This window comes from Chroicocephalus ridibundus, chromosome 13, assembly GCF_963924245.1.
Source record: "Chroicocephalus ridibundus chromosome 13, bChrRid1.1, whole genome shotgun sequence".
In the NCBI taxonomy this organism is placed as follows: domain Eukaryota; kingdom Metazoa; phylum Chordata; class Aves; order Charadriiformes; family Laridae; genus Chroicocephalus; species Chroicocephalus ridibundus.
The window spans coordinates 4,087,131-4,154,236 of NC_086296.1; the positions used below are offsets into that span (position 1 = coordinate 4,087,131).

A 67,106-nucleotide genomic window follows, 5' to 3' on the forward strand; every position below is an offset into this window, starting at 1 on the left:
CTCACACACAAACCTTCTCCTTCTGCTTCACAAAGACCGATAACAGAAAAGGCGGAGGTGCCGGTGAGCCCAGTCAGCTAGGAGAAAGAATTTAATGAAAAATTAAATTTTGGGCACCGCGGATGTTTGGACACGGGCGTTTACTTAATTGTATAAAAAGCCACAGAGAAGAAATTCATGAAAGCCTCGCTCAGAAGGCAAGGTGTAATCAGGCTTTAAGAGTTGGGTTTTTTTAAAAATGTAATATATAGAAGCAGATAGTCGCTAACAGCTACATTAGAAAGCGAGCAACTGGCAAGAGGAAGGAGAGCAGGCAGCGCTCAGAAGAAATCCGTGGTCCCCCCTGTCGAGCGGGATCAGGTTAGGGACGGAGAACCCAGGCAGGGTGTCAGCCCTGCAATCGACAGACGGGGCGGAAGTGCTGACAATAATGCAGAGAAATTGGGTTTATTTAATACGGAAGAGGACGAATCAGATGATACATTCGTGCCATAGTACAGAGAGACATTTCGCGTTGCAACAGGAACTAAAACAAACCAATAAACGGGGATTATTAATGCCAAACTTTTAAAAATCATCAAGAGCTGGAGCAATTGAATCAAAGGTGTTTTAAAGGGAGTTATTTTCTAGATTATTTTTTTTTTAAAGTCCTTTTTAAAACAGCTACTTTAAATTACAGCGGTGTTATTTATTTCCTTGTGCGTTAAAACAATCCATCCAAATTGTCGGGCTGACATTGAAGCCGGGCGAAGCAAAGTAAGATCCGAAACAGGACTCACTTAATGGAGAAGTGAAATTCAATTAGTGCCAATCGGCACACATTTATGAAAAGCAGATTTCATTAAACCAACCTGAGGTTTGTTTTTATGAGGTTCCAAAATGAGTTTGCCAAGGCGACGGGGCGTCTGATTCAGCTGCGGGTGACATTTTGATGAAGACGCTGGAACAATATAAAAATCAACACCAGAACCTGTTAAATCTCCAAACAGCTGGTTTAGACGCAGCTGCCCAAATGTCGGGCGAAGGAAGGAATCGCCACCGACAGGGACGCTCTGCCGGCTGACGAGTCGCTAAATAACGAGGGCTAATAACGAACGCAGGGAAAGCAGCTTTACAGCCGGGGTAATACCAAAAAGCTCAGGCTAAAAGATTCCTCCTGGCCTTAAAAGCCGTAAATATGGAAGGCTGGGGAAAGGGGAAATATCTGGTGAAAACGGCACAGGGGTTCCTCTCGCCTCCTGCCCGATCTGGGCGCACGCACACATCGCCGCGTTGCTGCCGCTTCAAGCGGGGCTCCATCCTCGGCACGAGGAATATCCCCGCCGACAGTTATTTTCCGGGCTGTATCTGCGCTCCAGCTTTTATTCCTCTCCCGGGAAATCAGTGGCGAGCTCTGCAACAGGCAACAAACAAACAAAAAACCCCAACAACAACAACAACAAAAAATAAAATCACTTTGTTAGGACGATCAGAAAAGGAAAGTGCTGGAAATCAAGGCTGCCCGCCTCATCCGAAAGCCAAATGCACACGAGGCTTCGAGCGAGGGCTGCAAGGACACGGGGCGGCAGAGATGCCACCAATGCCACCCGGCGTGGGACACGGGGGTCAAACCGCAGCAAAGCAGGAGGCCATGGACAGACCCAGGCTTTTGGGTTGGTTTTTTTTGTAGTTGCCACCACGCTGGTTGGACAACTCACGGGTTACACGCAAACCCTGCCCTGGGACGGGGGCTTTTCTCGCCCCACGGCAGCGGGAGCACGGCAGGACGTGGCAGAGTGGCACCGCCCGCGTCTGGGCACTGCTGGGTTTGGCCCCAGACATTTTTGTCCCCGACACGTTTTCCCTCCTGGAGAGGACACAGGTAAGTCCCGCCGCCACAGCAGGGCCAGCTCGACCTTCTTTTTTACCTAAATTGCAGGTGTTCAGAAGCCTCCTCCCCATGTGTGGGGGTTCCCCAGGGCCACCAGGCTCCGGTCTTGGGGACATGACTCCCTGGAGATGCAATGCCCATGCTCCCTGCCCAAGCTATGGACCCACCACAGCCCGAAGAAGTCACTGCCCTACCTAGGAGATGCCCTGGCTTAGCTCACTCTCCATCATTGCTAATTACTGCAGGGAGCCTTCTGCACGCACACACGCTCCCCTCCAACGTCTCCATCTCCAAGGGAAGGACGTGCCGAAGCCCGGAGGCACCGCGTTGGCCGGCTGCCATCGCCATCTCCTTGCAAAGTCCCTTTGATGCTTTACAACCTTCACCAAGGGTGCAGTCAATGCACGAAAAGCTCCAGCTGCCACCCTCAGCCACGGAGGAGAAGGAGAGTGGTGGCCGGATGGGGACATCTTTGGGGTAAAAAACATCAGGATGGGGACAAAAGCATGGCCGGAGCCCCAGAACTGGGGGGAGATGCAGGAGGATGTCACGTCAGCCCCAGGGTAACAGCCACACGAGCCACGTGCAGGGGCTGCCGGGAGGACCCCGGTGGCAGGGGGTGGACAGAAAGGCCACTGTCCTGCCTGGTCTCATGGTGGCTGAAGGTGACAGGGAAGTTTGGGGGTGGCGGGAGGAAGGACGGGAACGAGGAGCTGCGGGAAGCAGCCAGGCAGCAGGGCAAGCACCCGGCCGAGCCCTGGCGCCTGTTCAAACTCCGGTGCCTTTACACTACCTGGGGAGAAGGTTTTCTCCCAGAGTCACCAGCACACCAGGGCTGGGGTGGGCAACCAGCTCCTGCTCCGCGTTTGCCCCTGCAAGCCTGCGAGCAGCATCGCAGGGAGCAAAAAAAAGCAGGTCTGTGCTCGTGGGCAAGCGGAGGCACCTTCCTCCCCAGCCTCCCGCTCCTCCTCTGCAAAACCTTCACGTCTCTGACCAGGCGCAGGCGGAGAAGCAAACACTCCTCCCGACGCTGATGAGCCCTTTTGTACCCAGCCCGCGCGCTCCTTTGCCTTTGGGCAGGGATAATAGGACAGCCTGAGCCAGGCGGCTACTGCAAATGTCACCTCTTTGGAGAGGAGGACAGGGGGTGGCCGCCGTGCTGCGGCTCATCAGCACTCTTGTCTGGAGGGAGTGGTGAGAGGAGGAGGAATTCATGCTGGAAGCTCAGCTGGTACCTTTGATTTTGGAGCATCCCCCACCCCCTGGGCTGTGCGAGGTCCTGGGGGCAGCGGGGACCCATCAGCACCCCCGTGGCGATGCACCCCCGTCCTCACATCGTCCCTTCTCAGCTCTGCCCGGACACCGATTCCTGTCCCAGAGACCCGTCACAAACTGGGATTGATTTCTGCCCATCTACAAGCCCATTAGTGACAGCCTGAGGCCAGTCCCTCCTGGCGGCTCAGGAGCACATCGCCTCCCCACCATGCTCCCAGACTGCTGCACCAGCCTGCTCCCAAAGCCCAGACATTCTCATCGCACCTCTCTGGAGAGTTTTACACTCAGGCACGATCTTCTGATTCATCCCCAGGCTGTGGTCACCAGTGGTCCTCCCCTGCTTCCCTCTCCTCCTCCTCCTCCAGGCAAAAACAAGAGAGAGGAACACAAGGGACACGTGTCACACCAGGCACCTGGTCTGATGCTCAGAGACGTTGAGGCTCCAGAGCGAGAGTGCAAGAAGAACCTGGTCAGATAAGGCCTCCAGAGATGACTCATACCCAAGGGAGGACACCGAAGGATGCACATTACGGGTCTCCACCCAAGCGCTCTTGCTGCAATGACCCATAAATACACTGTTCGCTCCACCACGGCTGCATTTACGTGCTCTGCTTTCACCGGAGAGATGCTCCCGAGGAGAAGTTGACCTAAATGCTGCAATACGGCAAGTCCAAGCGGAGGACTTGGCAGCGGAGCAGAAAGCCATGTGAGACTGGCCAGAAACTGACTCCTCCAGGGAATGGAGAAGCAGCAGGTGGGATGTGCCCGGTGCTGGACCACCCTGTGAAGCAGAGGGTCTTGATTCCCAAAAGCAGGAGCATCCTTCCCATTAGCCCTCGTCCCTCTGCGTTTGGACCCAGCAGGACACGTGGCAGAGACCAGATGAGCCACATCTCCGCCCACTGACCCCTTTTGGGAACTTCCAGTGCTTCCCAGTGACCACCCCCTTCCCTCCTGCTCGAGATTTGTCACAGACCCCAAACGACAAACTCGCACCAACAGCTTCCCACAATGTAAATTATCGCAGTTATCTTCTATACATAAAGCCCCCTCCAGCTCCCTGTATTAATCTGTGCAACTAATCAGGCAGTTGCCAATTAAATTTTAAGTGCCGTTTTAGTTTAGTTGAAGGTGGGGGGGGAGATTTCCTGTTTTGTTTTGTTTTGTTTTGTTTTGTTTTAAAAAAAAAAACCAACACAAAAGAGTTAAGCCCTAATGATGGGAATGATTAAAGACAGGCTGGCAAACGGGCCCTTAGAAGGCACGGATCTGCAGTCAGCTCAGCTCACACCTCTCAGCTCTAACTAAAAAATCATCATCATCCTCACGGCACCATTGCAAAGTCAATAAATTTAAGACAGTCGAGAATTACTTCCACTTGCCTCATCATCACTTATCCCCACCGAAAGCAAGCCGAGAGTGTTCTCCGGGTAGAGAAAAAGCATTTGGTCCTCATCTTTCCTTCGGGGGAGGAACCTGACGTGGCAGCGGCAGACCGCAGCTATTGGGATTGAGAGTAATTGCGTTCCCAACCAGATGAGTTCATGGGTAACCGTGCCCAGTGAGAGCTCTCGTCGCTGGGTGAAGCTCGGCAAGGTACAAACCTTCTGGCCCTTCGCGGACAAGCCCTGGCACCAAGAGCCCCGTGGGAGCATGGAAATCATCCCGTTTCCCGAAATCATCCCATTTCCCCATCACCAGTGGGACCTGAGGATGCAGGGAGCCAGGATGGTGCCGTCTTCTCTCTTCTGCTCCTCACGAGCTGCGAAATCCAGGCAAAGAAGCGACTGTCACATACACCGCACAGACACAACGCGGGGATGGGCCACTGCCACGGTGGAAAACCGGACCAGCTACGGAGGGTAAAGCTGCTTTGAAATCCAGGCGAGTACCTAAAGACAACCCAGCGGCAGGCACGGATCAAACCCACATCCCTCATATTCACACTTCGTCTCTCATCAAAAGCTCTCCAGGCCCTGATAAAGGCAATTAATTCGATTCACCTTCCCAGCGAAGATCAGCACCTTTTGTTATTTTCCAAGAATAGGGAAGGTTAAAAAAAAAAATATTCAAAAATCACAAAGCAGCATTGCTTTCACCCAAATTATTTTAAAAGGCGATTATGAAGGATAATCCTCTGAAAAATTAGGTGATGGATTTCCATGAAACCTGTCCTCCGTTCACCTGTTCGAGGGCCCCTGTTGGTCCGACGCTGCTGGGGAGGCGTGCGTCCCCTGCCGGCCTCCCCTTCCCACCTGCCCAGCCACGCCAGCGCAGCTGCTCCTTGGATTTTTCACTTTTCCTCCAATTTAAAATAGAAACTGGATAAAGCGCCAATTAAAAAAATAAAGCAAGCTGTGGTTTGCCTTGGGTTAAGCTGCGGTTTTCAAAGGACATCACTCCAGCCTGTTGGAAACCAGGAGCAATGAAGCTCCGCAGCGGTTTCTATTCAATGCCTTTGAAAATCCCAGCCTTTCATCCGGGTTTGAGCTGAAAGCAGGAGGAACCCCAAGGAATGGTCACGCTGCCTGCTCAAACAGGGCCACACGCGCTGCCAGGGCAGCGTCCCGGCTTCTCTGTCCCCTGCTGTAGTTACAGCTCCCGGTTTGTGCCCAGTGGGAGAAAATTTATGAAAATCCAAATGCCCGTTAAGAGGATAAAAAGTCACCCAGGTAGACCTGCTGGCCAAGGAGTTGGCTCTCCAACCGCCGAGCCTGTGCTGCTCGGAGATGTACCCCATGCTTTGGAGAGGGAGCAGATTTAGAGATACGGCCTAGAGCTGGGATTAGAAAGCAGATATTCCTGAAAAAAAACAACGGGAGATATTGACTCATTACACTAAATAATTTTGATGTCTCACCGGCAGCAGTGGTTCTCCATGAAGCCCTCGAGATGCGCTGCCATACAAGTGTTCGAGTGTAGACACCAACCACAGCGCAGTGCTGGCAGCATCTTTCCATCTTCCTCAATAAAGACCATTCTCAACAGGGGAGCTCATAAAGACAATACTCCAGAAGCCATCAAGTTTCTGATGAGTTTGACCCACCCAATGCACAAGAAGGACCCTTGCTCTTCCCTCCAGAGCCGTTATCCTGACAAGGACTATGAGCATGATGGAGTGTTGGCTTGACAGGCTGCTCGGGGCAGGTACGTAGCCTGCACCTCACCCAGGAGAGCTCTTGCCTTAAGTAAAACATGATCCAAGTCGGGCTTTTTCCAGGAGCAGATGATCTTCGTCACAGAGGTGGACTTGAGCAGCACACAGCTCTTGACAAACAACTGGGGAACCTGCCCTACTCCCAGCTAGTCCTACCTTGGTCTCTGTCCTGCCTACAAGCTGCTGTTTGAGAGGGATTTCAGAAGAGCCAAGCATTTTGCTGTATGACCCATGGGCAAAGCTCAAGGCTGCTCTCAGCAGCATCTCCACACCATGAGCTGGAGGAGAACAAGATGAGACTTGACTCAACACAGCTCTGCTTATCCAGAGCTCCACAATCGGCAGGGAGAAGTTTCCAAACTAAACCTAAAATCTGGCCCCAGCCCTACAAGAGGAGCTCAACCAGCATCACTGGAGAACTACCACCCACCCACCCAGAAAGGCTTAAGAGCAAACCTGCCTTTACAGATCCCATCAGAGCATGACAGAGCAGACAGAAAGCCATGCCAGAATGCCACGCTGACCTTTACAAACCTCTATTCCCCCCCATCTCCCCCCGCCATCTCCTGCTCTCCTGTCGTGGCCACAGTCGGAGCGGGACGTTCATCATCGTTTACCATCAGGACTGCGGGAGAGGACCAGGAAGGGAAACGGAAGGGCGCCGTGATCAGGCAGCCGTGTTTGGTGCTCATGGTCCCATCTCCGCTTCCCGCTTGTCATCACAGAAATAATAAGAAAGCGAAGCCGGCTGTAACGATCCAGCGTCTTCCTAAAAATATGCATCATTGGCAGCATCTTTACAGCTGCCGGTTGAAAGGCAAGGCAGCACGGCCTCGGCTTTCCTGAGCCTCCCCAGAATGAATCAGGTAAATGCCTTGGGGAGATGCTCCACAGTGAGTCTCTGCCCGAAAGCACGGAGCCCACCACGGCACCCGCCGAGAGAGATCCCACCAGGACCCTTGCTGGAGAGCAAAGCGATGAGTGTCGGCTCCCCTGAATGGGGGAGGTTAATTACTGTGATCAAAAATATCCAGAGGGAAAAATAGTACGCCAGATATTAGCAATTAACCCAGAAATCTAAACATCACAATTGCCGCAATTAATAGGATCCTACACTTGCGCTAATTACCAGTCTGCGCGAGAGGCGGCTGTGCCAGGAGGGGGGGCAGATCCCGGCCCCAGCTGCGGATGCTACGGGTGGGGGGGGGGTCCCATCTAGAGTCGTGCCCAAATGGAAGTGGCGGGGGTGACCGGGAAGCTGGAGGGGGTCTCCTGCCGCCAAAGCTACCCCAGGGCGCTCAGGGCCCTGCACAAAGCTTGGTAAACCTCCGGCAAACCAAACCCCCTGACGGTGGCATCACTGCCTGTCCCCAGACCTGTGGTCGCACAGGGGTTAAATGGGGAAAGGAGCTGATCCTGCACCCGAGCTCCCCCCCCCAGCCCCGGGCATGATCCTCCCCAGTCACGGTGGGCTGCAGACCACACCATGACCATGCCAAGGGCATCACCGTGTGCCAGGAGGGTCCCGGGGAAAGGGTGATGCGTGGAGGACACCACCTCTGCTCCACATCTCCGGTGGCCAGTGTAGAAGTTATCCCGTCTCCTTGTTTTTGGACTGTTGAAAGCACAGGAACGCGGAGCCAGGCTGGATGGAACAACCCCCCAACGCCTTTTCCTTCCTGCCCCGCGAGCCCTGCTCAGACGCAGTCGGAAAGCGGAGCCGTCTCTCCTCCTGCCGGCAGGTTTAAGCAGGAGGGAGGATCCTGCTTCCTCGCCGTCACTTTGACAACATTTTAGCTCATTTGGAAAGGGGTTGCTCTGCGCAGAGCAAACGCTCCCACTAACAGCCGCTTTGCTCTTCGCCGCTTTGCTCCTCACTCCCAGCGTGCAAATTCAGCTACCGAGGGCAAGGCGATGCAATATAATGGATGGGATGTCACGAAAAATTAAATCAAATGTCAGGATAAAATTCCAGGGGGGAACATACTTTTATGATTCATAATGCCAACCAATTATCCCCGTGACAGGCTGAACGGCAGTATTTTATCATGCCTAGCAGCCCGGAAAGGGAGTTGTGCAAATCGGCTCATAAAAAGATCTTTTAACAAACTTGGCGGGCGTTGTAATGAGCACTAGCACACACTTCATTTTTCAGCACCAAATGTCAAAAGAAGAAACCCCGGCACTCGGCGTGTGCCAGAGCTGATGTATTCCCCAAGAAAAAGCACTTCTGCCAGGGAAATGCTCTGGGTGCTTTGCTGTCCCCTCCGCCCCATCTGCTAAGGTGCTTGAGAGAGAATCACAGAATGGTTTGGGCTGGAAGGACCTTAAAGCCCCCCCAGTGCCACCCCCTGCCCTGGGCAGGGACACCTCCCACCAGCCCAGGTTGCTCCAAGCCCCGTCCAACCTGGCCTTGAACCCCTCCAGGGATGGGGCAGCCACAGCTTCTCTGGGCAACCTGGGCCAGGGGCTCACCACCCTCACAGCCAAGAATTTCCTCCCGCTTTCTCACCTAAATCTCCCCTCTTTCAGTTTAAAACCATTCCCCCCTCATCCCATGGCTCCCCTCCCTGCTCCAGAGTCCCCCCCCCCAGCTTTCCTGGAGCCCCTTTAGGGACTGGAAGGGGCTGGAAGGTCTCCGTGGAGCCTTCTCTTCTCCAGGCTGAACCCCCCCAGCTCTCTCAGCCTGTCCTCACGGCACAGGGGCTCCAGCCCTCGGATCATCTTCGTGGCCCTCCTCTGGCCCCGCTCCAACAGCTCCGTGTCCTTCTTGTGCTGAGGGCTCCAGAGCTGGAGGCAGTGGGGTCTCACCAGAGCAGAGCAGAGGGGCACAATCACCTCCCTCTCCCACCAGCACAGGCAGGGCTCAGCCATCCGTCCTAAAAACACTACGGATCTCTTCATTTTCAGCAGCTGACACGCTTCAGCGCTACTTGCTTTGGGCACTGAGACATAAAGCCCAGGTTCCGTTTCAATCAGAAAATACAAAGTAATTTAACATCCCAACCAGGTACCAAACATTGCCCTTGGCGATGACTGCCCCCCAAAATCACATCAGCCGAGGTGACGAAGCGGGGGATCAGCCAGTCACTACGGCCAGACGCAGCGGCATGCGAAGCGGCACTAATAGAGTCCATCGAGGCTGAATGTATTTTGTTTATGCACATTTACCCCCGGTGTCTCATCGGCCGGCGGAGCGGAGCGCGCTGGAAGGGCGGTGGGAGTAAACGTCAGCCTGGTGGGAAGCCACCGCGCTGAGACCAACCCAGGAGATGGTGGCAGAAAACCCCCGGGGTCAGGCTGCAATGCGGGACGCCCTCGAAAAACCCCTCCAAATGCCCAGCTTCGATGTACAAACTACAGCGTTCAGTGTAAAAGATTACGCAGGGCTAATGGGAGCCAAGCCGCCAAAACCCAACAGCAACAACAAAAATAAAATCAGCTATATTTTTAATCCCTGGCACAACCACACTGAAAAGCAAAGGAAAAAGCTTTCCCACGCTGGATCCGCTCGTCTTGCATGGAAGCGTTTGCAAGATCGCGGCTGGAAGCGTAATCAGATGAACTTGTTATTTTGTAGGAGCTATGAAGTGCTTCACGCCCGCAGTGTACTAAAGCGCAGAAAGGAAGGAGGCAGCCGCGTCTCTGCCAGCAAAGGTGGAGGCATTTGCACGAGCAACCGCTACTTAAACCAAGGCGGATTAACAGAACAGCCAGCCCTGCATCCCAGCGCTGCCGCCCTCCAAAAACCCGGGGTGAAAACCAGAGTTTTTCCGGCTCAGAAAAAGGGTATTTGGACCAAGAGGGGAAAAGACAAATTCCACCTATTAAACCAAACCAGCCACTAAGACTCAGACACCGTTACTGGCTGCTCTTTCCTAAATGGCGCTTTTTTCCCCTAGAAAAAACCCCGCAGGTGCGCTCAGACCTCCCCCTGCGCCGGGGCAGGGAGCCAGCGACCGTGCGGGGACCTCGGGGATCTGCCTGCGCCCAGGAGCCCCCCCGCCGGCCGGGGGGAGACGCGCTGGCAGACGGAGCCGGGTGGACCTTCTCCTGGCCCTTGTTTGCCTTAGACGGACCTTTTCCAAGGGAGCGTGTTAAATATTTGCCTCCTGCAGATACAAAAGCAAAAACCAAGCCACCGCCAGGCGGGCCCCTGAGGATGATCTTTCTGACGCTTCCCATCCCTGCTAATAAAATATAATTCCTGGCACGTCCAGGGTCATTTTGGAGAGGTGTTTAATTGGCGCTTATTGCGGTAGCTCTCCCGCCTCCTGCCAGGATGGGACACCGAGTGAAGTGGGCAGCAGCTGCTCCTGCTCCGCTGGCCATAACACCGGGGTGGTTGGAGGCAGTGCCAGGCCACCGGCTCGTCGGCCACCGCGCACGGGGATGCCTGCCCAGCTCCCCCGCCGCTCCTACGCAGCCGCCGGGCTTACGGCAAAGGGATTTTTTGTTCCCAGCCTGTGCGGAAACACAGTGGTGCTTCCCTCACCGAGCCCGTGGCGGATGCCAACGCCGCGTCCCCGGGAGCCCGCGCTGCCCGCTCCCAGCCCGGGGACCGCTGGAGAAGGAGCGGAGCCCAGGTGGCGACAGGCTGCCCCTTCCCACCGCCGCTGCGTGTGACGGGGCCAGGAGCATCCCTCCCGCCTCGCCTGCGCATGGCAGCTTCCAGCCGCACCGCTCCTCCACGAGAAGGAAAAGCAAAGACAAACCCAGGGGCGACGGGGTTGTGCTTACAAAGCCTCGCTCTGCAGCGGGACAGGCACCCGCAGGGCATAAGCCAGTTTTCTCAGCAGGTTTTAGCGCCGTACCCCAGCTCTGAGCCTGTCCGCAGACCTCCAGAGGCGCTCCACCATCACCGCCCCAGGGAGGTGGACCTGGGTATCCTTCACACCCTCCCAAACGCGCATCTCCCGCTCCCAGGGGGCCTCCGGGGTCACTCCGCATCCCCCTGCGGCGGTGGAGCCCCCAAGGACCCTGCGCAGGAGGGTTCCAATAGGACTGTCCCGCTGCCACATGACACAGCATCCGAACGGCCTTAAAATAAACTTCCCCTCCTTTCTTATGCATGATTAAGCTTCCTCCTGAAAGCGCGTGTGCCCGTGCATGCACGTGTGCGTACACACACACACACACGGGCTCCCCACCGTGCCGGCACCGTAGGCAGCAGCACGCTCATTATGTTTCAAATAAAGAATTTTTAAAATCTCTCGGAATTTAGCAACAATTGCCATGGATACCAATCACTGAAATCCCTCTGTTACCATGGCAACACCTTTCCCATCCTGCCTATTTATCCTGGAACTGACACACCATTTATCGTGAGTGATAGGAAGAGAATTTGAAAGCAACCTTCCCTAAGTGCACGGAAGCATAAAAATCCTCAGTGAGGAAATAACTATTAATAGAGATAAAACAGCCAGAGCGCGTATTGGCCCCAGACTGATGGTACACGGGGCGCGTTTTGTGCCTGCGCATCACTGCTAAACGCCGAGGACAACGCGAAGAAAACGCAGCCTTCCAGCAAAAGGGAAGGCAGGGGGGGTCAGTAAGGCTCAGCAAAGGAAAACACAAACGAACACCATTTTTTTTTTTGCACCTTTAACATGCAAATAATTAATACGAGAGGCTGTAAGAGCGAGCCTTTGTGCTGCGAAGGGACGGGGGTAACGGCGCCGCTGCGCTGGCACAGGGATGCTCTCGCCTCCTCGGGTGCCCGCGGGCGATGCCGGGGGCTTGCAGCCAGCCCCAGCCGGGGCTGATGGCACCAGGCTACGAAATCACCTCCTGGCTCCAGAAAAGGGGCTTCCAGGGGGAGCGGAGTCGGCAATCCAGCCAGGGGAACCATGCATCACCGTCTCACACCAGGTAATCACGGTGCCCGCTGGGGTAATATTGGCGAGGCCCGAGCTCTCCACGGTGTTTATTTTCACAACCCAGCCGACAAGCCAGCGCGGTCTGTTATTCCCCCACATCTCCGAGGGTCAAACCCAGCAGAGCCAGAGCCTGTCGGTGAATTGTTCAACTCAACCCCTTGGCCCAAAGCACGGAGGAGCTGAACGCGTTAAGCACAAAGAGGCTCCTGGAGCCGAGCTATGAGCGCTCACGCGCAAGAGCCTCCGGGCCCTTCCGCACCAGCAACCAGCCCCTTTGCAGCACCGGCTGGAACAAAGCCTCTCCCCGCAGCTTCTGATCCCACGCTGAGCGTGCCTGCGTGTCAGAAACACTCAGCGACCGGCCGAAGAAAAAGGAATAAGCCTTGCAGAAGGAAGCCCACCGCTATCGCGGCCCTTCTTCCCACACTTTTCATGAAATAGGGGGGAATAAAAGGCTCCAAGCCCCTGGGAAAGAGATCCCTCCCAACATCAGTCCTCCTGGGACCCTCCCGTCCTACGCCCTAAGGCACAGTGATGCTGACCGAGAGGAAGAAGCCCAGGTAGGGGACAAGAAGAGGGCTCCATCCTCCGTTTATTTTCCCAAGCTGCGTTACCATTAAGACCGTGTTATTTCATCCAAAAGAGCTTCACGCTTGAAGGGCAAGACATAGCTGCAGGGAGCGGGATCCCAACCATTCCTTCGGGAAGGACGGAGCACAGACTGTCACAGCTGACCACCCCGAGGACACACTTACTTGCCGTGCTGGGTGACACCACCGCGCTGGCTCCGTCCTCTGGCTTTCATCACTGGCAGGCACCGAGCATTTGGGAGGGCAACTTCCGATTTTTCTCGTGCCTCTGATAAAAGCATCATGATCCAGACCGAGCCCATGGAGTGACCCGTGCCCGGGAAGAGCAATTTGAGGAACGGAGCTTTTCCATGTGATGCAGAAATGCATCCCTGCACGGGAAGTCACCACTCAAAGCCTTTTGACTGATCCAGCTGAATTTTAGGAGCAGATTGTCCAGAGGCTGATATTGCTATGCAGATCTAGGCCTGGGAAACGGACCAAAGCTACTAGAAATTCAGTATGGCCACCCACGATTCGTACAATTATGAGCTCCTATGAATCACAAGGTTAACTTTCCGACAGATCCTTGTGGGAGAACCTTTAGAGATTGGCTGCAAATTTCCTACAGTATTTAGTCAAATCTCTTTATTAGGGGACAACAGCTGCCTCCGTACCACAGAAACGGGAAGGCTGACGGTACACAGAGGTTAGCGCAGGACACCTGCAGGGACGGCAGCGCGGAGCGATCCGGCGGGGATGCTCTGGAAGCGCCGCATTCCCCTCAGCTCGTGAGCCATGAGGAACGTGAATTGACCGCAACCTGCAGAAAGGTCATTAATTACAAGAACGCAAGTGGCTGCAAGCGTCTGTGATTCCCGGGAGGACTCCAGGAGGCTGAAGGAAGGGGAGCAGATCGCACAGCCCACCCAGTACTGCAGCCCAGGTGGGGGAACGTGGAAAACTCGGATCTCGACGCTGCCGGGGGAAAGACTTGCAAAGCACGGAGCCCGTGGGGCCGAGACGTCCCGGCGAGGCCTGCTGTTTGCACAAAAGCCTACACAAAGAATACCCCAATTAAAGCAGCTTTCTGCTACGCGAAACTAGGACGGTGCTACAAGTACCACCAGCTGCTGACAAAGGAGGCCAGAAGCAGAGGGAAAGCAGCGGGAGGACGTGTCCGTGGGCAGGTCCGTATCCAAAGCACGGGCTCCCGGGAGACACCGTTTGCCCCGGGAAGGCCGGGGTGGCCAAATGGGTAGAGACCAAGCCAGGATGGCTGCAGCGGGGCAGGAGCCGAGGACAGACGTATCTGAAAACAGCGGGGGCAACCGACCTTCACCAGCCAGCCCTCGACCCGCTCTGCACAGCCGCAGCCAAGCCACCAGGAGGGACAGAGCCATTCCCTTCCTTCAACAAGGACACTCACCCGCTCGACAAATACAAAGCCTTAAAAACGTGAGATAAAGCGGAGATCAGCGTGAAAAAAGCCAGCACTTCGATATTATTTCTCTTTCCTGTTTCTTACGCAGCACTTTATGTCCCTTTAGCTATCATTCGTAGCGGTAAATATACGCGGGCCTTTCACAGAGCTATAAAATTAAAGATTGCGGCCAGAAAAAACAATCGTAAACTAAGCTCAGGCATAGGACTATTAAATAAAAAGACCAGGAGGAACCGTGGCATCTTCTGGCCTGATTTCCAGCACAAGGGAGACAAGGGAGTTCCTCCCCCTCCCGTTTCACATCCACTGACACAAATAAGGAAACCGAGAAAAGCACCAGCGCAAGAACCCAAAGATCTTTCCTCCGTTAGGAGCAAAGGTGCACACCGTCAGGAAAAACAGTGAGCTGTCAAGATGATGCCCACTAAAAACGTAGCAGCCCCTCCAATACTTGGAGGCATCCATTGGGAGAGCTGGGTTGTTTGTTTTTTTTTTTTTTTTCCCAAATCAAACGTTTTGATCTACGAATTGTCGTGCCGAGTCGTAACTCCGTGGGGGAAACAGGAAGCGATCAGCATATTAAGGATCCTTTGAAGGTATCCTTTCCAACCACTACGAAAGAAAAAGGGGAGGGGAAAAAAAAAAAAAGATACACATTTGAGCCTCGGGCAAAGGGCAAAAGGCAAAGGGAGATTTCAGAGAGCTGAAGCACCAGCGCCATGCGATGGGCTCAAGGGTGGGTGATCCCGAGCCGAGGGACCAGCACGTGAAGGCTTAAACAGCACAACCAGGTGCAACACACGGGGACACGAAACAAGAATTGCTACCCTGGAAACGGAACCTGATTCGCACCAGAGAGACGCGCTGGGAAAAAGATTTGCTTTAGAAACAACAAACAGGTTGACTGAAGGACACCTTCATTCTTCCTGCCCCATTCAGCTCGTCACAGGACCAGAAGAGCGGCACGATGTATACGTCTTGCCGCGTAACAGGAGGCGCATTTCAGAATCCACCTAACCTAAACACTAACTGCATTGCAGTTCGTACTGAAGAAAACTCAGCCAAAGTTTCAAGGTTTTACGGAGATAAACTTGTCCTTGAGCAACCGCCGATCGTCTGGGTTTGTATCAACACTCCGAGTGCTGCAAGAATAAATTCTATTAATACTTGCCTCCGTGGGGCGAGCAAAAATGCAACACGGCCGCCTGGGAGAAAGCAGGAGGGGCTGTAAGTGTCACCGCATCGCTATCAATCTTTGTCAAAGTTCTCAGATGGGACCGGTCCCCCTCCCTCCCCAACCCTGAAACAGATTATAAAACCATGGCTAGGCACAGAGATGGACGCCAACTGTTAGACGCATTCATAAAAAAAATTAAATAAATAAAAAAAATCTTACTCTGCAGGATAATCGCCTTAAAACCAAGCTGCTCTACATAGCTACTGTCCTCATTTGAATTCCGCTTGTATGGGAATCTATACAAAGGAATCTATACAGAGGCCTCCGCCGCGGGGCTTCGCCTCCTTCCTGGCATTTCAGTAGATTATCTCTATGTTTCGCCATCGCCTTGAGATTAAGCTTGTTTTACTACAAATTCAGCTGATATTTGCTCTGCGTTCAAGCGGCACCGCTCACGTTGCCTGTGTTACAACACACGTCATTTATTTCCTGAAAAGTTGCAGGATGGCTCCGTCGCATTTTCACCACGCAATCCCGAAAGCAGGATCAAGGGGAGAGCTAACGCTTAGCGGAACCTTTCCCTGAATTAAAAACCCTTCACGTTAGTGAAGCCACTCAAGCTGTCTAGGCCCTGGCGATCAGTACCAGCAACGACAGGCCTCGTGGGAACATTCCCAACGGCTTTAAGAAAGAAAAAGCGGTATTAGTGGACCTAAAATTAGACTGATATGCAATACTTAGGGGCACGTGTACGCTCGTCTGCTCCAGCCTAGAGAACAGGTAGGACATGACATTTTTGGTAGTGTCTAGCTCCAAGTGCTACAGACAGTCAGAAATGTTGATAGCTTTTGAAGCACGGTAGCGGCAGCTGGCAGAAAGGAGCCTGGGGTGTAACACAGCTCCTTTTCAAAGCGCCATTCCCTCCTTTGAGTCACTGCATGGTGCTGCCATAAAAGGGTCTCGGGAAACAGCAGAGCCCCGAAGACAAATGGTGCAGGAGATGAAGGATGTGGAAGGAAGGAGCAGCAGGAGTGAGAGCAACAGCTTCTTTCTCCCTCACCCCAGAAGAGCTGGTTGCAGCTAAGCATGATGTGGACAGAGAAAGAACATTGTCCTTCCTTTGCTCCGATTAAAACTGATTGATTACATACAAACTAAAAGCAAAAAAAAAAAAAAGAGGCCAATCCTCAACCCATACCAGTTTTAAGTATCTTCCCAACCAAGTTCAAATACTGGGAAAGAAACACTGAAGGTCAATTATCTAAAGGTGGGGCAGAAAAGAGAAAGCAGGAGGCAGCAGGGACACCCGACCACTGCAGGAGCACGAGCGCAGGACCCCCAGGACAAAGCCACCGAGGGCGAACTGGAGAGGCAGGACCTGGCCAGCATGGAGAAGCTCCCACGGGGTGGCCAGCTGGCAGCAGACGGTGGGAACACGAAGATAAAAGCTCTCATACATCATATTTAATAAGAGTTTTGCTCCAGTGGCTCTCCGGAAGGACAGCTGCTCCCTGCAACAGCATCTCAGCCCGCGGGGCGCTCAGCGATACAACTGGGAAACGCTATGATCTAGAGTTGAAGATTAGGGCCCACCCAACACCATCTCTTCTGACTGCAAGCTGGAGAACAGAGTAACTGACAAACCGTCTTAAGAAAATGATTTTTATTTCATTTCTTTTTTTTTTTCCTTTTTCTCAAGATCTGATGTTTACAGATACACCTTTATTTCTGATAATATAGCTTCGCAGCAATAAAAATCACAATGCAGCTAGCAGAGCAGCTGAACTAAGACCCATAAATACCAGCACAGAAAACAATGGACAACCACCAATATTTCTATACATGAACTATTATTTTAATGTCACATTTTGACAATTGTAAATGGTCTACAGAATGTATGTGGGCAAAAGGCAATAAGTGAGTCTTTTGAAACACTAGATGTATAATAAACAGCGCATTATCAACATTTACATGATTCACATCAAATTGATGACATCCTAAATGTATTCCTTTTAAAGGATAGAGATTTTTCAATAAAATATTACATTTCATTTAATACTCTGGTACAATACTTCATACATTGCAGGAAAAAAATAAATGCAAGGTCTATTCCACCTAGTAAGAGGATCCTTTTTCATTAGTCTTTAGTACTGTAATAAAAAAAAAAAAATCACAATAATGTCATAAATAAACAGGCTTGAAATTATTTATTACGTTTCACTATTTAGAAGGGAGAAATTAAAAATTAATTTGAAATAAGAAAGTTATGGGTAGAAAATCAAAACCTGACAACACATCCTAGTACCAGCTGTGATTTTTCCCATCCCTACAACAAAAAAAGGAAACAGGTTTTATAACTTCATTAGCCTTACCCTAGTTAATCGTGTTTCAAACACATATCTTAAGAGGAAAAAGTAAAGTTTGGTCAGGATTAATAGGAGAACCAATCAGTCCTAACAACAGTTAGCTGAAATTAAAGTGTATGCTATAAAACATTCAGTAAATGAAGTCTGCAGCAAATTCATGCTGGCATAAATTATTGTGCCTCGGGTTAAAGTTTCCCTTGTGGTATAAAGTCTTCTACAACAGAACACTTCAGAACTGCATCCCTTTTCCATTCCATTGATACAGCAAAAGCTTGCAAATCAATGCTTAAAATTTATTCTCTAAAAACTCACTAGAAATACATGAAACCCACATTCATTTATCTCCCCTGAACCAAAGGACGTTTCTCTTTCTTGCTTCGTCCGTCATAAACCCCAGCCATTCTTTCAAAGAATTTTTAAAAATGCTTTAAGAATCATCCCTCTCTTGCTGGTGCATGAAAGGCAGATTTTATTTTGCAAGGTCTCCCCTTTGGCGCTCAGCAGGGCCTAACACTCCAGTGAAGAAAGGAGTATTTATTCACAATCTTTCAGATTCTGTTCCCCCCTCGTTGACATTCTTCCACCATATGCTCCCCAGGATTAATACGCATTCTGCAGTAAGAATTCCCTGGTTCCAAGGGAAGGAAAAAAAAAAAAAAAAAAAGAAATCCTACAGCGGCAGGTTTAAAACAGCTAAAATGAGGTCATAAGAGGCAACTTTATGTTGGCCATGGAACTGATTGCTGCTTATACAGGTCAATCTTTTAAGACACATCACATTAACTGAGTTCAGATTCATTCAGGATCCTTCTCTCGTTTCTCTTGGCTTTTCCCCTGACTTTTCAGCTTGGTGCAGAATAGCTCCAAACCTGAACATGTGTTCCACCTTGCGAAAACGTATGAAGCATAGAATTTGTCTAACTTTGCACAAAGTTTTAGACAAGTATTGAATTGCTGTCAATTGCTCTATACAAATACCAACACTCATAACTGATCCCTGTTGAGCAGGATGAAGCTGTAAATAGGGACAGGAGAGGAAGCAGGTGATGTAGAATAGGTATCTCACTACCTAACGAACAGATTTCTCTCTCAGCACGACTAGAAATTTTAGATCTAGAAAGGGCACCAGTATTTACGACTAAAGTATAAGGCTATGACATTAGAACACGTATTATGGTACGCTGGTGACAGGAGTTCCAAAAAAAAAAAAACCAAAGCCTCAAAAGACAAAAAGGACAATAGGCAAAGTAACAAAATTCTGCGAAACATTAAAGAAGCACCTTCATTCAGTTCAAACAAAGTGTTCAAATATTTGATTTTGCAAAGCATTCGCAGGAAAAGGTAATGTAATCTCCCACTTAACCTTTCACAAAGCTGCATTAATTACATTCCAGGCTTTAGCATAATTTCACTAGTAAGGCCAATAATGCAATTCCGTTGGCCCTGCACCCTTGCATACAGCAATTTAATGCAGCGTTCACCATCTGCACCTGCTGTACGAAAATGGCAATAATTCCTTAACACCATTTAAGTCACAGAACTTCCCCAGAAACACGGGGAAAGACATTGGTAAGACACCAGCGGTACCCACTCCTAGGGACCGATTCTGTCATTAATGCACACACGCAGCTGCTAATGGCTTCAAGGGGAGCCTCTGGTCCAGATAATTGGACAGAGCAAAGTGAAGAAACCCAATTAAGTGGCAGTTTAACAGCAGTTCTTCCTTCTAGGCTCTCTAGAAGAGGACTTTGTCTCATTGACAACAATCGGAAGTGGTTTCAGATGGACGTGATTTTTTTAATCTAACAGGGACAGCAAATTCAATGCAGCTCTGAAAGGCACTTCAGGTAGAAGGGTAATAAACTCCTGCCCGATGGAACGAACCAGAACAAGCCTGCTGGCCTTCCTGCCCCTGCTGCCCTTTTCAACTAAGGCAATTTGAGTGGATAGCTAGCTTCCATGCACTGCTTTCCCCGCGCAACTTTAATTTAGCCACTGACACTAGCATAAGGCCTTACTAAAAAAACAGAAGGCTCAACATCTTCCACCTCCCCAGCAGAAGGGGAAAAGGCTTACCTTATACTAAGGTAACAGCCCGCACGGTGCGTTACTTGTTTCACTGTTTTTAATATGCTGGCAAGGTGTCATCATGCAACTTTTTAAAAATACCTTAACTCTACAAGTTCAATCTCTTGCTCAACAGACGAACACAGACAAATTAACATAGACAGTGTCCTCACAAACCACCAGGCCACTGCGGCTTTTGAGAGATACAGTAAATTTCTATTTTGGGTAGAGATCACGTAAAAGAAATTTTGTTTGATGTAAAGGCTACCTTGCATAATTAGTCAAAAATAGCCCATCCAGCCACTCAGCTAAGTCGTAATCAAAGCCATCAATTATCACAAAAAGCACCTTCATATCAATAACTGCCCACCCCTATGAAACTCAGTCTGAGCTTGAAATGTATTAGGACTAATTTTGTCATGTAGGTGATTCTATTCACACTGGTGATCCACTGTTTTCAAACAATCAAGTATTGTTCCCATCAGTATTTTACATTAGTGTAACGGATTTATCTGTATCATTGCTCTCCCACCACCCCACCCCCCACCCCCCCCCAAAAAAAAAAAAAAAATCCCACAACTGCTCAAATAAGGAAAAAACCCAACTAATAGCCATACTGTGAAACAAAAATACTATTTAAAAAACAAATGGATGACAGTCCAATGGTTTGCTGGATTCAAAACTGACTCTACAAAGTAGTTGTCTACATTGTAGAAACGATTTCCTTTTATTTGGAAAATGAGCAATTGTAAATCAGGTATCGGAGAGAAGAGATATAAACAATCTTTAGATGGTCTTAAGTTTTGCCTACTGTTGAAGGATTAAAACCGTAAATAAAAAGGTACCAAGCCCTCAGAGTTCACCGTTCTTGTGAAGCTTCTATCTCTTTCTTGACCTTTTTAAAAACCATATTCATTTCTGGGAAAAGAAGGGAGAAGAAAATAAAAGTTACTTAGGGAAAAAACCTGCAGTTATTTCTTATTCTGACATTATACATATAAGTGCTTAATTTTGACTCAAGAAAGCCTTAAACTCAACCAAAAGCCTCAAACCTTGCTTATAAACCACGTGGTACTTCGTCAGTAGAAGATGAGATTGCGTATAGACTTGAAGAAGATCCCTGGACTAAATGATGAAACATGGTTACCAAACGGAAAAGGGAAAATAAGATTTCTGAGGTCTTTGAAAACATAGCGGGGAAGGTGACGAAAGGCTTTAGATTAGAATCCAAAAGAAGTCAATGACTAAAAACACCTTTAAATTCAAAGCCCATTCACAGCCCAATAACCAAAGTATCAGATATTGGTTATTAGCTAATAACCGATAATATAGATATATATTCAGTTGTCTGATTGCAAGAACCAAATTATAACAGATATTTAAAACTTAACAACAAGAATCTACAGATTTCTCTCCCAACAAAACCAAGGATTTAATTTTTACTAGCATGACAAAAATACTACAACTGCTCACAGCACACAGGCACAGCAGCAACGTCGCTCATAGCATCTTTTATGAGGCTGAGCATGAGATTAAGTGTTCTTTGAATCTCTTTAGACGCACGCAAATCCTTAGCATTGACCAGGAGCAAAGATCGCTTACAAAAGACACGGAAAATTCAGACTGCAGTTGCTACTCATCTTTCGCTAGCATGCCGAATTTCAGTCTCCTGAATAATACAGACTTTCAACTTCTGTCACGGGTGAGTCAGGGCATGACAACAAAGGCCAAACTACCAAGCTGATATTCCACGTTGTTTTGAAAAGGTAGTCACAGCCACAACTCAATCAAAATTAGCTTCTGGTATTTAAATGCCCCAAGGGGGCTAGATTGCGTGCATTTCAGGCAACAGAAAGTCCTTCCTATAGTTCTTCTCATAGTTCAGGTTTGTGTACGTTTTTTCCTAACCCCACAACTCCAGGCTGGATAAGCACGCTCACTCCTGAACACACATACCTGCCTTTGCATGGAAGTCTCTGTACATCTTCTCATCTGAAACTCTTCTGCTGTTGCATCAGCCCCACATTTTCATATACTCTAGCACTATCTTCTCGCATTCTGTAATGAAACAAATAGTTACAGTCCAAAGAATCTAGTTTGAGAAAACCGCATTTGTACACACCAATGCAATTCAGTAATAATTTATTGTGCTCAATTTAGTTTAAGAGCAAAGCACAGGGCAACAACAGTCTAGGGCAGATTCTGTGATAACTCATTCTCATGAGGTCCCTGAAGATTACTTAGTACAGTTCAAAACTTATGCACTAACAACAGAAGTAAACTTACTCTGGACACGTTGGGGTTGGGGTACAGGGTGGAAGAGGGCTCTGATCCCCACTTGTCTGGTCCGATAAAGAATATTTAATGTTTGTGTATTCGTGACCTTTTCTCTTACTCTTCTGTGAAGCAAAACACAACAAAAAGCCAGGTTTTGAATTACTAATAGAAAACAATCAATGAAATAACACAGAAATTACATGTATGACTACCCATGTATGTTTTTAGAAGAAAGGTTTGTCTATGAATGGAAGAGAGCTCAATTCTGTAGATAACACACACAACATGGACAGGACCTAAAGGTTGGCTTTAGCTATTTGTTATAAGACCTGAAAAGCCGCACTTTTCAACCTTCTTCTTTCCACCACCATCTCCAGCAGAATGTACCAACCTTATGAACCAACACTCGTACGCTGTGTTCATCTTACTTGGCAGAAGAAACCCCACTTCATTCTTTAATATTTAGACGGCACCAGCCAGTGGGCTTCCCACTGACCTTACTTCCAGCTTGGAGATGTGGCCAAAAGAGGAACAACATTGTTTGCAAGATCTCTAATAAAATACCATCTTAGCCCATTAGGTTTGATATAAAAAGCACCCAAGCTGTTATTTGTATTCTGCAGCATATGTTACAAGCTGTAGCCAATTGTGCTGGCATTCATCTGAAGCTACTGAAGGCTCCAGCAAGCGAAGCTACACTAGAAAGAAAGGGGATGTGGCTCTTTTTCCTTTTCAAGATAAACGTTCATAACTCACGCATGCACTGAAACCTACATATAAATTAAAGCCTCACTTTTAAAGTTTTCAGAATAGTGGGTTTGGGGGGGTGGTGGTATTTTTGTTGGGTTTTTTGGGGGGGTTGTTTTTGTTTGTTTGGGGTTTTTTTAATGCTCAAACAAGTACTAAATAACCGGCCCGAATCAATCTCGCAACAGAGGTTGTCAGAGCCTCTGGGGAGTTCTGGCTGCCGAGTTTCCATTAAGAACATTCTGTAGCAATGTAGATTGAAGTTTTTCCAAGACAGTCTTCTGAGACTTGCTCAAAACTTGCTCAACTTGTTCTGTTGTTTTAGTGAACTTCTCCCCTCTCAGCCTCCTGCTTAGCCCTGACAAATCACTTTGAAATAGACCACCAGTCCAGCTCAATTACCTGGAAGGTTAATGCTAAAAGATAAGATTTAAACAAAATGCAAAGGTTCAAACTCTGCTGCATTCTACAGTGTTACGGCTACAAACCCCTCCCCTGCCAACAATAATTCTGAAGCCCAAAACTTGGGCTTGATTTCCACCTCCCACCCCAAACTGCACAATGAATGGCAGTTCCAGTTACAGATGTAACAAGTACAGTAAAAGCAATTTTAAAAGAATCAGTCAGTTTTTCTAGTATTTAAGCTGATAGAAACAGATAAAAACAAGCCAAGAAAAAGTAGATATCCGTCTTCTCTTCCTTCCACTTCATTCACTGTAATTATCCTTTCTAATTCAGAATAAGAGAAATGTGGTAAGAACTACTTGTTTCCTAGCTATAAGAGAATATACGCATTTCCACGGGGCCGGGGGGGGGGGCCTAAACCAAATTAACTTTGCTTTTCTTCTATGCTTGTAAGAAGACAAGCAATATTTAACACAACACTTAACTCTGAAAACTTGAGGCTCTCAGCGTTGCAATGCAAGAGGGAAAGCTGGGAAAGCAGGGAATTTTTTTCCAAACAAAAAGGAGGCATATCTATGTGACGGGATGCAGCTATTCACATACCCACTTCTTCAGTCCAGCTGGTTGCGAGTCCTACAACAGGCTAACTAATGTGACTACCACGTTTCTTATCAAAAAGAAAGCCTGTGTTCATCCAGACTGAAAAGCAGACAGGGAGCACGATCTCATGTTGTTTCCTACAAAGATGCCCTAATTGACATCATTTTTTTTTTCCCCAGCTGTCACTGTTTGCAACTGCAATTAAAGCAAGTACAGAGAAGAACGTTCTTGAAGCTAAAAGCTTCTCAAAATACATCATTTCATTCCCAAACTATCTTATTGGGGTGAAATTCAAGCATTCTGCACAGTATTCTACTACTCAGCCAATTTGGTTTTTCTGCTCTATCAAAATGTGCTTTGGAGCATTCCCAATTCACCATGGTTCTTTCAGGACATTAGTTCCTATAGTCACCACAAAGCTTTGCTTTTGTCTGAGAATTTCTATATTGTTTTATTCTTGTAGCTGCCACTAGCCCTAGTTCAAGGTCAAAACCTCCTGAAATAAAGCAATGTTCTATTTCTAGTTTCTCAAACTTTTATACCTGTGCCTTCTGAGCTAGTAACGGAATAGAAGATGAAACAGAACTAACTGAGCCTCATCACTACAGGAGAAATACACTGCTCCACGCAATATCAAAATACTATTCAAAACCCATTACAATGATCAAGAGAGAGTTACAGATCTACTTTGTAAATGGCAGCAGCAGAAAGAGACCATTTTCAAAAAGCTGAGGATACAAGGCTTCCATAATTACACACACAGAGATATGATGCAGCTCTAAAGCGAAGTGAGACAACAAAGCCAGGAAAAAAAGAGAGTACACCTGAGGGATTTCTTGTTCTTCACTTTGTGTCTAATCACCATCAGAGCATACAACAGCTGTCCTGGGGAGAGGAATAAAGTCTCTATCCTCTCTGCTGAACAGTGCATCTACATCATGTAGGCAAATACAAAATAAGCTCTGCCACACTCCAAAGCAGCCAGAAGCCAGACAGGAGTGCCAAGCCCGAGCTGGCACACTCCATCTCTAAAGAGGGATGACATCTCACACCTGGCACTGCGCTAATCATGCAGCTCCCCACAGCTGCCCCATCACTTGGGGGGTTTATGTCCTTCTGAGCAGCAAGCCAGCTGCAGAAGGAAAGATACTGAAATTCCGAAACAAAAAGATAAAAATCCCAAATGACCACAGGTTAGGGCAGAGAAAGCAACAGTGAGTAGAACATCAGTTCTTTATTACAAAACGAGGTAACTTCTCTAAAAAACAGTAAAAGAATTTGAGTGCAATGAAGTACTTAACCAGGAAGAGTGAAGTGAAGGTCTTGTGGTTGCCACGACATGTTCCAAAACTTTCCTCATCTTACTATACCAAATCACGCCTTTAACCGCTTTTTGTTGGACACTACACTGCAAGATCACCACGCTCATTCTGTAACCTTTCAGTCTGCTACACTTACCTCTTACTAATAAACATGTACTTTAAGACTCAAAAATCGGTCAAATTGGCATTTGAATTTGGTTTGATTTGAAATCTCTTTAAAACTCAACAGAGTGCAAGGTTCTGTATTAATTAACAGAGCCTTATCTTTTATTCTTCTTGCATAGAAAACTAGATAATATTAAGGGAATTTGAGATCTGGGGTGCAGGGGCTGGGGGACAAGTCCCATACACGCAAGCATTTTCATGGAAGGTAAACCAGCACTGGTTGCAATCATATGTAGAAGTCTCTCAGACTGTTCATTTTCTTCCTCTGCCAGTGGCCAAACGCAGTTTTTATTTTAGAGTTTTCTAATTCCACCTCATAGTTTAAGTAATTCTTAAGCATAACAAATGGAAATACAGGCTAACTTCTCCAAATAGGGTTAACAGGTTACAGACACAGCCTTTTCACGAGGCATTGGTTATACAGTCAGCAATCATGCCTCCAAAAGTCACAGGCAGCAAACGAGCTACTCTGCTCCCTGTTCAAATGATAACACGTTCCTGTGTAACATTTTATACTTGGGACAAATGTACCTGCTCCTCTTCAATTCTGCGCTGTAGCGTTTCAATGTAGTGCTGTACTGCCATGTAAATAAATCTGTACTGTGCTTCTGTCTGAACCATTCCTGACCGTTGCGATCTCACCATCTGAATGGTCTTTGGAACGTCAATATCACAGTCCACACCTAGGAAGAATCATCATAATGTTAAGAACAGTAAAATAAACTTTGTCTTTGGACAAGAGATTAGTCTCATCTTCCGGCAGAACACAGTTTAGTTGAATGATCCTGCAATAAGCAAAACTGCTAACATTTAGCACAAAGGATTTGTCCTTTACAACTAATACAAAGATCTGTAGAACTGTAACATAATGTGGAAAGCTGTCCTGGGGGAGAAAACTGCATCACTTCACACTGTTCCAAGATGACTTTAAATCCAACACAGGTCAACATACACACCGACTTTGTGTTTATGTTTATACATAAATACAACACCATCCTCTGAAAACAAGTTACTCAAATTCAGCGTGCATGAGTACATTGACAGTCACACACTCATGAATCATTTTAAAAGAAAAATAAATGATAAATATAATCAGACTCCTGGCTAATCCTCAGCTGAAAGTTTTCATTATGCTGAACTAGAGCAGTGTTCCCGCACTTTGATTCCAGCTAAGTCAAGAAGAATGGGCAAGTCCCTCCTACGCCAAACACACGCGTACTTTGTGGCATCACTAGAATCCCTCTATTCTACAAACACTCCCATTGTTTTATTGTGATGTATCTGCCAATGTCCCACAGGAAAATAAAAGTGTGGGGGGGAAACCTACCTTTTTCTCTGATTATGTCAATAAGAATATCAATCACAATGAAAGTTCCTGTTCGCCCAATCCCAGCACTGTAAAAAGGGGGGGGGAAAAGGTTAGTTGTTTTGCTCTTTCTGAACACTCACCAAAACGCTAGTCCAAGTAAGAGTTTAACATTAAGAGACATTAGACTTCAGAATTATAGCCAGAGTCAAACCAAGCCACAGGCAGCCAAAAGTAACGTCAGATGGAAGAGACAGAAGTCATAACAGCACTTATGACTAACGAACTCCATGGGCCTAGACAGCAAGCAGCAGCAGAGGTGCAGTGCATCACCATACCTGCAGTGGACCACAACTGGTCCCGCATCAGAAATGCTCTCCTGTTTATGGTGCACCTCCTCTAGGAAGTCAAGTACACCACCTGGGTCACTTGGGACTCCATGATCAGGCCAAGTTCTGAAGTGATATTGCCAGACTGTTCTCTCTGTGTTCCCCTAGAAGGAAGATGCCAACATGTGAAAACAACATCCTTCAGATCAAAATCCATCTATGTGCTAAAGTTGAGTCAGATCAGAAGGTGGCATATTCCAACCTGCTGATCAGTATCCACAGCACCACAACTCTCAAAGGAGGGAACATGCCAGAGTTCTTCCTGGCCTGACAAGTCAAATCGCACCACCTGCTTCCTCAGCTCCCTCTTTCACATGCAGTTGTTTCCAACAACATTTCCATCTTCACCTTTAGAAGCCATGGCAAAGTTCTATCTGAGGGTGACCAAGAGCTTCATCTGCCATACTCATCATTCATTCCTAGTGGCACTTACCTTACGCACTTCTTCCCACTCAGTTCTATCCCATGGGCGTACCAATCTAATACATCCTGCTTGCTTGCTTCTTACACAATTCTTTTTGCACCCTGATCCAAATTGTCCCTTAACAAAGAAGTGCTATTTTGACACTAGTTCACTGTTTCCTTCCTCATCTTTTTTATTGCTTCCCTTAAGTGTACTTCCTGTGTACTTGGACCCACACAGAGCTATCTCTGTGTAAGGGAGCAAATGCCTGGCTAGACTTCAGTGCAGTTACTTAAAAGCATCATCCCTCTTTCCAAATTTCCTCAAAGCTCTGCAGCCATGCATCTCCTGCCAAAAAGTGCTTACGTAGAAGAACCTTCAATTATCCCAAGGACAAAGAGAAAGATGTATGGAACTAAACCTGGAGCTTCAAAGAAAGAGACAGGGCTCAATTTATTAGTCTCTTAGTGCTTTTATTGATTCCAAACAAACGGTCTACTTCTGAAAATTTTCTTTGTGATCTGCAACCTGAATTAAAAGGACAGATTTACTAACATACTTACTTGCCCAACTTTAGAAAGCTTAAGTTCTCTTAGTGTGTAATCGTGTGCTGCACTCTCCTTAACATTCCTAACACGCATAACACCATACTCCTTTAGGGAATATTCATCAGGCCAGTACTTGACGCACTTACTCTGCAAAATTACAAAAAAAGGAGTAATCAGTAAGAAGGCAGCTGCTTCGTAAACTGGTTAACACACTCATTTCTGAAGCTTTCTGTTCTGAATACATAGAGCACAATTACTAGCGCCAACTGAACAGCTGGCTGACACGGTAAAGAGGTAAAGTACATTTTAGGGGGAAGTTTCTCTTCCCTATGACAAACAGCAGATGATTCCAAAGAGGTACAGGCAATCTCTCCTTTTAGCAGCTTTCATGATCATCCTAGTACCTGCTTTGCCTCAGTAGTTTCAAAACCCAGGGACCAAAATACTGTTACTTGTATCTCCAACCCAACTACGGGTTTCGAAATACTGAGAACTTCCAGTGGAATGCTGTAGTCCTACAGGCTGTTCTACAAACAAAACTCAACAGTCTGTAAAATAAATACAGGTCAAAGGTATAAGCCGTTTTTAGCAGAAATTAAACTTGGATGCTTGCTTTTTCATCAGTTGGAGCAGAAAGGGCAACACAGCTCTCCGATACAATCACCAAAGAATTGCTCCCTGTGGCAGGGGACTGAAGCCTCCTGCATCTGTAGGTTTTGAAGTATAGAGCTTTTGGTGTGCTGCTTCTCTCTCAACATTATCTTTGGCCAGGGATATACTCCATCCACTGAAGAACAGGCTCACCTATTACTACTTTTATTTGGTTCCTGTAAAAGCTCAGGGAAGAGCAAATCCTGTTAGCCTCTGAATGTAATACAAGTCCACATGGTATCAAATGAGAACTTATAGTGTACCTGTATACATAGATACAGCTTCCAGCAACAGCAAATGCAGGCCAAACCCCGAGTACTACCAAGAAACATTTCCTATTTGCAGTTACTACTACATATTTGTGAGAAAACACGGCAAGAAGAAAGTCCCTTCTGCCAACACAAGATAGAGTAAGAGGTGATTGAACACATGCTTTCCAGCCTACTTAGGCAACAAGATGCTTTTCTGTTACTTTTACCCTTCTTTCCCTGCCACCTCCAAAAAGGTACAAGCTGAAGAAAAGATGTTGGTCTTGGCACATGCCAACATAACTTGCAGTCTCAATACGGCACTGTGAACATGAGAGCAGTTCGTACAGCAGGTCTGAACAGTAACACACAATGTTAAAGCAAGCTTTAGTCTGACAGAGGGGATGCATGCATTATCAGCTCAATGGACTGCCCCCAAAACGCCACTAATTTAATTTTTAAGTATTTGCTGCTTCTACATTGCATTCTAAAGCAATATTCAGAACTCTGTGCAGATCTGAGATGTTTCATAGTTCCTCACTTCCTTAGGCAACATGCTCTTGAAGTCATCTCTGATGCAGAGGTTTGTCTCCTTCCTGCACATCTGAATGCATCTTGGCCTGAGATAAAAAGCTTTTCTTTTCTATCAGGACTGTTATTTGCAATTACCAAAGAAGTGAAATAGGCGTAAAAAAAAAAAATAAAAAAATAAATCAATGCATGTAGCACTAATTAAGTAATCAGACATTGAAATGTTCTATACAGCCAGAGCACAGAAAACAGGCTTAGAAAAATTTGGGAAGAATCATGGAGAAACTACAGAAGAGCACAGGTCATTCCATAGGTTACCACAAAAAAAAAAAAAAAAAAAAAAAAAAAAAAAAAAGAGAGAGAGAGAAGAGAGAGAGTATGCAAGTCAACTCTTCCAAAGCAACCCTGTCATTTATTTCTCTTCTTCCAAGAGAAAGATCTAAGACGAAGGTCACCGGGAAGGAGTAGCACCTCCCTCCTTCAGTGCAGCCTCAGGAAGGAAACACAAATCATGCCCTTTAATAAAGATGATGAATAGGCAGAAGTTTACAAAGCCTAAAAAAATCCATAAGACAGAGTCTAATGGTTTCTACAACCACCACCAATGGCAGCTTTGATACCTAGATTAGGAAGAGAAGCCCAAAAAATCTACTGCTATTTGTCTTCCATACATATATAGAAAGCCTCTTTTTCTGTGGCAGTGGTGAGGAACCCCTGCAATTATCAGTCACCCATAGAAAAACATTAGCTATCCTTTAAATTCAATTTTTTTCAAAAGTGACAGTCATCTAACAAGCTAACAACTTCCTATTCAGAACCAGATCATCAGATTATTGGAAAAAGTGGACAATGGTATCTAGAAAAAGTAAAGAAACTTAAAAAAATTTAAAAAAAAGAGAATAGAAACTGTTTACCAAACAGAAAAAAGATCAGAAGCAACACATTCCAAGGATAAAGCTATACTATACACAGGAGGCGCTATGTGACCATTGCCAGAATATCAGTATTCAACTATTTCCTATTCTTTCCTGCCATATGTCATTAGACCCCAGAAACAAAGTAATAGCCTCAGATTTGCCAGAAGACAGCAAATAAGACAAGATCTCTGCACTTAAAAAGTAAAATGCACGTTCTTGGGATCCACCATTGCAGGAAAATTTCCTCTTTCAGAGCATTAAATACCGCCAGAGCAGTCCACAAGGGGCTCGCAGATTCCTGAGGCTGAACAGGCAGCTGTGTTCATGCAGAACAGGGCAAAGGACCCAACTTCAGGAATAAAAGTGTTAAATCACACCTGGTTGAGGGATTCCTAACCAGCTACAGTTTCAGGCATAATCACTAGCTCAGCACGTAATAAGAATGTTACCAAATTCAAGCACAGAAAGTAAAGCCAGAAGAGCGAACAGCATTCTAGTACAGTCTAGTAAATGTGACTTGAATGAGGTGATTCTGGGGCAAGAGCTTTCACATTATATTGTAGTTTTTAGATAAGAAGCAATATCATCTAAATTCACTCTTATAGTAATAAAGTCCCACAATTCTGCTTTCCTAGTAAAGTCTACACAAGCTTGGAAAGCCAAAATAAATGGCAATACTTTTGTTACAGGAACAGGCAGTTTATCCCTTCAAGCAAGCAGAATGCCTGTTTGGCTACATCTCGCATTCCAGTGCCTCATTCCCTGAATAATTTTAAAATACATAGATTCACATTCAGTAGCTAAAACTTAATCATCCAAGCCTTAAAAACGGGAGGTCTGATGATATGATAGGAGTGTACCCTCAACTCCCACAGGCATCAATAAAAAAAGGACACTCAGCACCTTCCTGGTCTCCAAAGGCAGTGGTGGCGCACCAGATTTCAGCGTATAAATGAATATAACCAAGTCGGTTTAGTCCTTACTTGCATTCAAATGTCACGACCTTTCCTAAGGCCAGTTTGAGAGTCTGTTTTTACCTTTCCTCTTTCAACTTCTTTTGTTGTCATAACAATAACTCGAGAATTCTCCTGAAACACCATCCTCCAAAAATCATTCACTGTATTCTGTAGGCACCCTTGAGTAGCAATGTAGCTTTTTTTTGGCTTCGAGTTGTTGCACTTGGTTTCAAACTCAGGCTAGAGAAAAAACAATTTAACAAATGGTGACAAATGGTAACAAGACTAACTTGAATTTAGGTGAGCACGTTAAAGAGCAGACATGGGCTGTGCAAACAAGACTCCTGCAGGTAGGAGTATACTTACCATAATAATATTAGCATTGATATAGTCTGAAACAGGTTCATTTGGATCACCATCATGTAGAACAACTCTGGTATGATCAACTGGAAGAATATATATGCATGTTAAGCACTTGCATCCTACAGTTGTGAACACACAGCTATTTTTAAATAACCCACAGAGAGGTACGTTTCTTACGGCTACCAGAAGCTATTAAATTATCAAACTCAGTAAATTAGTGGCTAGAATATTCAACCTTTCCTCTTTTGCTATTTCTTAAAACAAGTGGCCAGTTCACAGCAAGATCAAAACAAGTGCTCGTGCCCCCTAGTAACTCATGAGCACACGACAGTCAAGCACTAAGTCAAGGCAAACGTCAGCTGGATTTGCGCCACGCAGTTTCGTACCACAAATTAATCCTCTTAAATTTACGCATTCCAGTTTGGATGTGACGTTTTTAAATGAAAGCTGAAGATAAAAACAGTATTTGGGAATCGAAATATCAGTATCTACAAAGTCCAAACGCTTGAAAACAAATGGGAAACTGCATGGGCTCATACTGACTACGTAAGAGGGGAAATTATCACTAAAGAGAAGAAAAAGCACAGTGGTGCTTAATTAACCCTGTATTTACGAGCTAAGAAAATAAAGAACAGAAAAGTAGCAGGCTTACATTATAATGAAAGAAATCAATACTTACAGGGTAAAATGTTTTTGTATCTATTTTTGTTTTTGTTTTCTTGACGCTGACCTTCTTTACGACTATAGAGAAGTTTGCATTCCTGCTGCTGTAAAGTCTAAATGAAAACAGCACAAATAAAGTTTAAATGATAAAGCACAGATAAAGTATGGATGTTTCACCATCATTATAGCGATCCTTTCTCACAAAAGTGATGATACTTGACTATAATGCCAGAAGGTCAAAGAAAGAGAGAGGGGTACTGGATTTCTCCGTTCAGACTTAGGACAGTATTGCTTCCAAGGTATGTAAGAAACACAGGAGCGCAAGTGACAACTACGGGATTCCTCCAGGCCTTACCAGCTTTCTTCTGCCCCTTCAGCTACAGCAAATCTGTAGTAACGCTGCTGGAAAGCCCCCAAAACAAATCCCTGAGATTACAAAGGCTGCGTTACAGCAATGCCACAAGAGAGGATCCTTGCAAGCTGCTGCCAGACCAGCTCTAGACCGGCGAAGAGGAGGAAGGAGCACAGAGAAAACCCAACAAAACACATCAATACAAGCAACTGTATTTAAATAACAAGCACAGTGAAAAGTCCTTCAGTAGTTAGAAGCACAGTATTAGAAAGATATTCTTGTCTGTTCCCTCATAACAAAAGTCCACATGGGAATGCTACGGTATTTTCAAAGGTATGGATGGGATAGGTAAAGTGCCAATGTACAAACCACCACACCACAGCCACGTACCACTTCTTAAGTGCTCTAATTATTCTCTCCTACCAACACAGGGCCATTTCGCTAAACCAGCACAAAAAATTTGCACTGACTTTCTCGTATTACCCTGTTGGGGGAAGAGGCGGGGCATGAGGTAACTACGAACAGAATTACCCACAAATCAATCCAGTGTAGAAACAATAAATCTGCATGGGGATTTCTCCTGTTGGCAAGGAGCTAATTTCTCAGTGCCTGGGTCACAATTAATATGACAGGGACAACAGCAATTCCACGCTTCACAGCCATGCTGGCTGTGCAAGACTCCGTACTTGCAATGAAGCTGGAGAAACCAGAATCTCAATGTCTTTGTTCCAAGTTTAAATCCCAAGAGCAGTACTGGCCTGACTAAGAGGAACACTCAGGCTTTGGAAGCTGCTCCCCTTGTTATTACCACCCTTCATACTCTTGCAGAGATTGCTTTTACTTCAAAGCTTGGGCACATCAGGCACATTTACTCACTTCTATTTCAGTCTCAGTTATTGTTACTGCATCACTTAGTGACCTTGGACAATTAGACTCATCCTAAAGACAGGGAAAGCAAAGAACAAAAGCAATACAGGAGAGCTGTGAAGTTTCACGCTTATGAAGCAAAGACAGAAAACACATCCCCATAAAGCATTGCTTACTACTACTAGCAATGGGTGAAACAGTACTTTGCACTAAGCTCACCTCTTGCCACCCTGCAAGAGTCTTTCGAGTGCCATTATCACACAGCACCTTTACATAATATTAACACTTTTGAGTCTCAGCCAAGTGAAACACCAAGCAAAAGAACTGAAAGTTAAACTATGCTAGCAAGTTAAAAAAAAAAAATGGAAACAATTAAGTGTGTGGAAACCATGGCTTCAAACACATCTTCACTTCATACAGTTAATTGTTATTGCTTTGAGCATCCCTGAGGAGAGATCCATGAGCAACAGCGACTTCTAACAAGCCCATTAAGAGATGTACACGATGCAACAATAAATCTGAAACAGTCCTCAATTTCACTACAACATCCAAGCATTAAGCTCACGAAACAGCCATTTTTCAGAAGGAAAAACATTACAAGGACTGTTAACAATTCTGTCTAGTGGTTCACGGGACAAGAGGTACATTCTTAAATATGCCTGAAGACAAGTAATTTATAACTACCATCTGGCCTGCCAAATCATAAACACCACAGGCAGAGATCCATGGACAACCTGGAGTTTGCTCCCCTGCCTCCTGCCACCAAGGCTGACAGCTATAGCTTACCTGAGGTGAATGAAAAAGCATGACACCGAAACTGCTATTAGATTGCACCATTTCCAAAAACAGTGGGGAAAAAATTAAGGTTTAGTGCTGGCCTCACTAACAGCAGTGAAGGGGAAAGAAGTGGAATGTCTCACAGGTAAAATCTTTCATTTCTTACATTTACTTTTTCTGTAAGGCTTCTGGCTTGCTAGCAAATACTCTTCAGGAATGTCACAAGACAGGAAAACACCTTGCTTCTAAAGGACCAACTGATAAATCCATTACAAGACAAATTTACTCAACAAAGACCAGAGGTCAGAAAAGAAGACAGTGTCAAGTAATAGTGATATTTTGACAAATCAACAATCCATTCCTAAATGCACTGCACAATAGTGCTTCCCTCCAGAAAAAAAACAAGACCAACCATTAATTCACATAGCTTCTAGTAAGCCAACACCAATTACAAGAAGGGCAAGCCAACAGGGCACACTTGTTCCTTTTTATGCCCTCTGAATAACAGTAAGGTATGCTTAGACTCTACAGGGAAGCCAACAGACACCCTTTGCTTGGCTAACTTGCAAATGTGTGTTCAGGCTAAACCACACAGTGATCACAGGCACAATCCACATGACTGTATCATGATATCAGTCTTTCTAAAAAGCAGTTAATTCCCAAATGCAAGTTTTAGCCATTAGAGCAGATGTGGCAAATCTTCCTGACCCTTCAGGCCCCACAGCAAAGTTCAGGTGTTGAACTCCGCAAGAGAAGCAACTCAAAGGTTGAGGCCAGTTTACCTCCCGGTGAGGTTCACAAGCAACAGATGAGAACTGCTCCCCACGGGATTCACCACTCTAATGATAGGGTAAAACATAGTCCGAAGTCCTCAGCAATGGCCAGACCAGCCTCTGCGGGCTTCCTTCCCCCTCCAGGTGGGATTCTGACCATTCAGCAGTCCTGGGTAAAGGACTGTCCCCCCTGCACTGGGCACAGAGGAAGAGACAGGAAAAAGCTTAATCCTCATATTATGATTTCCCCACTGTTGTGACCTCACCTTCTTATACTCTACCACATTCGTAGTGAAACATGTCACTTCTCTGGTAAGAGTCTTTTGCTTTTCATGGATTTATTTTTCTCCTCCTGACAATAATCTCGGAGCAGACTGGACCGTACATTCAGCTAATTAATATTTCTGATCAAAAAGAGTTTCTTCAACAACAGTTGCTTTGCAAATCCGTCACGATTCAAGACGTTTCTCAAAATAGCATTATACAGCCAAAACCAGTTCTCTGTCAAAGATCAGTCCTTTCCAGTTTCCTGTTGCCATCTGCTGGTGGAGTTCCAGACTCCACTGTGGATTTCTTACGTGTGTGTGGTATAAAGCAGTGCATTATACTTAAAACATTTCTAAAGCTTTTGGCTACGACCATCACATGCATGCAGCTGTTAAGGAACTCCAGTTGTCAGAGAAGGGTTAGGACGCAGGCTAGACTCAAGTAGTATGGAACATGTTAGTTAACACTCATACTTAATTTGCTCTGCTTAAAATTTCAACTGTATTTTCTTTCAAACGTTAAGTATCCTGTCCACATGAAGAAGAGACGACAGGAATGGATCTGATTAATCGTCCCGGTGGGCCAGATACAGTTGTATATAAGGCTCCCTTGCGATGGGGAAGATATTCAGGAGGGATTGAGCTACGTACTGAATGAATAGCATTGAAGAACATAATTAGCTCTCACAATCAGGAAAAAAGGTAAATATTTCAATCATTTTACTAGCAGACACGAGTGGAACGGATAAAATTTTAACCCATGCTGTATATGACACAGGAGATGGAAGCAAGAACAGGGATCTGAAGTGATGGAGGGGGAGATCAGAAAAGGTCAGGAAGGCAGTAACAAACCTAACTTTTCAGTAGTGTAGAGATTTAATACCATAACACTTGGAATGTAATGAAGTACCTCAAATTCTTCCCAGAAGCCCTGCTTGACTTTATCTGTAGTCTCTGCTAGCTTGCTTAGCTCTCGCACTCTGCTTTCAATCTCTGCAGCATTAATACGGGTAGTATTCAGAGGCTAAGAAAAAGAGAAATATTAAACAAAGGTATAAGAAATGACAACTGTGAGAAGACAGTTAAAACACAAATTCCCTACATTAAGTATATTTTATATAGGCAATTCTAAGATCCAGGCATGTCTTAGGACTTCAAAACAATTCAAACAATGAAGGGCAGTGAGAGAAGAGAGGAAGGGGGCAGGGAACAATTGCTTTTAGATAGTTTCATGGTTGTTCTTCAGTACATCAAGTTGTCTTATTTCTCGATTAGTCCTACAATCCCTATGGACAACAATGAAACCAAGAGAAGTTCTGCACACATCAGAGACACAAGTCTATCCCTCACAGGCATATAAAAAATTGTTACCGTTTAAATGACTTGACTTCATCATTCAGTTTCATGAAGTTTAATTCTTCATTTTTCCATTAGGAAAGAAAAAAAACGATGGCTTGCAGAATACATGGAAAAGCCTGCACTTCATCAACATGTGCTGAAGGTAACGAAGCTTCGTGGTGCCTTCACCATTCACTCACCTGCTTGAGTTGCAATACTGTGCCCAAAGTTTCTACCATAGGGTTCTTCTTGTAATGTTCCACTAGATCTGTCAGAGAGTCAAATTTCTCCCCTCCGCCAACATCATACTTTAGATCCTTGAAAGACAGATGGTTCATCAAAATAAATGCACTTTGAATGATGAAGTCTACTCTAATATCATCTTTAGGCTATGCAACATATGAGAAATTATCTTTGAAACCTATACATAGAAGAATCTGCAAAATCCTTCTGGTAAGGGATGATAGAACCTTAATGCAAAGAAACACACACTATGGAGGACATTACCCTTTTTGTCATCTAATTTAAAATCATTTTATCTGCCTTTTCAGGAGAGCTGATTCCTTCTGAACTGAGGTTCAGTCAGCTCAATCAGGCTATCTGAGCTACATGATTAGAATCCAGGAAATAGCCTTGGAAATCAATTCAAATTCCTAAAAGCGTATCATCGGGTCCTCAAAGGCTGGCATTGACTGCCACCATCCCTATTTTAAGGAAGCAGTGCTAAGTTATTTTCCTCAATGTCATAAATGCTACGAGTAGTTAATTGCAAATCAAAGAGGTTTTCTCAAAAAAAAAAATCTGGTACTTTAGCTTTTACAGTCTTGGTAGATCACTTCTATCTCCAAACTATTTCTGTTATTGCATTTTAGTTGTTTTTAAACAATTAGGATGTTGCACTGTCTTTTAGGGTAACAGAAGAATTATTATTTCGTTAATAGCAATCCATGGGCATATATGAAAATATCAAAAGACTATGATTTAACAGTACTTCAGTGAAGAACTACCTTACGTTAAATTCAAGTTTTAGATTTAAAACTGTTCCTTGGATTCAATACTCAAAATTTTCACAGAATGTTGATCATTTATCAGGTGCAACTTCATAAACTGGCAGGAGAAACAGATATACTCGGATGGATCTCTATTTGTCCAATTACTCATGTTTTTATATAATTTATCCAGGAGACTGCAACTCACTTAAGAAGATTCATGAACATGAAAGGCTCCATCAGCAGAAGATTTGAGACAGACTTCTGACGCAATCGAAAGCAAATCTACTAGAAGGTACTTGACAGCATAGTATAGTATGACATGATTTAGTCAGGCAAGCAGTCAAAAACACACTAATAGAATTTTGATGCTATCAAATTAGTCAATTCAATCCAACAGATGATATGTAGCACATACAGTACCACAGGGAAAGGGGAAATGTATTCAGCTCTCTGTAGTGAAGTGTAAGATGGCCCTTCTGTTAGAATAAACCCACTGCCCATGGAAGTAGCCCTGTTAAAGAAGCTCATGCTTCATCATACCTGGCAGTGAATCATGACATGTGTCACTTTAGATTTCCCATCATTACTCTCTCCTTTATCATCTCCTGTCCGCACAGAAAGAACAAAGTCCCCAGGGTGGCTTTGACTCTCACGCACAAGAAAGCTTCCATGTTTTCCTTTTTCTGTTAATAGTTTTTCAGCTTCTCTTCCAGAGAGATGTCCATGAAACCACCTTTAAATAAAGTAAGATACAGACAGGTACCCTACTGGTCATTCCAGCCATGGCTGAATCCGCTTGTTCTAAATATTTATTATAAAGTAAAACACTTATGTACACTGAACAACAGTGTCCGGGTCCAGAGAAAGCCTCAGAGTTAATAAAAATAAAAACAAAATAAGCCTTGGAAGTGTGCTTGTACATGCACACGAGCAATTACAGAAACACTTCAAAGAAAGCACTTCCACAAGCACCGAAATTTGCATTTCACGCAAGCCTCCAATGAAGCTTTGATCTGGATCTTTTACAACAGTCCAGCAGGATTCCCTGGTGTTCAATAAACACAAGCTTATGCTGCAACCTTTTCCTCAGTCAAGACATTTATTCTTCTTTTATTTCCTTCGCGAGGATGCACTTTCCTGATGAACCTGTGGGACTGTGGGAACTTTGCATCTTTGAGACATTACCCTTCCATCACATTAGGAACTGGAAAGGATAATCACATCAATCTCATTTCTTCAAGAAACATGGCCAAAAAAAGGCAGTAAACCTCCCCACTACTGTTAAATGTAAGTCATTCTGAGGAGTGAGAGAACTTGTTTTAACATTTTTCCTTGTTTTTTCACTTCTGAAAATAAACTGATATCTACTGGCCATAGAGGTTTATTTCTGACATACACATGCTTCCTCAGTATACGTCAAGTCTAATGTCTCAGATTCTCCTTATTAGCCATGCTCCTAAAAACATGAGTTTGAGCAAATTGAGGATTGGCATGTCACTCACTTTCTTACACATATGCCCACTGCTGTAAAAATTGTATAAAATTACGCCCAGAAATATACCTGGGAATTCCTTGCAGCCGTAACAGCTTCAGGAAGGTTTAGGAGAACTTCTATAACAAAACATTCTCCCAGTAAAAATAAAGGAAACTATGCCCTCTTTCTCAGTATTGTATCACACCAGGAAGAAGGATGAAGAAAATAGGTTTGTTCTGGGGCTTCGATTGTTTTACCTTTCATCATGTTTATTAGTCTACTTTGCAAGTAATCTCACTGAAATCAGTGGGACCACTTCTAGTACAATATAGCGGCCACCCTTTCATCAAATGGAAGCTGAATGCAATGTTAACAGGAATAAATACATGCATTTACTAAGAATGCTGAGACACTGAGGTTTTCACCGCTATTTCTCTTACCTTTCAGATGTAGGATCAGCACAGTTCAGCGGATATTTCAACTCTATAACATCTCCATTCTTTTCCTTGAGCTGTCCATGATGTTCCATATAATACTGGACTAACTCAGCCAACGTAGCAAACTTCTCTCCTCCATAGAGGTCATAGTAGTCTCCTGTGTTCTGGATCTTGATGTGAGTGACAGCTCCAGTTCGTCTAATATTTGAAACAAAGGGAAAAAAACCCCACACAAATCAGCTGCTTTCCAAGCAATCACTTTTATATTTAGCGTTCTGATGGAGAAATCCATACTTACATTTGCATCACTTTACAACTGAAATATTGCAGACTAGCTAGGCTAGTGCACCTCTGAAGTGTGCTTCAGCCACATGTCAGTGGCTTGCAAGAAGTGGCTGTCCAACAGTCAGAATAGGCAAAAAAAAAACCCCACCTGAATTCCATAACGAAGGGATCCTTGAAGCCAGGGTTAAGCTCTGCAGCCCCACAATCTCCAATAGAAGTCCATCCAACCCCCAAGAATTGCACACACAATCACAAAGGGTGGAGGGGTAAAAAGAATCAAGCATTGTCAAAACACCCATCAGAGCTTGTTTGCTCCTTTCCCTAGAATTTCACACTAACTGCTAAGATCTCCTTTCAGTGACCAGTTGCCTTTGCCTGCTGTAAGTTATTTGCTCCCACAGTCTCTATTAATGAAGAACAGCTCCCTGAAAGAGTCCCCTTCTATTCAACAAGGCCCATTATCTCAAAGGTATCCAAGCAGCATTATTCTTATCACCAATCCCACTTTTCCTTTTTCCTTTATCTACTTCCTCTTGCTGTCCTTTCCCCATCCCTACCACTATACACACAGTGTCGGGGGACAAGCATTACAAAAGGCCTATTTTGGAAGCTGAAATAGCACCACAGTTTCCCTTAAAAACTTGCTGACTTTTCCTGTAAGAAGAGCCTGGATAGCATTTCCTTGCATGCGCTTGACCAGTAATTCAGATCATCTCTGCTACTTATGCATTGTTGTCAAATAGATTTTTAAAGGGCACAAAGTAATGCTATAATGAAACTGCTGCTTCCTCTTAACTTTTCTGTCTCTCTGCAGAATCAGAATTCACTACTCTCCAACCTACGGTTTCCTCAAGTTGTGTAAAAGTATTTAAGAACTTAATCAGGGAAAAAAAGGAGAAAAAGAAGAGGAAAAAAAGCAAACAACAGACTAAAAAGTGACCCATGCCTTCTTTCATCTCTTACAAGTACTTCATTTACCATTCTTTCCCCACAGAACAGCATCAAATGAAGACCCCTACCGATTTGGGGAGAAAGACAAAAAAACATTTAAACTTACCTAACAGAGAGCGTAAAGTCTCCTGGGTTACTTTTGCTGGGCCGTGCCAAAAAACTGCCATCCACTCCTCTTGTTAACAGCAGGTTTTCTGCCTCCACCCCAGTAATATTTGGATGAAACCATCTATAAAAGATTAAAAATAAAGAGTGTTAATGAATAACTAGATCTTTTGGTTTTCAGAGTTAACTTACACAACAAGACTAAACAGAACAATCCAAGAGATTCAAAACCATGAGGTACTGAGTTTTGTTCCTAAATTACCAAGAACCTCTATCTTAGCAGAAAGTATAAATTATTAATTTCATATTGCACTACACTTTTATGTATTGGTAAGAGATGCTTTGTAAGGGAAAGAGCTATACCTAAACATACTCAGACTGCTTGGATTAAAATGATATCAAAAGACATACAATGTAAACAGAGACCACAAGTCTTTCCTTACTCCAGGAACACAGGACACACAAAGAAACCAAAAGACAATCAAGAAAAACACTTAAAAATAAAACAAAACATCCAAAGTGAAACTTGACAACAATTTAAAGGTTAAAAATTTAACAAAACCTCATGCTTTCAGGCACAAGCTGACCACCAGCTGATAGGGGCCAGGAAGGAACTTGTGGACAAGCTATTTGGTTGCCCAGTCTTCTTCCACCTTCCTCAAGAGAACGTGGTGCTGACTGCTGCCAGACACAAGAGCACCGCTCCGTCTTCCAACCACCATGGCAATTCCTCTGGTCTGAATATATCCCGCTTAAATACAAACACCGAGGAATCTCATATTGATATTCACCACCCACAAACAGCCTTCTGAAGGACGAATATAGTGCCCTGCCAAAGGAGAGCTGTATATGGGCTATACCCAAGAAGCTCAGTGTCCCCACCTATGGCATTAACTTTTGAAGGACTTATTCTTAGCCCTTCAGTTAACACATCTGCGTTTTCTCTTATCTATAATTGAGGATTTTTACTGCACTCTTGCAATACTAAACTACATCTGTGCGTTCTGGATGAAAGGAGTTTTTAATGAGACACAATTTTAGAAGACAAACTTAAAACCAAACACAAACCACTACAAAGCCCATGGACAGAGATGCGGACACAGCAACTAAGAACTGTTTTATGGCTTTGTCAGACTTGTATTTGGCAATTAAATGATCTCTTTTATTTTTCAGAGTTGCCATTAATCAGACACTATGCACAGACGCAAGTGAAAACGCACATCCGTATCTGCAGCAAGAACACAGGCTACTCTTCTTTGTACATGAGGTTCTTAGTTTCTCCAAAGTAAAGCAAAACATTAAGGCAAAAGACTCTGCAACCAATGTCATTACAGATATGAGTGCTATCTCTAAAAAAAAATAATCGAATAGCACTTCTGATAATTTCTGATAAGAGTCAGCATTTCATGCTAAATTGCTAAAACAGCAAAATATGCAAGTGCACATCTAAATTTACGGTTATCACTTAACTTTTCAGCAATTCCTTCTATACTGAAAAACTGACAATATAATTGACAAAAAAAACAATGCCTTATCCAGCCTGTTCTCCTCAGGCACAGATTCTCATGGAAACATTCTGGACTTTTAGAGATTCTAGAATATCCAAACCTCTAGCAAGTCATTCAGATGGGAATTAGGATTACTTATGTGCCAATTCCATTTCAGAATTCTTCTTGTAAATCTTGCTTTTTTTCTAGTTAAGGATATTCTGCTTGCACCAAGAAAACCTAGTGAATACTACCATATCTTTAACTGAAAAACAACAAAAAAATCAAAGTTATGCAGCACGGGTCATGAAAAAACGTATTAAAAAAATACTTCAAATTTAGTACAGCAAATGGGAATGAATTAATAAATAATGCTACATTTATCTAATGACTACTCAAAGGTCAAGAAAAGTTGTACTTTGATGCAGTCTCACAACAGAAACTGCACAAGCATTGGCACCTGGGATGAACTGAACATTAAATAATATATTTCAGAATAAGATAGGTTGGTCTGCAGAAGCTGATGATGTATTTACTGCACTTCCACCTCCAACATTTTGCTTCCATTAGGAGAAAACAGAAAAAAAAATGCAGCAACATTTTGAACAGTTTATAAGCTTTTTAAATACACACTGGATTCAAGAGACATCTTTGCAAATTTTTGAGTTTATATCCAAAAAAGCATAAACACACAAAGGACAAATTATTGGAAATCGCCCTACAGATTTATTATATGGTGACATTCCATAAACTTTAATTAATATAATATCTTCTGTATCTTACCCTAAACCCTAATGCATCTGGAAGTAACTGTACTTGTAGTTGTTAAAGAGATGTAAAATTACAGAAACGTAATAGTTTAATGAACAGAAGGGACTACAAAAACCTTGTGCTTAAAAGAGAGGGTAAAAAGATGATAGATTGTCTAAAACAAAAAATCTCACCCCCAGATATGCATGCATACACTCCTACTGAAGATGGCAAAAAGCAAGTAATTGTAGCAAAAGAAAAGCTGCATCTGGGAAACCGATGGAGTTTACTGCGCTTTATGTAACTTTTTTTTTCTAATGGTAACTTGTACTCCTGCTCTCTCATCTTTGTATTTTTGGCTTTGAGTAGGAAGATGCATTTGTCAGCCACCCCAAATAGAAAAATGGGGGTGTTAGTGATCTCTGTTAAATGGTTCCGGACCGGTGATCAAGATCGCATCATTTGAAGTACTGCCATCACATGTGCGCTTTTGAACCTTCGTGGCTGCATCCCTTCCAAAACCGGAGGAGAGCGCAAAGGGGCTCAAGACACCAGTAACATAAGCCCTATAGAGGACTTTCTCTTACGCTTCCTTTTATAGGGATGGAATGCATTTTAGACTTTTTCTTCCTTTCCTTCTTCAATGTCTATTACGAGCAGGTGCAGAGGCTATCCCAAGCAAAGGACATCACAGCTAATAAATATAATCAAGAAAGTAACACACGCACACATAAACCCACGCTCTAATTAAACTAGCTGTCCTCACTATGCACAGAACACTCCTTACAGCAATTCAGATTTGGGGGTTCAGCAGCATACCATTCCAAGTCCCTTATTAGTTTACAGTAAGATGAAAACGTTGGCAGAAAAGTAAGCAGTTAAATAGCGGGGGTCTCATTTAAAAAAACAGGGAATATCAGTTAAGCAGGAACCTTTTGTTGAAAACTAATACATAGTAGAAAATACAGCCTTGCTACAATTCTCTCTTTTTTTTTTTGGTGACATAGTCCAGAAAAGATCAGCAGGATCTGAGTCCAGCCTATTTCTCTCTTACCAAACTGAAGAGAGAAAAGAAAAAAATCAATACGTTTTTCCAAGCCATGATTGAGCTTTTCTAATCACCTTTTCAAGAGCAGGAGAGATTAAATCAGTTGTGAGTCTCAGCTGTCACAACCATAGCAGTCAGGGAGGTGGTGACTGGTAGTTTAATTACTCCTATTTATAGGCTCATCAGTTTATATTTCTCATTTTTTTTTCAGTCTCCCTCACAAGTTACAATTTAAACTTCTGAGCAGAATAAGAGGCTTACTCCTGTTGACGAGGAAGTCTGAAAGTGTTTTGAAAAGGTAACTTGCACGCTTGTTCTGATGTGTGAGAAGGGACATTGAGAAAACCCAACATAGACTAGAGATCCTCCACACACTTCAGAAGACCCCAAATGCAAATTCAAATGTCAGTGGCCATGGACTGAAAACCAACCCATCTAGTTTCACCATCTTAAGCAGAACAACAAAGAGGACAACCCAATGTTGAAGAAGTTATACTTTAGATATCACTTAAAAGAGATGTATCAATTTTCAGAATAGGTATGTTAGGTAAGAATAGAAACATCTTTTTTCCTTTTTATGACAGTAATTCCTCTGAAGTCTAACATTTACCTTATCCTCTCAGCCCAAAAAGGACTGCTAATACTAGACAAATATCAAAACACATTAAGGACAGTGAGAAGCTACAACAAAGAAATTGATTTAACTCTTTATCATCCTGATTTTGCAACGCCATAAGGTTTTGAAATTAGACCTAATGCTGATAATAAAGTGAGACCCCACCTCAGGTCAGCTTACTAACACTCCTTTTAGAGTTGGCTCGTGTTTTAATTTCGGTAACGTCACTAGAGCTGAACTATCGACAGCAACACGACCCTCCCCGGCCTCGGATTCTGGCCCGAGAACCGAGCGAGTTGCCACGCGAATAAAACCCATCTCTCAGCTCCGGTTCAAAGGCACCTTCGGGCGCGGGGAGACACGCTCGAACTCCCCCAGGAAGCCAATGTTCCTGGGGCAGCTCTGGACCCCGAAGCCAGCCAGCCCCCTCGCCCCACCGGGCCCCCAGCCACCCCGGGGAGGGCGTCCCCCCGCCGTGCCGGGCCCCGCCGGGGAAAGCGAGGAGCGGAGCGAGCCAGGCCCCGACTGGAGTCGCAGCCCCACAACGGCGGGAGCGGGGACATCCCGCCCCAGGAACGGGCGGGGAGAGGGTCCCGGAGCAGCCGTGGGACGCGGGAGGCCCTGCCCGGCCAGGCCGGCCGCGGGGAGGCGGCGCGGCCCGGCAGCCCCCCAGGAGCCGGCGCTGAGGGGGCCGGGCCCGGGCCCTGTGCGCGCCCCAGCAGCAGGCGGCCCCCCACCCGTCCTCTTCCCTCCCCCGCCGGGCTCGGCGCCGCTCGCTCCCACCTCACCTCCGCGATGTCATTTTCTCCCGTGGCGCCGGCGGGTCGCGGTGCGCCCGGCCGCCCCCCTCGACGGCCGCCTCTCACATGGAGGGGGGGGGTCCCCCCGGCGCGGGCCGCGGCCTACGGGCGCCCTGAGGGGAGCGTGAACAACGGCCGCCTCAGGCCCCGGAGGCGCACGGAGCGCGGCGCGGCCCGCCCTGCGTCACCCGCCCGCTGCGTCATCGGCCGGCGACACGGCCCCGCCCCTACCCCAAAGGGAGCGCGGGGGTGGTGGGACCCCCGGGGGGCAGCGGGGGCTCCATCCGCTGGAGCGGGCCCCAGTGGCACCGGCCACGGGAGTAGCGGAGCCTTGTCCCGCCAAGCCCGGCAGGGGTGGGCGCGGAGCCCTACCTCGGCCGTGCACCCGACCTCGGACCACGACCCCCGCGCCCAGAGCCCCCTCCGGGGCGGATCGTCGTGGCCGGTGCTCCCTCCCGCCGCCCCCGGGCTCGGGTGAGCCGGGGCTGCCCAGGACCCCCACGGACTACAAGTCCCGGCGTGCTTCGCGACCGGCGCGGTGACGTCAGACGCCGCGCTCTCTTTAGGCCGCCCGTACCCGGATGTAGGTCCCTTTCCCTCCCCGGAAGGTAAGAATGGCGGAGCGGCGGCGGGCCGGGCCGCGGCCCGGCGGGCGGTATCCACCGCCATCTGCCCCCGGGTGGCTGCGCCGGGCCCATCGGCACGGCCCGGCGCCGTCGGGGACACGGCGATGAGGCCTGGGGACCGATATGGGGGCGGGGGTGGAGCGGGAGGTGAAGCCGCCTCTGGTCAGGCTAGGCCGCGGCTGGATGCGGAGGCTGAGCCGGAGCCTCCCGGGGCCCAGCTGAGAATGGGAACCGGACTCGGAGGGGAGCGGAGCTGGAGGCCTCTGCAGGGCGGAGCGGCAGCTCGGGGAGGGCCGACGGAGTGGCGGGGCCCAGCAGCTCCAGCGGGGCCGGGGGGATTCTTGTGCCCAGGGCGGTTGTGACCGAGCCCGGGGCGACCGTGGCCACCTCCGGGGCGGCCTCGGCGCCTGTTTGCGTTTTGCGGGGCTTCCCGCTGAGGAGGGCTTAGACGGTTTCGGTGAACTCGTCGCTGTTCTGCCGGCGTGGAGGAGCATTTTGTGCGACGGGCAGGCGTGCAGCACGTAGGATGGCGTTTGACTCTGCAGCGTCGCGATTAGCCACGGCTGCAAGAGGTGGCTGACAACAGTTAGAGTGATGTAAAGGATCGAGTTCTGATTCTTTTACTTTCTGCAACTTAAACGCTCCTCTGCACACCTTGTAACAAATCATAATTCCTATTTTATTTGGATCTGTAGATGGCGGGCGAGAAGGCATCAGGTGAGAAAAAGCCAGGTGAGAAGGCGCCTCGTGAGAAAAAGCGAGGCAAGAAAAAGACAGGTGAGAAGAAGCCGGCTGAGCAGAAGCCAAGCCAGAGGGCAGTAGGTGAGAAGAAAAAGAAGATTAAGAGGCATCATGCCAGCCGTAACCCTGTCCTGGCCCGGGGAATCGGGAGATATTCCCGGTCGGCGATGTATGTCCGAAAAGCACTGTACAAGCGCAAGTACACTGCTCCAGAAACAAAGGTAGGACAATAAATATTGTGATTAAATAATCAGGTTTTTCATTATTTATTGATGATTATTCACGATCGTGGTGGCTTTGGTTTGAAATTTACTGTTTTCCCTTTTATTTGCCTACAGATAGAAAAGAAAAAGAAAGAAAAGCCACGCGCAACCATCATCAAGCCAGTTGGTGGAGACAAGAATGGAGGCAGCCGTGTTGTTAAAATCCGCAAAATGGTAAGAAAAAGAACTGGGACGCTCGCAGTTCAAGGCTGTTGCGTGTAACTTGTGACTAGATGATGCGCCTGTTGGCTGGGGCGGTGTAGCAGCCTCAGCCTGTGCTGTGCCGCACTGAGCTGTTGGCAGCTGTCTGCTCGAGATACGGACCCAGTGATTGTCCTTCTCATGGAGACGTCGGTAGTTTAGAGAATGGTTGCTCCTCCTCTGGCTGTGCTGAACTGGAAGCGTGCTGGGAAATACAGAGCTGGTCTCAACTTCCGCTGTTGCATAATTGTATGGAAAATACTCGGTGTGTTCCTGAAATGCAGCAGGGGAAAAAAAAAAAAAATCTTTTGGAAAGGTCAGCTTTAGTGAAATAGTACAAACCATCTCGTGCTTCCAGAAGTTAGCAATTACTTTTCCACATTAGTCTCTTTATACAAAGGAGAAAACCTAATAAATGCATCCCAGTACCTGTAACCTACCTCATACCCCACAGCCCATTACAAATGGCTGAACTCCCATTTCTGTTTAGTGACACTCCCTACTGCCCTGACAGGGTGGGAAGAGGTAGCTCCGTGCCCGGGGACACCCAGGCCTTGGTGCGAAGACTGTTGAGCAGTGGTGCTTGGTCTCCTCAGATGGAGAGAAGGGTATTTTCAATGTCAGAAGGAGCAAGGGTCTACAGTGTAGGCTTCTGCACTTGCTAGTTGTAGTTTCTGCATTTTGAAGACCCCCAAATTCTGCAGGTACTCTCTTACAAAAGGTAGAATCTAAACTGCAGTGAAAGCTTTCTGTCTTATGGAATACAGGGTGGTACAATGTTTTGTTTCTCTTTTTCTAGCCCAGATACTATCCCACTGAAGATGTTCCTCGCAAGCTTTTGAGTCATGGCAAAAAGCCCTTTTCCCAGCACAAGAGGCGGCTGCGGGCCTCAATTACTCCAGGGACTGTTCTGATCCTTCTGACCGGTCGTCACAGGGGCAAGGTAACTGGGGACTTCTTCCTTTTGACTCTCCCAGTGGATTTGCAGCATTTCTGCCCTGGAGCCGTTTCGACTGAGCAGAGGTATCCTGTATTTACCAGCTGGTATCACAAGACACTGCTCAGCCATGAGATGCGAATCTGCAAAGCTGCTTTTCTGTGAATTCTGTCTAGATGCTTTCTCTCGTCCTGCCTTTAGGGGAAACAGTCTTTAAAGTACTGTTCTTCTGCTCAGAGCGGGAAGTAAAACAGGCTGGTCCAGTTGTTTGGAAAAAAATTAAGGGAATCTTCCTGCAGGGCAGAAAAGCGTGTAGATTTGTGTCACACTGACTTTGCACTGCAGAATGGCAGACGTGGTGCCTGTTACTATTACTGTTGCAATGCGGTCAAAATTTTGTCCTAGACTACCTATTGCAAAGGAAGCATTACATTTTTATTCTTAATCTAATTATCAAGGTAACACTTGATTGTTACATTGAGCTGTGTTCTTCCTCTTAGTGATGTTTACTAACAGGTCTTAACTGACTTCCTTTATTTTGTCGAATTCCTTGATATCAGTGTTACGTTACTTAAGGCAGCTGTTCAGGGAAGAAATCTTGACCAGAAGGAAAAAAATGCAACCAGAGGTGTCTCTGACCACGTGATATGTCGTGGTACCCTTCTGGGGTTTATCTAGTTCTTGCCTTTAACTCATACAAAGAATTTGGGTGACGAGATGGCTGTCTCACCATCCTGTAGAATAGGCAAAGATTAAAAAAAACGTACTAATTGACTTTGCTCAGCCTTGAGTGATGAAGCACATGGAGAGTTGTGATCTGTCAGAGATGTGGTAACTGGCAGAGCTGTACTCTGAGCAGTGTTGGTAGTTTGGTTTGGGGGGGGGCTTCTCGAGTCGCGTAGTTGTGCTCATGCCCAGATGCTTTATCGATGCTTGTCCCAGTAAAACAGGCCGAGTGTGGGCACAGTCCCAATTTGGTTGCAGTATTTCAGAGTGCCAGGACCTGAGGACTAATTTCACATCTCATGTCTTTTCAGCGCGTCGTCTTCTTGAAGCAGCTTGGTACTGGCCTTTTGCTTGTTACAGGTAAGAAAATTTTACAGGAATGTGATGATATTTTTCATTTGGTTTGGAGGTTTTCATGGGTTTGGGTGTGTGGGGGTTGTTTTGGGGTTTTTTTTAAGTTCAGGTTTGTCTGGGGTCAGTAGTACTACAGATCTGCATGCAGATGATTTGGTGCATTACGTGTTTATGTATCTAAGTGGAATCCTGTTCTGTGGCTTTCCAGGGAGGTGGAGGGGAGGTAATTAAGCTTCAATACCTGGAAAAGATAAGGAAGCATTTTTTGGCTTTTCTAGAGGCTGTGGGGAAGGGCTTTGTTGATTCTTCAGATTTCAGCTGTAGGCATTTCTGAAGAAACTAATCATCTTGTACACTACAAAAATTCAACTTAAAAGCAGTGGCTGTTGCCAGGAGAGCTAACCTTGTTCTCTTTTCTGTCTTTAGGACCTTTGGTTGTCAATCGTGTCCCTCTGCGTAGGGCCCATCAGAAATTTGTTATTGCTACATCTACAAAGGTTGATATCTCTGGAGTGAAAATTCCTAAGCATCTTACTGATGCATACTTTAAGAAGAAGAGGCTGCGTAAGCCCAAGCACCAGGAAGGCGAGATCTTTGACACTGAAAAAGAAGTAAGGAACATGATTGTTCATTCTTTCTGAATGTCCTTGTTACTTAAAGCCAGGCTGGAAAGGGGGAAATACCATGAAAGAAATGGACAATTGAATTTTAATCGGTACTCGTTAAAGTGAGGTAATGCTGTTAAAGTGAATTCATATACCAGCATTGAGATAAATCCCTTTTAAATTTGGGGATTCTTTCCTGCTTCTGCCTTAGCAGAACAGCAGCAATGATTATTCCAGTTAAAAGTCTTTTTTGACCGAGAAACACCTTTACTGTTTTGATACTGCCAGTAGCGTGCTGCTGGCTCTGGCATCCTCTACGTAAGCCAAACAGTGCCTTTCAGTTCTCTCTGCCACCTCCGGTCTCCTACCACCTTTACCATATTTAGAACAAATGGAGGAAAGATTTCCTGAAAATGCCAGAACTCAGGGTTTGCCCTGAATTTTCTCATCTCCGTAGAAGAGTCTGAAGTCACTCTGCAGTATTTTAACATTATTCTTTTATACTTTCTAGAAATACGAGATAACGGAGCAACGCAAGTCAGACCAGAAGGCAGTGGATTCACAGATCCTTGCACGAATCAAGAAGGTGCCTCAGCTCCGTGGGTACCTGCGTTCTACATTCTGTCTTTCAAATGGAGTCTATCCTCACAAATTGGTGTTCTAACTGTTCTGAAAGCACCACATTAAATCTGAAGGGAAAAAAGCAAGGATTTCTGGTGTCTTCATTGCAATCCATAATAGAACACGTCGCACAAATCTTGCAATGCATGTTATTTAACAGGAAAACTGCTTGTGGCATGAAATCCTGAAGGGCTGTATGTAGACGACTAGAATTGTGAGTGTATAAGGTTTGGGGTGTAGGGGTTTTGTTTGGTTGGTTTTTTGAGTTTTTAGTGGCTGGGTTTTTTTTAACTAGTTAGTATAAACAGGAATTCAGCTTTCTTAACTATGAATGAGTTGGGGGGAAAAAACAAACAAACAAAACCCAACAGATTTTCTTTTGGGAACAGCAGATATAAATACTGGATTGACTGCACATCAGGACACATTGCAAAATAAAATCCAGCCCAATGTCTGTGCTGGTGTATTTCTCTGCACCCTTACTGTGCTGAAGCCAGTGCCTCGGGTATCTTTTGTGAAGAGCCAGGTCTTAGCAACAAACCACTGCTAGGGAACTCATTAGCATTTTAAAGCTTGTGTACAGCTTTGTTGAGATGGCTTTTCTGATGAACAGCTTTGATCCATCAATCACCACATAAACCTCAGCAAATATAGCAACTTCTTAGGGGCATTTCAGGAGCAATGCCATGCATTTTGAAGTGGAAGCACTGGGAATACTTCTGAGTTTAGAGTTTTGCAGGGTTACTTCTAATCCCTGGAACTTGGAATGTATGTCCCTTCCCAAATACTCTATTCCTGATTTTGTTTATCCATGTGGGATGTAACGCTTTTAGTAGGGAACAATACCTGCTTAGATCAAAAAGCAAAAGCATGATTCTTAATTCTGTGGTTTAGAAATGAGTTAAAAAGCAGAAGCTGTTTCTGTGAGAGGCAAGTATTTTTCTATCCTGGGAGACTTCTGGAGTCTCAACACTTTTTCCTATCAGAAACTGGCAGAAAGCGAGTTGAGAAAGTTAGCCCTGTCTGTTTTCTTTCTCTGTTGAGGTCAGTTACCAGATATCTGGAAGAGGATGCCTGGGAAGCAATAGCTCTGCTCTTACAAAAAATGAGGATGTACGTATTAAACAGATCTGGCACGCTTGAGCTCTTTCTTAGCCAGACTTATGCAGGAAACAAGGCTTATATAACTGTACCATCTGTCTTCCCATTAATTCTTAGCTGAAAGTAGCCAATCGGGTCAAACTTGATGGGGAGTAGAGATTTCATCAAATTCATGAAAAGGGGATAGAAAGGGGAGTAATACAACCCTCACTGAGGTGGAAGCCCACATGTACTAGCCACGTTCATTGGGAAGGAGGAATCTGGCTTCAAGTGCTCCAGGGCCAATGAAAAAACCTCAAAATACCTGCAGAATACCTGGCTTGGTGGATTCTTGCACCAAGAGGCTGTGGTCATCTTTATAGCTGATGCTGGCTGGTGTTAAAGAGTATGGTAGTATATAGCACTGTTACTCTTCCACCATCTTCCCCTTGATAATTAACATATTAAATATTAGGTGGTTCAGCAGAGGGAGCCGGTGAGCAAGCTTTGTCCAAATGCAGACCTGGCTGGGTGCATGTCTCGTGTCACTATAGTCTGCCCTGTGAAGATGTTCTTTATTTTTCCCTGTCATCAGAACTATGTCTATGATGAGTTATGTCTTCTGTTGTATGTGGTTTGGTGGATGATGGGTATGGTCAGAGGTTTCTTAAGTTGATGTGAGATTTTACTGCAGTGGTGGGACTGGCCTGTGTACATAAATCAACTCTAAAAAGATACAAAAGTGTGTCGCGCATCTTGCTGCTAGTACTAAGATAAGTTTATCGATACTACCAAAGAAAGATCTTAACCCAATATGCCTAGAAATCTGAGTTAAAGTAAAAATTGTATGTGGGAACACTTAAATGGGGAAAGTCCAAAAACACCAAGAAGACTTCTCGATCAAAATAGTTTGTAGCAGCACATAGTATCGTAGTCTGCAAACCAATATTTGGTCGCAGAGTTGCGGCCTAAGAGAACACTTAAGAGGTACCAGTGCATCAGTCACTCCCTTCCCCTCTGGGAAGGGAGAAGCTATAGTAACAAAATAGCCCTATGGGCTGGCTGAAGGATAATTAGGCATTTAGATACAACAGCATTTTCTATAATTATTGATTACTCTGACACGTTCTTCGTTTGTGTATCAGAAGACATGGAATGATACTTGGAACCATTAACCTTGTTTAATTAATGGGGAGGTTTTGTCTCCCAGCGTGCTGTCAGGAAGTAATCTGGTAATATAATTAAGTTGTCTTAATAGGTCCTGGTTTGGAGAAACGGTCTCACATGCTGCCTTTGCCTCCCTTGCCCCAGTTCCTGTCACTTGTCTGACTGGGTGGTGACCAGTAACACAGCCCTGCAAGGTAGGGGGAGAGAGGGAGGAAGGAATATTTTCATGCGGGTTGAGACCCTGAACTGAGTCACCGTGGGACCAGCTGAGTGTTGGTGGCACAAAGGGGCGTGGGAGCAGGCCTGCTTCTGGGGGCGCTAGCTGTTAACTCAAATTTTACCACCAAATCATGCCTTCACAGCGCTGAGCAGCTCCTCAGGCTTTGCTGCAGAAAATGGAGATGGCACAACCTCATCTTTCGTAAGGAAAGGCAGCCGGTGGACAGCTGTGATTTGTCTGTCTCTTAACCTCTAAAATATTTTCCTTGAGTTCCGTGAAAACCGGCTTTTTCCTCAAATGCTCTAGGGTGGAGGATGGAAAAGAGGAAAAACAAGGACTGTACAGATGACCAACACAGAAACAAAGTGAATATTCAGAAGGATTTTTCAATCTAGATAATACTGTCCACTACCTGAAAAATACTTCCACCGCATAAAGAGCTTTTGTGTGCACTCTTGCTGTCCCGCAGCTTTTCTCATTCTGAGCATGTAAACAGTTCTGCAGTCCTGGCAAGCTGAGTCATTGCTTTTCACCGAGCATCCCCCACAGAAGAAGCTAGAGACATCCAAAGCCTCGGTCGCCCAATCAAAAGTGCTGGAGATGCGCAGGTCCAAAAATAGTGACAGACTCAACCACAGCAGCACTTCATTAGCATCAAATGTGCTCTTTGCTTCAGCTGCCTAATAAAGTGATATGTAATTATAATAAAGCATCCTTTTGAGAGGAAAGACAGAGGGATGTTGGCTTTCTCAGGGAATTGGTAATAAGGTGCAATGCCATATTATCTACAGGCACCTATTATTACCTATTAGCTGCTTCTGTGAAATGAACTGATGGATTCAGTCCAGTCCAGAGAGGCTGTGTCCCAGCTGCCGTGTTGGCCAGCAGTCTCAGGGAGGCAGACACAAGCCTTGCTTCTGGGACAGGAGGCTTAAGAGAAACTGAGCCTTATTTGCAAGACAAGGTACTTCCCAGTGCCAGTTTTGTGGAGAAAGTTATCTTTGGTATTTCAGGTGCGACACACTCGGTTTTAACTTTAATTAAAAGACACTATGGCTGGAATGTGAAAGTGCTTTTACAGGACTATCACAAATACCATTTTGGCCAGGTGTTGAGGAAAATATGCCAAATGCCCAGATACCCAGTGATCAGCTACTCATCACCCATGCTATAGGATACCTATAGGATGCCCCTTGTCATGCAGGGGCAGCCGAACCTTTTTCCACCAGCATATTTCCTCTCCTTGTAGTTCACAGAACCGTTGCCACTGGTATACCCAGTCCCACTTCTGCAAAAAGCTATTCTGGATCTCCCCACAAGCTCAATAAAGAATAGAGTTTGAGGACAGTTTGTTTGTCTTCACCACCTTGTCTTCTGCTTTAGCCTCATAGAACATGTAGGCAAGATCAGCTGAGAAGCCATTCATAGGGAAGAGCTGGCCTAGGCAGCCTTTCTCTAGCAAATGCTAGGTAATTTCTTCCACTCTTTTCCAAATGCTGATTACCATATCATTTTAAATGAGTCAAGCATTAGAAAACCCATCCAAATGGATTTGACTAACAGAATTTGTTACAGATTCTCTGTCTATTCTTTCAGTATATTTTGTTTCTTGTCTTTCAGTGAATAGAGCTCTTGGTCTCTCCTTATTAAAATCAACTGGTTTTTAAAATCAAAACTGTTTTTTACAGTTTTCTAACCAGTGCTTAAAACTCCAGGCAAGTAATTACCCTGCTCGGTTTGAAACCGGACAGCAGAGTTCTGCCCTGTCCTTGGCTCACTGTGAAGGCTGTTACTGAAGTCTCTTAAAGTCCCGTTAGGATAAGGGATGACACCATTTCCCTGTGCTGTTCAGGGGATTAAGCAGCACACCAATCTACAATTATCAGTGGCTCCAACAATTTTATCAGCTATTACTCTGTTCCAAAGCAGACACATGGACAGTTTAGTCTAAGAGATCTAGAACTACATCAGAGAGTCATGTAAACTCCACTACACTTTCTTCTGTCATTATTGTCCTGAAGTGGCAGGTCACGTAAATGACACAGTTGTATGAGTACAGCATTAAGAGCTCCTGCTCCTATTCTGGTTTGGAGACAGCATCTGAAGTTCCCAGTGACTTGTGCGGGAATGTGAGGATACAGGAAAAGGGGAACTATTTACCTGTTAATTTGATTTCTCCGGTTCTCCTGCATTACAGTCTGCACTAAGCACCTGACAGCTCATTGTTTAAGCAATTAGAGCAATTATATCCATATTTTTATAAGTATCTTACTCATAGTAGTTCATAATAGCTATTTTTCCCCCTCATTGTTCAGGAAGCCACTAATTGAACAAAGGGAGCCAGTCCCACTAACTGTAGTCAACATTTGCACTGAGTCACACAAGAGGATTGGTCTGTGATAGTTATATGTGGAATTTATATGCTTGCCAATAAGCAACCATGACATTTCTCACTTGTTTAGTTGCTTTTTCATAGTTTGTTTGGTTTGGGTTTTTTTTTTTTTAGGTCAGACCAGTTTTGACCCTCTCACAGATGAAAAGCCAAAAAACATTTTTGTCAGCTGGCTGCCTTTTTGGGTAATTTTATCCTGGTTTTTTTCCACATTATTTCAATATTTATCTTTCTCAGTGGAAATGACTTTACATGATGGATTCTACACACAGCCAGCGACTTCTATGACCTAACCATGGTTCACACTATACCAGACATAAATACTTGTTAGTAGTAATAATGATAAGGAGAGAGGAAGCACGGTAGTCAAAGTATTACTTGAGATTAAAGAAATTCAATTTTTTTTCCTCAGGTCTATTGATTTTCTGTGTGATCCTGAGCAAGTAACTTAATTTCAGTGAGGTCAGTGTTCATATACCTGCAGAATAGCAGTAGTACTTTCTCATATCAGGTCTCAAGAAGAGTTTTAAACTTCTGCAGATGTACAATTTACGACAATGGTCTAAGGTACACAAAAAAATAAAAAGTATATGCTTGGATGACACTGAGCAGGGGACCTGACCATTATTCTGATTTTCCCCTACTGAGATCACATCAACAATCGATACTAAAAAATAAAAACATTGTGTCGTGTTGAAGACTGGCACAGGTGGCATGAGGAATAAATGTTTTCATAGTCCTATTTATCAGCTGTAATGTAATTTTTTGCAGAACTTAGTCCATTATATTTGTACAGGACAGTACAACTAAAAGATTTAGAGTCCCTGGTGACATTCTGCGTTTCCTCATTTTGTCCAATTAGCAGTTCCTAACACTTTGCCTGCATTTGATCATAATAAATAACTTCTCATACTTCACATACACCGAGCACATTGGCCTCCTGACACCCAGCAGAGGTAAAATCTGCCATTATAACACCGAGAAACTGTACACAAAAGTAAAATGATTTATTCAGTCCATTGGAGCAAGTCAGTGGGATGCAGAGAACTACATCAATTAGCACTAGGAAAGGCTTTAAGCCTCACAAAGAAAATAGGAGACTAAACCAGAAGCAACTACATTTTCATCTATTTTGTCAGTCCTGCTTGATATAGAGGTTTTCCACTAGCTTGACAGATGCACTTAAGATGTAATTGTTTTTAAAATTAAGGCTTTCAGATATCACCATGTGCTATACATGGTATCCTATTGTTCAAAATGCCCATTTTCACATGAAGAAATAAAATACAAAGATAAAATGTGCAAAAACAGTCCTAGGCAGCAATCTTATGTCCTTGCTATACAAGGGAGGAAGGTTATTTTTCAGAACAAGGACATACGAAGGCCCTAAAAAGAATGATGCACCCCCAAAATGTTTCACTGGAGATGTTTAGGTAAAATCAATATTCAAATTACTGATGTCAATGTCCTACTAAGCTGAAACGAAGATCTGTTTCATGGAATTTCATAGAAATTGGTGTATAACCATAACTGTTCCTTAAAATATGCACAAAAAATAAACAAATGCCCCTCTAGAATCAGAGAACTGAAACAACAGCAACTATTACTCAAATGACAGGCACATGGCAAAGCTTCTGTACATTGCACATTATCCACATGGCTTCCCTCTGGACTGACACAGAAAGTGCAAAAAGGGCATTTGAAGTCTGGAGCTTTGTGCTTGGTGAGAGAAAAAAAGCAAACAAGCATATCCTAGGGACACAGAAGATAAAAAGAAGGAAAACAGGAAAACTGCATTTTGAGACTGCTAATGTAGGAGAATTTTTTTTTGTCAAAATACAGGCTTTGGTCGAAGAACTGTGCACAAAAATTTGTGGTTTACTTAATCCAACACTCTATGAAAGAAGACTTTTTAACACTTTGTAAATAAACATGATTTCATCAAGGCAATGTCTAACGTCATCATGTAACTCTCTTCTAATACGGGCAACCCATTAATCTCCAAAATTGCTAACAGCTTACATCAAAAAAATGAAAATAATACAAATAACAGCACAAATGATACGGCTTGGGCTTACTTGAAGTAACAGCTGATATCACAAGTACCTGAGAAGGGTGTCCCAGCATGAGCCAGCCAGTGCAGCTGTCTCCTGGGGATTTATAAGAATACTTATTAGAATTTCTATCATTCTTCCCATCCTGTCACCCCGAGCTGCAACTTTTCACGTCACTCAATTGGCCACCACACCAAGCCTGGGGGGACTGGATAATCAAGCCTAAGAAATGGCTTTTTTATGTGTTTGTCACGCACAATCGACAGCCATATGACAACGATCTGGAAGAATGAGCACAACACATGTAATACAGTCACTGTATTGCATGTGAAGGGCTGGGCTGTTGCTGTCTAATTGTGAACCAATAATCTAAGGAAGATAGTGATGCTGGTATAGTCCTCCGAATAGTCGGTTGGCTTTGGATGACTGACAGATAGTGCTGCTGTCAGTTCTCCTGTTGATTGATTGTTCATGGAGTTATTTTAGTTGAAGGGCAATTAACTGTTCTTCATGGTTTATCTGCAGGCTACTTGTGATGTTGTTCTTCTTAAAGAAACACTTCTATGTCGTTAAGCATAAAGTCAGGGGTTTATAAAATAATTCCAGAAAAGACTGACTTTTACGTGTCAGGACCAGGATTTTATTTGCACTAGACCCTCCACTGCAGCATTCATAAACTCAACTCTACAATATTACAAACAAACTGTCCTACCTGTAGCAGCATGAAAAGATTTCTGACCATCCTGGCTTCATATGAAGGCCAGTCCATCCCAAGTTCGTGGAATGATGAATTACTTGGCCTTTACTGGTTTATGCCATCTGGCTGTAAGGAACAGAGGGAAAAACAGGTGAGTCATAGTGAGCATAGGAAGATGGCACTTCTCGCAGAAATCTGCAACATCCCTTTACTAACAAAACCACAGTAGACATCTATATCCTTTTTTGTTTTTCTCCCTCATACTTACATCCAGCCAACTCGTTCACTAGCTGTGACTTTATGGTATAATAGTTCTTACTCTTCCTTTAAAAGTAGATTATTGGCTGGAAATTATATAGGAAAGAGACACTTGAAAGAACAGGAGAAATGCTTCAAGAAAGAAATGAAGGGGAGGCAGGCACTATGGGAAGAGCACCTTTGGAGATGTGGGCACTTACAGCTGCAAAACAACACCATGCAGAGAGCAAAATTGTTCTTCCCAGAGGAAGAAGCATTCCAATTTGCACTGCATGGCTTCAGTTCTCAATTAGCGGCTTTCAGTTTTAAGTTTGTTTTGAATTCCTGTCACCATTGAAGAGAAAACCGGTACAGACTATAGCATTTTCTCAGGCCAGGGATTCACTGACCTGGCTTCCTTTTCTTAGGAAAAAGGGTAGTTAGTGCTGTAATGCCTGTGAAAACCTGCTAATTAAGACTTCACAGGATCTTGAAACTGATTTGTGAATTTCAGTAAAAGACAAAGATGATAAAAGTTCAAAAGCCACCTCATTTAAAATTCTCATTTAAAATCTTGCTTTGACTCTTTTCTTTGGTGTCCTGTTGTTTCAGACTCTCTAGTCACTGTTATCTCTTTTATAACATCCTCACAAATTATCCTTACTTAGAGATGTGCTTATGAAAGGCAAGTCATTTTTGGATGAATAACATGTAATGAGTTGTGGGTTTTCTTCCCTATATTGCTAACTTGGCATGGGTGACTGAATAGATTTTTTTGTCAGGATTGGCATAGCTTTTTCTAAAACTTATATAAAGACCCAGCTCTAGCCTTTTGTAGTAAACAGCTGCCTCAGTCCTTTCACTCTGCATGACACCTACAAAACATGGCTGATGGAAGCAAGCTGGCAAAATTCTGCTTCTTGCCATCTTTGAGTAATTCCTCCATCATTCCCTCCATCATTACTTCTCCCTGTGGACAAGCTATTACATGACATTCCCAAACATGCTCTTTTTTTTTTTTGGTCTTTTTCGTTCCTCCAGGTCATTCTGCTTTCTCCCTGCTATTGGTATGGAAATTACTTTGAACAGAATATAGAAAATAGCAAATGGGTTATGAAAACCATCTAATCCTTCATGATGAGATCAGCTAAGTGCCCATCAGGCCCTACAGACACTTGTCTAGTGCATTGCCAAAGCCCTCCGTCAGCAGAGATCCCACTGCCTCTAACGGCAATCCCAGTCTCCTGCTGAACACACACCAACAGGAAATATTTCCTGATGTTTGCCCTCTATCCCCCCAGGCGCAGTTTAAGCCCATGACTTCTTTTTTCATGCCAACAGCAGCTTACTACTTCTCTCTCTGCTTCCGCCTTTCACACATTTGTTACTGTGTCTCCTCTCTGCCTTCTCTTCTCTAGACTGAACATACCAAATCCTGTCACGCTTTCCTCATACGCTGTGCTTTCAAGATGCCTGATTGCTCTCACCAAGACTTTCCCCAGCCCATCCATGGGCTTCTTGAAACACAGTGTTCAATTCCAAATGCAGCTATCCAGGTGGTGATTCATATTTAGCTTTTAAGCAGTTCTGTTCGTGTCTGTAAAACATCACGGTAAGATTTTGTTTTTGAATGAAGCTTATAGCTGCTACAGAATTATAGATTAAAAAAAACTAAGTAGTATAGACAAATTCTTGCCAGTCACAGTAATCCTTGCTTTCCACCCACTTACCTATTCATACATTTCATTTTGCTGTATTTATTATACATATTTTAAACTCTCAATGTCAAAATATTCCTAACCTTACCATATGATGGATTTAGACTGAGATATATGAATGAAATTAAACTAGCCTAATATTTATAAGTTTTCCTAGATAGTTTGACTTTCCAGTACTCTAAAAAGCCATGAAAGCTTCTAATTTATTTTACTCCTAAAGTGTTTTCTGTAACAAATCAAGACTTTTATCAACAAGAAATGAAAAAGCCAAGATGCACTCATTTCCACTTTTTTATTAGTTCTTCTTTGTCACAGAGGAAAAGCATCCTTATTTGCAAAGAGTAGCTCCTGAACTGGAATAGTTTGAAATCTGGTCAGGGTAAACTGATTATTACTGTAGCGGAAAAAAGCTGAAGTTTGATGCAAATATTTAGACATGAGACAAACAGATATGATGGGATATTTGTGAAAGAAATATAAGTTACAGAATACCCACAATAGTTAATTCCTTTGTTTCTTGACCTGACCTCTGCAGTTCATGGGAAATATGTCTTTCCACAAGCGTACAAAGGATATGAGCACACTGGCCTACCTATCCCTTCTTCTGACTTTTAACTTACTTCCAATTACCAGTTGAATTTGGTTCAATGAGGCATTGTTGACAATGTTAAAAGAAAAAAAAAGGAGGAAAAAAAAAGGTGACAGAACTGTGTAGTGTCTTAGTGTCTGTCAGAATTAGGGAAATTCAGGCTAGGTGGATACCTTCACAAGTAGATACAATCCTCCTGTGCCTTCTGCCAGTGCAGACCATCCATCCCAAGGTGAGAGTGTAAGGAAACTGCTGTACTGGGAAGCTCCTCCCAGGAAATTTTATTCATGGTTCTGATGGGATGACTGGGATGTGAAAAAGATGTAAAAAGATACTAGAATGTATGTACTATAATTACAAAATCTCCTCTGTTGCTAGTAATTATATAAATAAGGATAAATAAATTATAAATAAATAATAAGCCCCTGTAGATGTCACAACAATGTTTTTCTGCAACACTATACAGACTGTCCCTATGCGAGTTTTAATGATGTGGGAGATTTTTAAGAAAATGTACAGCTGGCAGACAATTTGCCAGTAATTGAAATCAACTCATACTGTGAATGAGTCATATTTAACAAAACTTCATTAAAAAAAAAAGGATAATGTTAAAACAGATATTTGTAGTTTTCATTTCAATATTAATTTTATTCAATATCAAAATTATGAAGAAACGATATAAAATAAAAATAAATTAAACCATCATAACATATGGATTAAATAAAAATCTTACATAATATAAAGTAAATCTGGAATAAAAAGAAAAATGAAGTAACTTAATTGTCCTGAAATGTACTTTTTCCCCTGACATTTTACATTGCAAATGTCAAAATTTTATCTTTTTATTCTGACTGGGATTAAGCATTTTGGACAAATATTCCATAAAACTCTGCCCACTTCTCAGTCAACCTTAAAATAATGTCTGTTTAGAGCCATCCTGATGGGGAGAGAGAACTCATTTCTCCCAGGGATATAAATTTTGTAAAATACAGATCTTGTCCATTACAGCTCTTGTTCAATATAAAGTTAAGATGAACCTAGCCTCCCCACCCACCCCATGAAGTTAGTCAGCTAGTTAGCCAGCTGGCTAGTTAACCAGGAGCACATTTCTCACAGCAGAGTGTTGGTGGCCCAGCCACAGGGAGCTCTTCGCCTCCTCATAACCTGCAAGTACCAGGTATGATGCTTCCCTGCCTTGCGATGCAGCTGCAGCTGCCATCCCCATGTTTCACATTTCCATCAGGCTTTGGTGATGTGAACATCCTTATCTTCCCCCAGGAAGTCTGATGGCAGGTTTGACAACATGCTTCAATCAGCGCTGAATGAAGATTTCAGGGAGTCTAATGAATCAGACACAAACACCGGCAGATCACCGCACCCATCTCCTGTGGGAGTCGTGGACAGGGAGTTAACACCCTGTTTGCCTGTCCGTACGCGGGGGCCCTGCACTGGGACATCAGCGTGATCCAGAGGTTAATGCATTTTATTTTCTCTATGATATCATAGGACGACTTTACATTGTAATTCCCCATGAACTACTAGCGTGAAGTAAAACAGTTTGTGTTCACACTATTTAATGTAAAGGAGGAAAATATATTTAATTTAAAGATGAAAGGGCTTTAACATGTTTAACTGATTCGTTCTCATTTTTTAACTATCAGAAATTTAAAATTATGATACAGGGCCGTGACTCCAAGTGGGACTTATATTGATTTTACTAAAATTAAAGCTGAGGTCTTTTAACACAAAATGGACATTTTGGATGTCTGCCTTGGAACAAAGGACATCTTTGACTAACAAGGCGATGCTCCTAGAATGAAAAAAAAAAAAGTCTATGTTCTGTGTCAGTAACTGGAATTCTTTCTTGTTATCAATTAATAGCTGTCAAACACAGAGCTTTGCAGCACTGTCAACCAATTTATTCAGAAAATTATAGAAAATTATTGAAATACAAATGTAGAAACTCAAACTGTTTCTTAATGGTCTAACAGAAAACCAGCTTATGATGCTTTTTCTTTACAAGAGTTTTAAATAAAACTTTATGTAAAATATGGGGTAAACATGAAGCTAGAGATAGTTCTGAGGAAAGATATATTTTGTATTTGTGTCTAAGTATCAGCCCCATCTCTATGCTGGCCACTTTCAGCATTACAATAGCATTGCCAAGCAGTCCTCTCTTTTACAAGAGGAAGAAAACACTGCTGATCTTGCAGCATACATTGATCCAAAGAGCTACCGGTTTTGTAACTCATTGTCAAGAACTAATTTTAAAATCCTCAGATCTCAACCAAGCTATTAGGGATTTTGTCAATTTAACATTACAAACCCCGAGAAACACTTTATAAAGTGGACCTTGTAATAATTCGTATGAATTACATAAATCTGCCCTGTTACATTTAGATTTTTACAATATTAAGCAGAATATTGTAGCAGACTTTTTTCATTTATTTTTTTCCTCCTTTTACTGCACCAGTTTTCAGGGAGGTTGAATTTTAAAACAGTACTGAATAGCTGTGTTTAAAACCTACCTATTTTTGGATATTAATAATGAGTCTTCTGAGACATTAGAGATTCAGAAATTCAGGACAACCACTAAGGGATCTGTTCAGCTCACAACCACTCTTCGTCACTGATGGGCAGCATTTAAATACTTCCCTCCATAAAAGGCTACTTGCATTAAATTCTTGAATAAGAAAATGAGACATGAGATTACAGAGAGTAATGCTAAATACCAGCTTTCTTTGTTTCTGCATGTGAAATACTGCAAACAGAGTTTAAGCGTAAGTTGTTATTTCATTTACAAGCCCAGTATGACTCGACAATATCATGCAGCTGCAGAGAAAGCAAAGATGCTACTGAGACACTTAACAGGAGTATTGCATAGAAGACACAGGAATCTGCCCAAACCATTCCACGCTGGTAAGGCTTCATCTAAAGTACCAGAAGCTCAAAAGATATGGACAAGCTGTAGGAAATCCCAAAGAGCAGAAGCATGATCAGACTTCCTCAATACATGGCCCATACAGAAAGTCTACAAGGATGGGCTTTATTTCACGCAGACACACTGGAGAGGAACTGTGGCCACAGCCTTCACCCATGAAAAAGACTGCACACAAGAGGAAGGAAATAAACTGTTCTCTGTGCCTACAACAGCTGTTCTCTGTGCCTACAAAACGTGAAAAAAAATGAAAAGGCTTAAATTACAGTAACACAAGTTCAATTAAGCATTAGGAAATTCCCTAACTGTAATGACAATTCAACAATGGAAGAGATTGCAGGTGGAATGTCCATCAGTGTAGATGGGACAAGTATGTGTCACAAGTAGTGTAGTTACAGCTTGGGTCACAACACTGGGTTAGACTGACTCTAAGAAAACATTCCAGCATTTTTACTATGATGCTGTAATTTACATTTGTTTCATGTCCCATTTAATGAAGGCTATGTTTGCAAGGTAAGTGATTCATACCAATGTTTCCTATAATGAAATTGTCCTTATTCATTTTAATAAAAATCTCTTTTTAGTTGTTCTTCCTTCCTCTAGTCTACCTTGCTATCAGTCAGAGCATTCTTCAGAGATTATTACTAATACATCAAAATGAGAAAAATATTAATATTTTTCCTTTGCAATTAAAATACATCTCTGAAGTTTGAAATTATTTTATTTCGCTGTCTAGTTTGTTCTTTCTCCTCTGTCAAATACTGATTTTTTTCCACTTCAGTCCTTTCTAAGTTTTACTTGGAGAAAAATGAAGAAACTGTATTTTTTAATCACAGTTAGTGTGCCAAGAAATGCCAGTATTCCTTGCATAGTGGCCTTATTAATGATGGCATTTGGGCTCTCTAAATAACATGTACTAGGTAGAGAAGCCAGGATTTAGAGTATGGAAATCTGGTTATTGCAGACCACATAAAAATAGCAACTACTTCTTGTGTTTCACACATTTCTTAGTGCCACAATGGTCATTAAAACTGAAACTGCCATTTCTAAATTAACAGAAAGATGTACAGCAAAGCCTTAGGATGAAAAGAATTTCCACCATATGTTATAGCTGTTAATACAAAATTAAACTGGAGGGCGAGACAATGTTCCTTTAAATTCCGTTACGTAATAGGCAAATGGTCAATTCGAAGCATGAATAGTGAATTTCCAGTTTCAGCTCACAGAACTTAATTTTTGCCCATAGACCATAAGCATCTTCTCTTAAATCTCCTGTGATGCACAGAGAAGCACAGGGCCACATTCAGCTGCAGGACCGGGGACCAGCGTAGAACGAAGTTCATTGCAGAATCCGGCTGCCAGAGGCAGATGCCAGCACAGCCACAGCAGCAGCCACCTAGCTCTAGACAGCTGACCCATCTGCTCAAAAATAATTACAGCAAAAGACTGGTTTTCTGTATAAACCTATTTGCAAATTAAGGGTTTATTTCTTCAGCTTGATGATTTATGTCACAGAGTTATTCTAGTCTGTTTTTTAAGTCACACCATCTCCCAGAATGTAGTACAATACAGTACACCTCTGAATGCTACATTGGAGACACAGTGGCTGACATTTTCTGGTGACATGCAGAACAAAAATAATATATTTTTTTCATTATATTATACAACATCTTCTGCACCATATCCCGACAAACTGCATTTGCTGAATTCGTTGCAGGATCAGGGCCCTAGAAGCTATGTCAACATTCCATGCTATGTAAGCTTGTAGGTTGTACAACATACTGTTAAGTCCTGAATGGCAGGCACCTAAAATAATTTACTAAATCTTATATTTACTAGTGATTATTTTATTTGCCTGCACTGAGGCAGAACAGGACACGTTTCTCAGTTTTATGGCATTAGATTAATTCAATAACTGATTTTTAACTTTGAATTGTCAAATCAATACAATTCAGAAGAACTCCAAATAAGCAAATAAAAAACTATAAAATGGTAAACATCCCCTCTGTTCAGCTTGGGATGTCCTCTCACAAATGCGGCTAAAAGGGATTTCTAAAATGTCCGCACAATCTCCAATTCACAGTTAAGTGGCGTGCTTTTCACTCTGGGGCAGCTCAGGTTACTTACCACAGAAAAACACATATATCAGGATTCTCGCTGTGAGAAACTGTTCACTGACCCCCAGTCAAATGACAAAGCAGAGCCTCTGGCCAGTATATAATTTAGCACCTCTTTCTGTGCTTAGCCTGGTATGAATGCATCCAGAGTTACACATACCTCTCTTCTAGCTCTGAGTCAGCTCCTTATTCAAATACAAGGCCTTGGTTTGTATTTCAAAGCAATTAGTGGATTGAATCGACAGCTATATCAAACCCTGACTCTCCATCTGGAAGCTACTGTGACAACCATATTCGTCTGGGATAAAGCAGTCCAGAAGGCCCTGGAAAAAGCACATGAGAGCTGGAGACAAAGAATTTTCAGCCTGGGGGTTACCCAGCCTATGAAACAGTCCTTTGGAGAACAACAGATACATCCAAAACTCGGCCACCTCTACAAAACACTGCAAATCCTTTCTGTTGACAAGCCTTCCTGGCATGAATGTTGCTTGTGAAGTGAACAACCTGTTTTACTCCCAGTTCTGCTATTTGTATTGATTTTGTGGAAGATATTCAACTAGTACCATGACAGTATTACAAAATCTAAAAGAGAGTTTTTTCCAGTGTTACTCCCACTAAAACGTATACACACTATTCCTGTCTCCTGTGAATGAATGAAAACAATGTAAAACTCCTTCTCTGGTAACAAAACAATAACACCAGTCACTATCTCGCAATGAAATATTGTGACTAATCTAACCTCAGCAGCCTTCCCGTTCCTCCAAGGAGACCTTGTGAGCACTGCTTATCTCAACTGCCAGAACTCAGCTGCCACATCCCACCTGCCATAAAATCTTCAAATCTCAGCGTTCTCTCTCTTGTGAGCACTAGCAGTGCTCCCGCGGGAGGATCAGGGTGGATTTCATATCTATGGATATATCCATCTGCAGCCGTTGTTCTCTGTGTCACACCTTGACCAAAAATAACAGATGCCCATGAACGATCTCACCCTTTCAAAAACCTTTGATCCCAACTCTGCATACTCTGTTCAAAACTGACACTCTCTAGCACAGAGGCAAATAATACCTATTTCTATAATAAAACCAAGCCTGGAGACTCTTCTGCTCTTCAATACATGAATGGCAGTGATATCCTACCAAATATAGTGTACTGAGCTATCACACAGATCTGTAAACAACTGCTCCTATGAACTTACCTGAACCCTATGTTG

General features: G+C 44.3%; 2 protein-coding genes across 3 annotated transcripts; one reads left to right on the forward strand and one right to left on the reverse strand.

The window, feature by feature from the left end:
• Positions 1-20,369: 20,369 nt before the first annotated feature.
• Positions 20,370-45,986, reverse strand: PTPN11 (protein tyrosine phosphatase non-receptor type 11). Of its 2 annotated transcripts, XM_063350624.1 has the most exons (16): positions 45,602-45,986; positions 40,914-41,036; positions 39,575-39,769; positions 38,201-38,393; positions 36,869-36,985; positions 36,241-36,354; positions 32,312-32,408; positions 31,636-31,715; positions 31,351-31,509; positions 27,982-28,113; positions 26,965-27,119; positions 26,648-26,715; positions 25,852-26,003; positions 22,091-22,203; positions 21,765-21,862; positions 20,370-20,722 (listed from the first exon to the last, which is right to left on the reverse strand). In XM_063350624.1, the coding sequence occupies exons 1-15, from the start codon at positions 45,613-45,615 to the stop codon at positions 21,793-21,795; spliced, it is 1,782 nt and encodes a 593-aa protein (XP_063206694.1). In that variant the 5' UTR covers positions 45,616-45,986; the 3' UTR covers positions 20,370-20,722; positions 21,765-21,792. The 2 variants fall into 2 exon arrangements, with proteins under 2 accessions (XP_063206694.1, XP_063206693.1); XM_063350623.1 differs by lacking the exon at positions 20,370-20,722 and having other exon boundaries at positions 21,761-21,862.
• Positions 45,987-46,068: 82 nt separating this feature from the next.
• On the forward strand, positions 46,069-50,776 carry RPL6 (ribosomal protein L6). The gene is made up of 7 exons (XM_063350625.1): positions 46,069-46,221; positions 46,935-47,201; positions 47,319-47,417; positions 48,244-48,387; positions 49,419-49,467; positions 49,888-50,072; positions 50,578-50,776. Exons 2-7 carry the CDS (start codon positions 46,935-46,937, stop codon positions 50,728-50,730), a joined length of 897 nt encoding a protein of 298 aa, XP_063206695.1. The 5' UTR covers positions 46,069-46,221; the 3' UTR covers positions 50,731-50,776.
• The last annotated feature ends 16,330 nt before the right edge of the window (positions 50,777-67,106 follow it).

Coding starts and splice junctions, on each gene's coding strand:
- PTPN11 (XM_063350624.1), bottom strand. Junction 36,355..36,868: donor CAGTATTGCAACTCAAGCAG/GTGAGTGAATGG, acceptor TCTTTTTCTTAG/CCTCTGAATACTACCCGTAT. Junction 31,510..31,635: donor TCAATGCTAATATTATTATG/GTAAGTATACTC, acceptor TTTTTTCTCTAG/CCTGAGTTTGAAACCAAGTG.
- RPL6 (XM_063350625.1), top strand. CDS start 46,935: ATGGCGGGCGAGAAGGCATCAGGTGAGAAAAAGCCAGGTGAGAAGGCG. Junction 48,388..49,418: donor CCGGTCGTCACAGGGGCAAG/GTAACTGGGGAC, acceptor ATGTCTTTTCAG/CGCGTCGTCTTCTTGAAGCA. Junction 50,073..50,577: donor TCTTTGACACTGAAAAAGAA/GTAAGGAACATG, acceptor TATACTTTCTAG/AAATACGAGATAACGGAGCA.